Consider the following 62,649-nt stretch of genomic DNA (forward strand, 5'->3'; position numbering starts at 1 on the left):
CCCACAGCCCAGGGCCTCCAAAAAAAAGGGGCCTCAAAAAAAAAATCGAATACTTTTTACAGCGTTTTTCCTTAAAAAAGCGCTGTAATTAGTCCATCTTTTACAGCGCTTCGTACCCCTGTATACTATTTTACAGCGGCTAGAGGTCCAAAGCGCTGTAAAAGGCATTTTTTTGGTTTAGTATACCTATTAAACTTTCTCCAAAAAAAATTTAGGGGTCCATTTTTATTATTAACCCAGGGCCTCCAAAATGTCGGGACCGGCCCTGATTGTATCATCAATCACCCCTATAGAGGTTTAGCTTGTCTGCTAGTAAACCAAAATTTTGTTGGTCAGTGAGAGTTCCCTTAAAACATTTGCCAATGATTAAAGGAAAAAAATATATATTTATAATGAATTATACTATTCTTTACATTTTTTAATATCTTAATAACTGTCCTTAAGCGAGTCATTAATTACTTATTAGTTATCAGTTAAAATGAATACATACTTAAGGACCTTTAAGCAAAGCAGCTAATTCTCAATTTTGTTAAGCATATTTAGTATGGTGTTGAACTTACAATGGCAACAGAGTCACGAGCAGCAATGGCAACAACATCAGCACATGAAACCACACCAGGGCACACTGCCTCCACCTTAGACTTTATGGCATCAATGACATCAAAGCCTCTCAGAGAATTGCTGTTGGGCAGTGCAGTCTTCTCTCCTTTGAAGGAGGAAGTGTCATCAAGTAGTACTGATCCATCACAACCCTGTTTTTCAAAGCAGCACCAAACAATCAATGAGTTTTTTTTTTGCTTCTTCGGAAGATCAAACAATCAATGAGTTACGGAAGTAGAAGTATTTTAGACATCAATATATATGATCATCAACATTAAATTTACCAAAAATCCATAAACTAAGTTTATTTAAGTGCCAATTTTATTCCAACTCATTAACAATCAATTGTTTTCCAATTCACCACCTGAAAGACTTGCCAAATTCATTACTTATGCAAAGTAAACTAATTGAAAATAAAAATAGAAATTACTGTGTTTTTAATTAAAATTGAGAATGTCTCAAATGATAACTCAAGTGGTAAAAGCTGAAGCACATATGGGTTAAGGAGGAGAGGTTCAGGGATCAATCATTGGAGAGTTAAACGCTTTAAATTTGTTATAATATAATATTATAGAGGGACTTAAATTTCAATATAATGTGAAGTTTTAAATATCACTTTTTTTTTGGTGAAGAAGTTTTTAAATATCACTAGATACACATATTGGAGCCTATGGACCGTGGGCTGAAATTCCTACATGTGCCATAAAAGAATGGTGCATAACTGCATATGATAGAGCCATTGGCTCAGGTCATTTTACTTCACTTTCTATTACACATAGAATATGCTATTATTGGCCGTGTCACATCATTCAATAATAAGACTTGGTGAAAGAGACAGGAAAGAAAGGAAAACACATATCTCGTTGAAAATTCTCTCTTGACTTTTCAAAATTTGTACTTTTTTTTCTTTCTAGGTTTTTTTAAGGGAGTTTTATCCTAGTAAGGTTTTAACGATGCCTTTTTTGTAAGGTCTATTTTCTTGGAGGTATTAGGGGGGTAGTTTCGGCTGTTTTAGGGTCTTTGTTGGTTTTCCTTTTTTTTTTTTTGTCTTTCTCTTCATCTATCCTCTTGTATTGGGTTGAAGCACCCCTTGTGCTTCTATTCAATATATTTCTTATTGCCTAAAAAAAACGTATCTAGGGTTGAATTAGTAAAACTTCATTAAAGAACATAATATTACAAATATTTATTTCTAATTTAGAAAGATTGCTTAATTTTTTAAATTAAAGTTCTTCAAATTGCAAATAATACGTGATATTCTCACAATATATAACAGTGACAACCACATCACATTACGATTATATTGTGTTTGAAAATTACAGAAAAAATAACAATTTGTAATTCAATACCACAACCACCACAATACAGCAAAAATTGTAATAGTTGTACTAGAACACGCCACATGATTGTTTGTTTTTTTCCTAATCTATAGAGCAGATTTAGATAAAAAAAATTGTTTTACAAAATTTTAAAATAGTATATAGTGGTCCATTAATAATTTTTTTTTAAAGCAACTGAATCAACATATTAAGAAGAGTGTGGCATAGAAGAAGCCAAAACATTAGCATCCACAAGTGGAACAACATCGAGTGACACCTCTTAAATCCAGACAGACCCACCCAGGATAGAAAATGCATGCCAAGCTAGATAGTCTACAACTGAGTTACCGCAACAACGCACAAAAACAACAGAAACTGAATCAAAATGAGACACTAAATTGCGACAATTATATATATATAATATAAATAAAAGATTATGGATGAGATGTTGAAGGTGAGTTATAATGAGTTACATTCAAACATTCAATGAAAATTTAACACAGTTATATTCACTATAGCAACTGCCATATGTATCACAATATCTGCAATACAAAATTATTGAAGGGATAGAAGTTACTAAATTAGTTTAGGAGTGAGAATTAGCAGGCCAGCAACAATTAGAGCCACCTTTAATTGTCCAAAAATTGAGAATAAACTAGCAACAATTTAAATCGTCTTTAGTCATCTAATAAAGAAAAACTAGATCAGTAGATTAGAGGCCGGCGGTTTTAACTGTCTATACCCGCCGCTAGTGTGACCATGCAACTCGCGGCAATTGGTCAAAACTGATGGTAGGATGCATATATAGCAGCTGTAAATTTCACGGTGCACGTTCAACTGCCGCTAGTGACACTTAGAGGCGGTTGCAACGACTAAATACCATATATAACTGTCGTCGATCCTATGTTTTATTGCAGTGATTGTAATTCTAATTTCTAAACCACATGCAATATGATCATTAAGTGATACAGGTTGCTAATCTTTTCAAAAATTATGCACCAAAGTCAAGTTTTTTACATTAATTATATATATGTAATTAACCCAATGGAAAGCAAAACAATTACTCTTGAGCAAAGATTATATATAGCCTTAGTGTATATATAGTTACTCTTTAAAAAAAGGTATATATATATAGCTTTAGAAAATAAAAAGCTTCAGAACTTAGAGTTAGAGTAAAATTTACATTGACAAAGCAGTCATGGAAGAAGAGGCGCAGGAGAGAGCCTCCCATGCGTGGTTCATTAGCCACAGCAGAATGAACAACAGATTTCACAGCATTGAAAACATTGGGACACTTCTTAACATAGAAGTTCTCAGAAAGTTGAGCAGAATTAGAACTCCCCATAAGCAACAACATGAACAAAGACAACACAAAAATATTGGCTGTAGAAGATGATGAAGAAGAAGAAAGTGCCATTTTGCTAAGGGAATTGAAAATTTAGAAGATGGATGGATAGGCTAGAATTACACTACAATATATAGAGAGAGCTAAGGTGACACAAAGAAGTATAGTGTGCGGCCCTATGGCAACTCACTCTCACCTAATCCTCGATGACTAGACAGATTATTGCATGGCATATGAAACTTCTCTAAGGTGGATTGAATTGACTCGGTTATATGGATATGGAAGATGCTGATAACTTATTTATTTTTTGTAATAATTTGAGAAACAATTATAATGCTTTTTTAATTTGTAATATAGATATAGATATTCTCCACACGAGACAACCATATTCAAATTCAATACATTCATATTTCCGAGTTTTCATATATAATCGATTTTTTTTATTCAAGTTTTAAAATTGGACACTTCATTAAAAAAAATATATAACACTTAAATAATCAAACTATTATTTTGATTAGGTTTTCATGCTTTTGTGTCCTCATTGTCTACTATGTAGTGTTGGTATATAGACATGTTTGGCTGTAGTGAATGAAGAATATATGCCGAGGTTGACTGTTCAAAAAAGTTGCAAAAAGCTCGTGCTGTTCGCTTATTATATTTTAGTACAAGGGGAAATTAAGGCCACTTGTGTTGTGCTTGGCTGTTAATATTATCACCTATCAATTAAATTAAGTTCATGAAATAATATTATATAAAATTTTATGGGTGAATAGTCACTTTCGTCCCTAAAGTTACAAGCGTCGGACATATTAGTCCATATTCTATGGAAATGTTGTCCATAGTCTCTGATGTTGCAAAACGTCAAGCACGTTAGTCCTTGGGTTGACTCCCGTTAACGGTCACAGTGATTTGGCACGTTAAGTGCCCAAGTGGACTTGCCACGTGGATTTGAGCACTTTTATTATCTTTTCCATTTAAATTTTGATATTTCCACATCATTAAAAATAAAATAACTAATTAATTAAAATAAAACTTAAACAAAAACTCTTTTTTGATTTTTCTGCTTTGTTCTTCATCTCATCCTCTCATCTTCATCATCTTTTGTTTTTTTTCCTCTTTGTCTTCTTTTTCTCTTTTCTTCAACTTCATCTCATTTCCATAAACCCATCATCTTCTTCATCTTCATCTATGATTTTCTTCATCAAACCCATCAACCAAAACCCAACAAACATCCAATCCATTCAATCATGTATCAAAACCATAACACACGTCATCTTGATATAAAAAATCAAGAATCCTATTTCCATTTCAATCAATTACAACGATTATTAAGGAAAATGAGAGAATCTGATTTATATTTCTAAGATTGAAAATAAAAGCGTGAAAATGGAATAACATGTTCATCCTAAAACTAAAACACAGTCAAATTCAGATCTGTGTTATGCCAACCATCATTTACCCCCTACTTGACCATATCTCATGAAAAAGCCACCGTCTTGGCCCTTCATACTTTGTTTCCAAACTCTGAGAGGAAGGATCTGGAAATATGGGAAGATCGATGAACCAGAGGTGTAAGGGATGAGAGATCTGGGTTGAATCTAGTTGCACTGAAAGGGGGTTAGGGATTTGGAAGATCGATGAACCAGAGGTGTAAATCGACGAAGCAGATAAGAAGATCAACGAAATAGACAAGAAATTGACAAACCAAAGATGAAGATCGATGAGCCAGATGTGTAAATCGACGAACTAGAGAAGAAGATTAACGAACCAAACGAGAAATCGACGAACCAGAGACGAAAAAGAGGAAGGGTGTGCAGAAGATGGCACTTGCGTTTAATTTGTGTGGAGTACCTTGCAGATCTAGTGTTGCATAGGTGCAGTGGGGCTAGGAGTTGCGGATGATTGGTGAAGAGCAAGGGAGGATGGGGACGGGAGAAGGGAAGAGAAAGGTGAGGATGATTGGTGAAGAGCAAGGTTCTGGACACCAGCGTTTAATTGATGTTGGGGAAGAAGATATGAAGTTGAGGTTGATGATATGATGATGAGGATGATGATTATGAAGATATGAGATGATTGGTGAAGAGCAAAATTCTGTTTCATGCTTAATCCATGTTTGCAGGATGAATTGTATAGAGATTCTGAAGAAGCTGTAAGTGTAGAATGGGCATGAAGATTTGGATTTTTTTAAGTGAGTAGATGAAGATTTTTGTTTAGTCTTAGAAGGTTGAAGATTTTCTGATTTGGGGATTTTGTCCAGGGACTAAATTGAAATTTTAAAGTTTTCCTAAAAATTTCCCCAATATTTAAATCCATGTGAAAATTCCACGGGGGCACATAACGTGCCAAGTCACTCTTCCCGTTAACGTTTACTGACGAAAGTCAAGCCAGGGACTAACGTGCTTGACGTTTTGCAACATTAGGGACTACGAGTGACATTTCCATAGAATAGGGATTAATTTGCCCGACGCTTGTAACTTTAGGGACGAAAGTGACCATTCACCCAAAATTTTATGCATCTAAGTATATATATGGTGGCTTTTAGGGTGCAAGTTGATAAATTAAGTTCATGAAATAATATTAAATAAAATTTTATGCAGCTAAATATATATATATGGTGGCCGTTAGGGTGCAAGTTGATGAAGATTAATTCAATGCAGACAATTATATGGTGGCCAACAACAATTTACTGTGTAACTTAAGGCTTCTTCACTCAACTCTCTTTCAACAGCAATTCTTCTTTTGAAAAATAAATTTTCATCTCTGAGCAAATTCAGCAGAGTGGAAAGACACATTGTCCATGGGGACATCTAGAACATTCAAAGGAATTCTCTTCCCCTTGACTCTCTTCTTGGCGGTGGTAGAGATGTCTGAGACATCTTGCTCGACATCTAGTTCAGAGTCAGTATCAGAAACATGTTTTCTCTTCTTTCCAATGGAGGCAACAACCTTCTCCTCCTTCTTTTCTTTCTTTTTCTTCTGCTCAGGAACGTAACTTGGACCAGAGATACTCTTGGAGTCTTGGGGGTCTTAACATCAGATCTCATTTTCTTCTTCTTCTTCTTCTTCTTCTTCTTCTTCTTCTTCTTCTTCTTCTTCTTCTTCTTCTTCTTCTTCTTCTTCTGCAATCAACACTGGTTCCTTACCCTTTTTGGACGAGGGTCCAAGAGATTTCTAATGGGGGACATCCACATATGTAGTCTTCTCACTTGTAGAGTCAGAATTTTCAGCATCAGAATCATCGCCCTTCTCAGCACCAGATCCTTGAGATCTGTCTTCAAAACCAGAGTCAGAACCACGCTCTTCCTGTGATTCAACATTTGGTGGGACATCCTGTGCGGTTGCAGCGTCAACCAGAGTCTCCAACACATCATGGATGTCGCAACCAGGATTGCGACGGGACAGCGCTACAAACATTAGAATTCAGAAGAGTCGCCACCAATGTTTTTAAAGTGGGAAAACATCAGAAAACCCATAAACTTACGATCTTCACAACCAGAGTTGGATCCGGGAGTCAATTACGCGTAGGGAAGGTACTAGCACCCTAAGCGTCCATTTACAAATGGTTACCCTAATTAATTGTGTGAAAGAACATAGTTTTTTATTTATTCCACCCCAAGAAAATGATTTTGATTAAGGATTCTTTTATATTTTATTAAGAAAAAAAAAGATTATTTACAAATTTGGCTTTACGGTTGTAGATGCCCGCTCCTACGTATCCCCAAAGTGCGATGGAGAATTCAAAGCCACGTAGTTCTTGAAATATTTTTAGATTGATTTGTGTTTTTTATTTTGAAAAGATTTGATATATTAACATGTCTTATTTGTAGAAAAAAAGAGATCATTTTAAGTTGGTAGGTGTATTTTATTATATATAAAAAACAGCCAGCCCTTAATGAATTCAATACGTGATTTCAAAATTATATTTGGGAGATTGTATTTTGATTAATTGCACGGGAGGAAAGAAAAAGAAAATAAGAGTCTGTTTGATAGCAGTTTTAGTTTTCAGTTTTTAAAATAGTTTTCAGAAACAATTCTTAAAAAGAGTTTCAGAAAATGAAAACAATTTGAATGACATGTTTTCGAATATTTAGAAAACTTATATCTGAAAACTAAAAACTGAAACTGAAAACATCTTTTACCTGTTGTTTTGGTTTTTTTAGTTTTAAAAACTGAAAATGAGAACTGTTTTCAAAAACTGTTTTTGAAAACAGGTCTTACCAAACAAGTTTTCAGTTTTTAAAAACTGAAAACTATTTTGGAAACAGTTATCAAACAGGCCCTAAGTCTACGGCAGGCAATTGATATACTTGAAAGAATTTTATTATTTTAAGTAAGAATCAAACCATTCTTTAAAAAAAAATACAATCCTATGTTGGAAAGAAAGACAAACGCGTCCTGTACCAAAGCAAGGAGTCCACGGCAACATGGTGAAAATTGACATTCAGTACCAAATCTTTTTAATCATGCCAATTGCCAAAGGTCTTTTTAACAACTTGTTTTTCAGATTCACATATTCACATAGAAGACAAAGATAAAATAATCACTACGTGATGATTTTGCTACTGCAAACTTACTCTCACACTCACACTCTTGTTTTAGAGTTGCAGTTCAAAAATAGAACTACAACCCGAAAAGTGATCACTCTGTTTTTGCCTCTCTTTGATCTCATCTCACAAAACCCCTCTCTATTTATAGCTGCATGTCTAGGTTTTCTTTCTCACCACTCCTAGAATATTCTTGGGAATCATTCCTCACAATTCTTGGAGAGGAAGAAAAGTCCATCTAGAATAATCTAGTTTATTTTTGTTGTGAATAGATGACCACATGGGCCAATGGGCCAAGCCCATATGTTTTTACTAATTTCATAACACGTTATCAGCACGATTGCTCTTCATCTCCTTAAAATCTAAGCACACTGAATCATGTTTCTTTGCCATCTTCTACTGCAAAAGCATTAAGGATTATTAAGATTACGATTTTTTTTTTCTTCCTTGGTAACTATATGTCTCTGGCTGTATATATATATTTTTTTTTTGGCTTTCTCTTCATCCATTACATAGCTTTTTTTTTTACTCGAGTTCAACCATGAAATTTGTTCTCATACTATACAATTTTTTTTTGTTGTAACACTGATACGCAGGGCCGGTCCCAACATTTTGGAGGTCCTGGGCAAATAATAAAAATGGACCCCCAATAAAGAGAAATATCTCTAAGAGATACAACTGCCAGATACCATTATATATTTAACGTTCGAAATTTCATCAAAATCATTATGTTGGTTCGTTTGGCAACTGACCTCTTGCAATCCACTCATGGGTCGCGTGTTCGAATCCAAGCAACGCGACCTTTTGCTTTAATTTTTGAATTTTTTCAGTACAAAATTAATTAACAAATAACATGTTAAAACCTAAAATGTGGGATTCGAACCCGGTACATAAAAGTAACTTAAACAGTTACTAACCACTAGACCAGCTAAAGTCATTAATAACATCTTGAACATTAATTATTATAACTAAATTGTTTTTTAGGAAAGTTTAATGTGAATTTTTTTTTGGAGGCCCTTTCTTTTTGGAGGCCCTGGGCTGTGGGCCTGCTTGCACAGGCCCAGGGCCGGCACAGGCCCAGGGCCGGCCCTGCTGATACGGTGATACCCAATGATCATGCATATAATATATCTCAGGTACCCTGTATCTCATTTGCAATAAGATTAGATAAGCTATTGGTATATTGATCTTCCTACATTTTTTGAGTATTGATTACTTCTATATACATATTATAAGTTGGAAGAATCGCAGATTCTACGAGTCCAGAAGAACCGTAGTGAATTGTTTTTTATGAATCCGGAAGATTCATTAGAAGATCTAGAAGAAAAATTTCTTATGAGAAGACAAAAATTTGTTTATGAATCCTGAAGATTCATGTATGATGTACTTTAGCCATGGATCTAGATGATCCATAGCATAATATAAACAATGAGTCCAAATATTTTTTTTTTCTTCTTCTTCTTTTATTCGTTAGTTTTGCTCTTTTATGGTTCCAAAAGAATCATTATGTGATGCTTTCTAAGCATGAATCCAGAAGATTCACAAAGAAGATATGGTTTCAAAAAGAAAGAGACTGTGTTTCTCTGCCATTTTTCTTTGATGGCATTGCACCCATGGAAATAGATCATGTGTTTTTTGGGTTTGGATCCTCTCATGTGTAAAAAAACTTGAGAGTGTCAAGTTTCATCATCTCACCATTAATTTTATTTTATTTTATTTTTCATTTATTATCTACACAAAAGTTAATGGTGAGATGGTAAAACTTGACACTCTCAAGTTTTTTTACACTTGAGAGGATCCCGGCACGTGTTTTTTGTTTTATTACCACATATATTATTTGGAATCGATATAATTTTGAATTTAGAAATCCAAAGTAGCACCCGGACAAGTGCAGAAAGGTAAGAAACGATTCTCATTCTTATCTATTTAACTTTGTAGTTATTTGTATTTTAAAAGAAAAGAAAAAAATATTTTGCCCAGATTGTTATTTGAGTTATTGCCGACATCTGAAATTGTTTTTTTTCTTAATGTTTTCCTTTTTAAATCATTATTAATATTAATTTTAAATCCTTTAGATTCTCTATGTTTGACCAATTCTAAATGCATTGTCAAAAACTGTTGTCAATCATTAGTATTAATTAGCCATTATAATATTAATGATATCATTTTTCTTTTGATTTGAATTAGTCTTTATTGTTAGTTAATTCGTTGATTTTTTTAATGACATTCAATGAGATTGTATTCCTTCCGTTCCAGAAAGTTTGTTGTTTTACACCATTTTTCAATATCCCAAAATGTTTGTTGTTTTAGAAAACTGATGCATTTTTTGCTAATTTTTTCCACCTATACCCTCATTTACTACATTTTCTCACCCTTATCACATTTCATATTAACCAACCACAACTCTTCTCTATTAATTATATTCTTCTCTATCTAAGTATAATTTAATAGTTGCACATCATACTAGTAAAATTAAATAAGGGTAATCTAGTCAAATTATACTATCAATAATTGTTTTCTTACTCTTTGAGCCACAACCTTAAACTACAAACTTTCTGGAACGGAGGGAGTATTTTTTTTTTTTTTTTTACTTTTCTTCCCATCTGTTACACATCTTTTAATTTTACTATTTTTTTATTGACTTTAATATTATATATTGTATTTGACTTTCAAAAAGTGATAACTAATGTTGAATACTATATATACGGTTCTTTTTTTTTGAGATAGCGAGTAAGAGTGATAATTAATGTTGAATACTATATATATATATGGTTCTTTTTTTTTGATACATTGGAAAATTGGACAAAGAAAAATTAAAAAGCGGAAAACGAGTCCCTCAGGAGGAGAGGTTCAACTTCCACTGGAGGTCTCTCAAAATAGCTAATACCCAAAATCCCACCATCCAGGCCTAGTTTAGCTAAACAATCTGCAGTTGCGTTGCACTCTCTAGGAATCCATTGAAGGTCCACTCGCCATTGATAACTCAGGAGCTTAACCACCTCGCTTAGTACAGGGCAGAAAGCATGAGAAGCAGCGTCCCTTAGCACGTGAAGAGTCTCTCTACTATCCACCTCTGCTACGATATCTTTGTACCCGCTGTTCCAAGCCATTTGGAGCCCGTCTCTTAGTGCTTCAAGCTCGGCCATGAACGCACTCTGTCCCTGTCCACAAGACCAGAAGCCGTGAAGCCAACCTCCATCCGCTCCTCTCAACAGTCCACCTCCGCCAATGAACGCTCCCGGCTCCCTCCAACTACCATAAGTATTTAATTTGATCTTGCCCGTTGGAGGAGCTTTCCAAACTTCATGAAGTAGGGTGCCACCGTTTCGCACCGTGTAGCACCCGGTTGCACTAGGGGACCAAATCCACTTGTCCGCGCGATTGAGGGTTAGCTGAGGGGCAATCTTCGATAGACTTTCCTGTGCCTCTGCGGGTAGCAGCGTGTAGAGATTGTCCAAGCACCAGGTCTCGTTACGCACCATGTCCTTCAATTTAAGTTGGGTATCCGAGATGTGAACATATGGAAGACGCAGGCATAGAGCTCCATCGCCGGACCAATCCTCATACCAGATTGATGTTTCTCCATCGCCTAACCAGAACTGGAAGCCCTGAAGAAGAACATCCCTTGCTCGAAGCAAACCCCGCCAAACCGGCGAATCTTAGGGCCGCGACTTAACTTGGAGAATCGAAGCTTGCTTAAGATATTTATCGCGCAACACCTGTACCCAAAGCTTCTGGGCATGATGCATAATATGCCAGACCGCTTTACCAAGGAGTGCTGCATTTTCTGATGAGAGATCACGAACCCCTAACCCTCCGTTTTCCTTGCATCTCATCATTGTACGCCAGTTCACAAGGTGCCAACCACGCTTAGTACTGCCCTTCGACCACAAAAAGTTCCTCATCATTGCTTCCAAGCGGGATATAATTGTTCGAGGTAGCCAGAAGACTTGCATGGAGTATGTGGGGATGGCTGCCATGACTGACTTGATAAGGCATGCCCTCCCCGCCACGTTCATCAGATTTGTGCGCCATGAAGCCAATTTCCGCTGAATATTGTCAAGAAGAAAATTAAAGTCTGTTGTTCTCATTCGCCCACCTTTCAATGGAAACCCCAAATAGCGACCAAGGTTTGTTACTAATGGAATCGGTGCAATATTAGAAATCTCTTCCCGGACCTTAGCGCGCACCCCTTTTGAAGTTATAGCTTTGGATTTCTGGATGTTGATTTTGAGGCTGGAGCTATCACAGAAGATCCTTAAGGCCTCCTGAACATGAGTTTTTTTTTGTGTGAATTTCTTTGTGCTTATAAACGAAAAAAAAAGTGTGATGATTATTTGTCATGTTTATATCTATTTAAGTATAATAGGTGAACCTATTACGATTGAGATATTTCCAGAAGTAAATATTTCATCTAACATGATAAAAGTTGTGATCTTTTATATCAAAGTGGTTAATTGTCTCAGAAGGACATGATGACGTATATGATATTGTATGGTGGTTCTCCGGAAGAGACATATGAAATATCAAAGCAATAGTATAGTAATGTGGTGGAAACTCACACTTGAGGGGGAGAATGTTGAGAATTCAAGTGTGATTTAGAGTCTCTTATATTTTGGGCTCTTCCTACCTCACCAGCTAGTGATATCAAAGTATGAAGATAAAAATGTGAAAATCCTTGAAGGATTCAAAATGCGAGAAAATATTCTTTGAAATATTGAAGCATTATTTTGATTAGCGAAGTTCTTCGTATGAAACAAGTGATTGTGATTGGAATATGACCGGTTAGACCATCCCGAGTCTTATGATGCGAAAGTCTATTTTTCTATATGTTGTTCTCAAAGCCAAAAATTAAAATTGTGACAAAGTAAGGGGAATTCCCTGTGATTCTTGAATATATTTGATGTGATACATGTGCACATATACAGTGTTTATCGATGCATCGACCTTGATAGAGTGAAATTTCCAACCTTGATCAAGTTGGTATGCGACATGATTTTGAATGTCGAGTTGCACATGTTCATATTTTAAAATGATCTGGCAAAGATATTTAGCTAAATGCTTCTTATTTATAGCTAGACAATCATTAAGAGAACAAATGTCCTTATTTTGTGGACATGTGATGTTGCTAGTAGCAACATATATATGCATCAAGCCAATGAGTCATTATAATTCTCTCCATTGCAATTGGTTCATTGTTAGGAACCTAATATCTCTCATCTAAGAACTTTTTATGCTATGTGTTCTTCGTTGTCAAGCAGACAACACTTAGATGAGATTAAAAGAAAGCTGAGATTATGCTATGAATTTGAGCTATTGTCAGAAGATATTGCATATCTTACTTATCGTTATTTCTCGGCATTAGGGGGAGAGAAAAACTACGCAGCTCAGAAAATTTGTTTTGAATGCATATATATTCTCACACAACAATATGAAAATGCAGTTCAAAGATGCATTCTTTGACCTAAAGGGAATTTCTAGATTCCTTTATGCTGCAAATGTCCTTCTCTATTAAAATTTTATGAGGCTAAGATATGCCTAAGCTTGGTTCCAAAGATAAATCTTAGAGAAGAAAGATGGTCTTGATATGAGGAAAATTATCATGAAAAGTGTAGAGATTACGAAAACTATTTAAACCTCTTGAAGAGGTTTCAGGTACCTGTGATTATTGATACAAAGAGATCTCAATTGATTATATCTCTACAAGTTGAAATAAGGAACCAAGAACTTGAAAAATTGTCGACAGATAAGTAGCGCTCAATATTATAACTGCGAGAATATTGAACCATATTAAAGGATGTGGTTGGCCAACATATAAAGAAGCAATTCATTTGCAAAAATATAAGATTCTTTGGACTTGAAAGTCTATACACCAAAGATGTAAAAGGATATTACATAGTTGTTTGGTTATGAATTGGTCATTGATTGATAAAATGGAACATGCGTTTAACCAGTTCTTGTTTCATTGTCCAAATACGAATATGAGAAATTCTACATCGGAGATTCATCCATCACCAGACAACACAATGCTAAAGAAAGATACATCAAAGGAGATAGAACAAAGAACATATCACCGAAGCTCTTCTTCACTCATGATCTACAAAAGAATGGTAACATAGACATCCAACAAATTCGTTCAAGTGATAATTTGGCAGACTTATTCACGAAGGCTCTTCCAACAACGACATTTGAAAAGCTTGTGCGAAATATCGGAGTTCGTCGGCTAAATGATCTCAATTAATATGTATTGTACTCTTTTTTCCTTAACCATGTTTTTTCCCACTTTGGGTTTTTCCTGGTAGGATTTTTAATGAGGCAATGTATCAAGACGAACTATAGAATGTTGTACTCTTTTTCCTTCACTAGGTTTTTATCCCACAGGGTTTTTCCTATTAAGATTTTAATGAGGCACATTCTTAAGGGATGGTCATCTAGGGGGAGTGTTGTGAATAGATGACCACATGGGCCAATGGGCCAAGCCCATATGTTTTTGTCTCCCTAATGCTATAAATAAGAGGATGATGCACCAAGCATCAGACACCTCATTCCACACAATTTCACTTGCTCACACTTGCTACTCTCTTCTCCTCTCTCTCTTTCACTAATTTCATAACAATTTTTGGTATTTATTATTTATTTTCGTATTTATTTATTTAATTAATATTATAATTCTGAAATCATTTAATTAATTACTATTAATATAATTTTGAGTGCTATTTTTATATTAAATTAATTTTATTAAAAGTAGGACAAAATTAGGTGTTCAAAGTTGCCCCTCTTTACTTGTTATTTTTCATAGGCAATATGAGTAACAATTGTTATCAAATTGCTATGATAAAATAAAAGTAAAGATATGAACTCTAATTTTGTCCTACAACTCCATGGTCAAAGTGACTAAGCGCACATGAGACCGAGAGACAAAAATTCAAATAAATGGCGGAACCACTACGTGGTCTTCCGAAAAAAGAAGAGCAGGATAGGTGACCACTATGTGGTCTTTCGAAAAAGGAAATGAGCTGCGGAACCACTACGTGGTCTTCCGAAAAAGAATAGATTTGCGGAACCACTACGTGGTCTTCCGAAAAAGAAAAGAAAAGTGAAACCACTACGTGGTCTCTAGGCGGGGTACACTACGTGTACCTTGGATAAATTTTGGCTCACTACGTACGCCATTGAACAGGTGCCCTACGTGTACCCTTGACTTGATGCGGAACCACTACGTGGTCTTCCGAAAGAAAAAGATATGTGAAACCACTACGTGGTTTTTGAGCGGGTGCACTACGTGCTCCCTGACTGGATGGTGGCCCACTATGTGTGCCTTTGAGCGGGTTCACTACGTGTACCCTTGACTTAATGATGGCCCACTACGTGCGCCTTTGAGCGGATGCACTACGTGCATCCTTATTGGATGCAGAACTACTACGTGGTCTTCCGAAAAAGAGAACAAGCTACCAAACCACTACGTGGTCTTCCGAAAACGAAAAAGGGATGTGAAACCACTACGTGGTCTTTGAGTGGGTCCACTACGTGTACCCTGGAGAGATTTTGGCTCACTACGTGCGTCGTTGAGCGAGTTCACTACGTGTACCCTAACTGGAAGATGGCCCACTACGTGTGCCTTTGGTAACCCATTACCATCATCTACCTGACCTTTGGTTTTTGATTTTTTTTTTTGATTTTTTTTTATATATATTTTTGAACTGGCATCAGGCATCCAAGGACCCCATGATGAGCTAGAACGCAGCATTTGCCCCTGTTTTCCACTTGCACAAGTTTACATGTCATCTGTTGCTGTTGGACTCTGAATCAAACAACTTTGGCAGTATGTCATTGCTAAAATTTCATGTGGTCTAACCGTCTGTCTTTTTGACTCAGACTTTGCCAAGCTTACAAGGCTCACAGAATTTGCCCAAAATGTTGCATTTATGTGCCACAACATGCTTCCCTTTAATGCATAGTAATAATGAAATGCAAAATGAATACGAGGGTAATGAAATGAAAAGAGTTTATTAGTATTCAAAAGGTAAATCGTGCTGGAAAAGCCAATTTATTCATCAAATGAGTGAAAGGTAAAAGAGGAAAGATATGTGGGCGATGGTAGAGTACTAAGAAGACACCCCCTTGGATGAGAATTGCTAGCTTTACTTCGTCTCATTCTGCCCGTCCGTCAACCAACCACGTTGATCTTCTTGATTGCCCCAGATGACCTTCTTTACAAGCATCTCTTTTGCTCTAGCCAAGACTTCTACCTTCGCATGAGCTATCCCAAGATCAAAACTATGCCCTTTCTTCTTAGTCTTCCCTTTTTTTTTTTTAACTTTTCCATGGGCTGCCATTTTTAAGTTTTCAGTCCACCGTGTGGCTCTAACTTTTGCATAGACCATCTTATGATCTAGCGAGCTTTTCAAACATAATACTTTTTACTGCGTATCTTCTTGATTGCCCCAGATGACCCTCTCTGCAAGCATCTCCTAGCCAAGGCTTCTACCTTCGCAAGAGCTATCCAAGATCAAAACCCTACCCTTTTTTTTGTTTTTTTTTGTTTTTTGTTTTTGTTTTTTACCCTAACTTTTGCGTGGGCTGCTTGCTTTTAGTTTTCAGTCCACCGGGTAGCTCTAACTTTTGCCTAGACCATCTTTTGATCTAGCGAGCTTTTCAAACATAATACTTTTTTACTACATCAGAATTTATTGGGTGCGGCAGATCTTGGTTATCCATATCCAGATAAGACTCTTTTGACTACGTACGAACCTTCATAATTTGGGGTCCATTTACCTCGGTGATCCTTTTGAATGGGAAAAATCTTCTTAGGGACTAAATCCCTTTCTTGAAACTCCCTAGGACGCACCTTCTTCTCCTTAGGCTCTTTTTATCCTTTTCTGATATAGCTGACCAAGACACAAAGCGGCTAACCTTCTACCATCAATGAGATTTAATTGGTCAATTCGGGTTTGGACTCATTCAGCTTCCTCCAGTTTAGTTTCCATCAACACTCTTAGTGATGGGATCTCAACTTCAATTGGTAAGATTGCCTCCATCCCATACACTAGAGAAAATTGTGTTGCCCCAGTTGAAGTGCGAATGCAAGTCGAAAAGGAGCATGTCGTGCCATTCCCTGTATGTTACTACTATTTTCTGCACAGTCTTTTTGATGTTCTTATTCGCGGCCTCGACTGCTCTCAAAAGTTCAGGGGGAGGTTCATCCTCATCTTTTGTTTCCTCGTCAGCTTGATTGATGGGGCAGTCAAAATAAGGCGATATTACACTAGCACTGTCACCCTCGAGGACATCACTCTTAGCCCTGCATTGCTATTAGTTAAAAATAAAAGGGAGGGGATAAGAAGAAACGTTGGCAACAAAAGGCTTAAGCAAAGACAAAGAAAATGGCAGCAAAGTAAAAGAAGAGGTTATGGTGGAATTGAAGCAGAGGAGCGAGGAACCCTAGACGGTGTGGAGGATGAAGTCTTCAATCCAAGGAACTTGACTCCATGAACATTTTTGACAGGTTTAGGACCGACATCGTTCTTCTTCCCTGATTTGTGAGACATGATTGTGAAGAACTTGAGAGAGATAAAAAAATAACCATTAGAGGTTAGAGAGCACTACGAGAGAGAATAATTGGAATTTGCAAAATCAAGAAAGTGCAGATCTGTGACTTCCTCAAGATGACCAAGGGCGGTTAAATAGAGTGTTAAATAGTAGTTGCCCTTGACATGTGTCAATAACTGCTATAAGTCAGTTATTACACAAACCCCTAATTTCTTTCTTCGTTTTTCAAACTTAGCCACATCCAATGCCTTAGTAAAAATGTCTGCTAACTGCAATTCAGTTACCACATGTTCAATAACAATAACTTTCTCTTCAACTAAGTCTCTGATAAAGTGATGATGAATATCAATATGCTTGGTTCGACTGTGTTGAATTGGATTCTTTGAAATATTTATGGCGCTGAAGTTGTCACAGTACAATGTCATAACATCTTGTAAGACATTGTATTCCTTCGACATCTGTTTCATCCACAACAATTGAGTGCAACCACTTCCAGCAGCTATATACTCAGCCTCTGCAATAGATAAAGATACACGGTTTTGTTTCTTGCTGAACCATGAAATAAGATTATTCCCCAAGAAGAAAAATCCACCTGAAGTGCTCTTCATATCATCTGCATTACCTGCCCAATCGACATCACAATATCCTACAAGACTAGAGTTTGTATGATAAGCATAAAAGATACCATAGTCACTGGTTCCACTAACATACTTGATAATCTTCTTCACTTGAATAAGATGGTTTTCCTTAGGAGCAGCTTGATACCTTGCACACACTCCTACTTGAAAGGCAATGACTGGTCTACTAGCAGTGAGGTATAGAAGACTTCCTATCATACTCCTGTATAGACTTTGACCAACATCAGGTCCATTATCATCTTTGATCATTTTGATGTGAGTGGCTGCTGGAGTTCTCTTGTGAGTTGAACCTTCAAGATCAAACTTCTTAACCAATTATTTGGCATACTTGCTTTGTGAAATGAACATAGAATCTTCCACCTGTTTCACTTGCAATCCCAAGAAGTAGTTTAATTCACCAACCAAACTCATTTCAAACTCTGACTTCATTTGTTGGACAAAATGTTCTACCATGTGGTCTGACATCCCGCCAAAAACAATGTCATCTATATATATCTGAGCTATCATGAGATTTCCACTATTATTCTTCACAAATAGGGTCTTGTGTATCCCTCCTTTGTTGTATCCCTTGTTTGTCAAAAACTCAGTCAACCTTTCATACCAAGCCTTATGTGTTTGCTTTAAGCCATACAATGTCTTTCTCAACTTGTATACATGATCTGGAAATGTTAGATCTACAAAGCCTTTTGGTTGTTCTACATAAACCTCCTCATTCAGATAACCATTCAAGAAGACACTCTTTACATCCATCTGATACAGTTTGAACTTCAACAGACATGCTACCCCTAACAACAATCTGACTTCAATCTGAGTGTATTCTTGAGCAACTAATCTGACCTTGTTTCTTGTCACAGTACCATTCTCATCTTACTTGTTCCTGAAGATCCACTTGGTACCTATCACATTCTCTCCATCTGGCCTTGGGACAAGATCCCACACCTCATTTCTCTTGAATTGACTCAGTTCTTCTTGCATGAGATTGATTCAGTACTCATCTGTTAGAGCTTCCTTGATGTTTCTTGGTTCAATTCTGGAGATAAAACAGGCATTAGCAATGATCTCTCTAGATCTAGTAGTGACTCATTCATTCAACTTCCCTATAATGTTCTCTTTGGGATGGATTTTCTGAATCCTGATTGATGGAACTAATTCCTTTGGCAACATGTGTTCACTCTCATCTTCAGATTCAATGTTGGACCAGATGTTTGAGATATTTGGTCTTTCATCAATTGTCTGAGTTACATTATCATCTTCATCTGCATCATCTTCTTCCAGATTATTTCCTATATCACCAACAACAACATTTATGGACTCCATCATTGTCTCTGTGCGAGAGTTGAAGACCATGTATGCCTTGCTATTCATTGAGTAACCCAAAAATATTCCCTCATCACTCTTGGGATCCTGTTTCCTTCTCTACTCTCTATCAGTCATAATATAACATTTGCTTCCAAAGACATGAAAGTATTTGACAGTAGGTTTCTTTCCTTTCCATAACTCATACGAAGTAGAGTCAGTTTCTGAACGAATAGTTACTCGATTTTGAATGTAGCAAGCAGTGTTCATGGCTTCAGCCCAGAAATGATAAGGAACTTTCTTTGCATGAAGCATCACCCTGACAGATTCTTGCAGTGTTCTATTCTTTCTTTCAACTACTCCATTCTGTTGAGGAGTGATTGGAGCTAAAAACTCATGCTTGATTCCTTCATTGACATAGTATTCTGAGAATTTACTATTCTCAAATTCCTTTCCATTTGATCACTTCGAATTCTCACAATTCCATAGCCCTTCTCTCTTTGAAGTTGTTGACTAAGTTCTCTGAAGACTTCAAAAGTGTCTCATTTTTCTGCAATAAAACTCACCCAAGTGAATCTTGAAAAATCATTGATAACCCGGGAATATAAGGGTATTTTTTTGGGTATTTTATTTTATTTTTATTTTATTTTTAGAGTATTAATTAATTTTTAGGGTATTTTTATATAATTTTCGGATTTTTATTTATTTTAGGATTTTATGAGTTTTTATTTTGATTTGGTAGATTTTAATAGTTTTTATCTACCTTTAATTGCTACATTTTTTATTTATAAATTTGGTTAGGATTTAGTTTGTCTATTTATGGATTTTATCTTATTTTACTTTATTTTTATTTAATATTAATTTCTGGAAAAATCAGGAAATGAGAGCTGATCTGCCGCTGAGAGTCCACGAAGCTTCCATGCACCCGTAGAAGATCGAACTGTTGCTGTCTCTTTCCTACTACGTGGCATAATCTTATCAAGGGTCTACCATAAGACCGTGGCTGCGTAATACTTGATTCCACCCTTATAAAGTCTCCACCAATTGCAAGTCAACACGTGGTAGATTTATAAATAAGTTTTGACTTATTCTAAGCCCTGGATCACGAGATTGGAATAGAGAAAAAGCACGCAGCCAATATAAAGAAAGAGAAAGAATTTATATAGGGATAGGGTATCATTACTCTATAGGGATATATTGGAACGTGACTAGGGATTAGAAAGCAGAACGGTGAAATTGATATTGGAGAGCAACTTTTCTTGAGCCGTTTTTTCCCTGGAGTTAATCCTAGCACCATTTTAAGCTTTTTGAAGAACTCTTTTTATTTCAATAATTTATTTGATTATGGAAGCCACGCTTAGCTAAACCCCCGTAGGTACTTAGGGTTTTTGGTTTGATTCTCTTAACCTTATGTTTTGACTCATGAATCCTAGTTTTATTTATGAATTTATCATCTTTTATCTATGAATCTTTATGCATAAAGATTAACTTAGCTATTTTGTATGCGATTGAGAAATCGGTAGAAAATAGGGATCCGGTGAGGAATTGATTAGGAACGCCTACGCCTTAGAGATAAAGGTAACTTCTAATTGTGTTGGCTAGTAACTAAGTGTTTTAATTCTCCAATTAAATTCTTCTAGAAACTAAGAGATTAGTGTTAGCAGTTTAATTGGAAGTTCTACGTAGTTAAGAGATTATCACGTAGAAACTTAGGAAAACACCATAAATAAGTTAGAAAATTCATGAGTTAATTAGTCTATTAAGAACATAAGTGAAATTGATGAAATCCTACCCCAGGTACTTCCTTTTTTGATTGCTTTCAATACTACGTACTTGCTTTTCACTAAATTTTACAACTTTGAATTAAGTTCTTTTTCAACAATTATTCACTCCAAACCTTTTTTCCTTAGTCTTTTTAGTTATTTAATAGGCTAAATTGATTTGGATAACTGCAATTCTTGAGTTCGATATTTTATTACTACATAACAAATATGTACACTTTCCTAGGAGTTATCAATCATCAACACAAACGAAGGCATACCTTTTTTTTCCTCCAAAGCTTTCTTTCTGCATTGGTCACATTAAATCCATGTTTTTTTTTGGTAAGCCAAATGAATATATTGAAATGAAGTACAAGGGGTACTTCAACCCAACACAGAAAGGTACAGATAAAGAAGGAGAAAATAAAAGACAACATGAAAGAGCAGTAGAAACAAAAACCAGCTCCTCAAGCACCCAAATAAATCCCCCTTCCTCCTTGAGGAAAGACATTAGATAACAAGCCTCATTAAAACCTTGCCAGGGAAAACCCCCTTGGGAAAACCTGGCGAAGGAAAAAGAGTACTTCTAACATAATATCAAAATGAAACCCCAAGGAGGAAATTACAATTAACCCAAACCCCAATTCCACAGCTTGAACAAATATTGAAGTCCACCCTCTGTTGTTTGTCAGTAGCTGATTTTGTCCAAAACCAATTGATCACACAGTGCACCTTCAAATTGAAACAAGAGCTAAAATCATATTCTGCCATTCCATAGGAAAATACCATAATTTATATCCCCCACCATTAATCCCAATCTCGAATCCTTAGCAAACTAAACCTACCAAGCCATTTCACATACAAATTAACCCCATGACAACCCATCCATTATATAGATAGCAGACAGCTACGTGGATTGGATTTTCACTCATACCATGAGTATGAAAAACCATCTAGCCGTGTCCTCAACCACTGCCAAACTGAGACCTGAATATGTTCTACAGCTTGATTTTTATCCACTACTCCACCATTAAAAATAACCTTGTTGCGCAACCGCCAAATTATCCATATCAATGTCATCCAAATTGCAATTTCACCTAGCTTTTGGGCTTTGCTCCTCCCAATTAAGGAGAATTGCAGCAAGTGAATCCTTGGGTCCGGGACTTGAGAGCTGTATAAACTCCCAACCAGTTGAGGCATTCATACCATATCACCATTGATACAGAGCACGAAAAGAGCAGATGTGAACCGGACTCCTCCTCCAAACCGCACAGAGGACACGTTGCTTCTGCAGCAGTAACTAAGACATGTCTCTTGAGCAAATTATCACGGGTCTGAATTCTCCCCAGCAACATTCTCCATGTAAAAGCTTTTATGTTGGAAGGAGCTGGAGCTGTCCAAATCCAACTAAACACAGGATCTGGAGCATCTAAATGTTGTTCCTGTAAGAAAACATAAGAAGAATTAACAGAATAAATTCCTTCCCCATCTAATTTTCATGTCCATTTATCCTGCTTGTTTTCAACCAACCGAACTCCTTGCAAGACTCCCTTTAACTCCTCCAACCAAGACAATTCACGACCCAATAAACTCCTCCTCCACCGGAATTCCCACTGCCACTCCCCATTAACCCAATGGCCCATATTCTTCACCGACTCTTTTTTGACAAGACAAATTATACAGGCGCCGACACCGGAGATCCAAACAACATGTTCCCATCCAATTTTCACCCCAAAACTGTGTTGCATTCCCTTCAAGAACAATTTTATGCATACTGTCCCTGAACCACGGCCAGCCATTGTCTACACTAATCGATTGAACCTCCTTCCACCAAGATGACTCACCACAAGAACTACAGTTTGCTTTTACCACCCTACACCACAGACTATCGGGCTCGGTTAAGAACCTCCAATTCCATTTCCCCAAAAGCGCCATATTAAATAATCTCCAGTCCTTAACTCCAAGACCACCATTCGCCTTAGGTTTGCACACCTCCGACCATTTAACCCAATTAATTTTGTTACCAGCATCAACTCCTCCCCATAAAAATCTCCTCATGATTCCAGTACATATTGACAGCACCCCCACTGGAATTTTATAGAAAGACGGGAAAAATAATGGAAGAGCAGATAAGACACTCTGAATAAGACATACTCGTCCTCCAAAAGAGATATGTTTATGTTTCCACGCAGAAAGCCTTCATCTCATCTTTGTGATGATCGGGTCCCATAACGCCAAACTTTTCAGTCTACCTCCCACTGGAATGCCTAGATACACAAAGAGAATGGTCATTAATTTGCAATGTAAAATAGCTGCAAATCTCCCCAAGCAATCTCGGTCTACTGCCACCCCTGCTAGCTTGCTTTTATGAAAATTTACTTTCAGACCAGATATAAGCTCAAAACATCTAAGTACACATTTGAGTGTTTGCATATTCTGAATTGTTGCATTACCCACAAACACCGTGTCGTCTGCGAACTACAGCATAGAGATATCAATGTCTGAGCTCCCTCCAAATGAAAAGCCCTTGAATCTCCCCATCCTTACAGCCTGTGAGAACAAACCGCTAAGACCCTCCATGTGTAGTAGTTCTAACGATCTTGTTGTAGCAACATGACTTAATTTTTTGTGAGAACTCTGAGTCTGCTTTCCAACCTGACATTCTCCACACACTTTGTCCTCTTCAATCTCCAGTTTAGGAAGATCTCTGATAGCTTCCTTAGAGATGACTTTCTTCATGCTTTTAGGATTGAGATGCCCCAGTTTTTGGTGCCATAGCTTTGCCTCATCTTCCTTTGACACAAGACACATTGAAGACATGGTCTTGTTCTGTGGAGACCACATGTAGAAATTGTCTTCGGACCTTACTCCAGTCATGATTACTTCCTCATTTTCATCAGTTACTTTGCATCCAGTTTTGTTGAATGAAACTAAATCCAGGTCACATAGTTGGCGTATACTGATTAGTTTTGCAGTTAGGCCTTCCACCAGTAGTACATTATTCAAATTTGGAGAACCACCACTGACAATCTTCCCAGATCCTTTGATCTTTCCTTTTGCACCATCACCAAAAGTAACATATAGTATGGCTTGATGTTGTCAAGATACACCTTCACATCGGTCATGTGCCTGGAGCAGCCACTGTCAAAATATCAATCCTCCTTAGAAGAAACTATTATAGAGGCGTAGGCAACAAGTGTTGTAACATTGTTCTTAGGTTTCCACTCTCTCCTTTTTGGATTAGCATAAGTATTCTTCTGAGTGTGTTTCCAATTCTGAGGAGTCTCATATAGCCTGTAACAATAAGGTCTTATATGTACATGTTTACCACAGTGATGATATCTCCAGCTTGAGCTTCTCACTTTCTGAACTTGAGGATAAGAATATGGAATCTGGCGATACACATGTTTGACACCATGTTGTGACATCCGGTTTGACATCTAGAACTCAGTTTTATTTTCTGCAGGAATGAACTTGTGAATGACCTTTTTGGTTTCTTCTGATGTAGTGTCATCAGCATAGCCTAATCCTTTAATATCCTTTGCCACCTTTCCTGTTTCCAAGATCAGATCAAACACATCGGTTCCTTTATTCAACATACGAACAAATTTTATCATACCTTCAATTTTTGATTTCAAAACAATGACTTTTTCTTGAAGGTTGCCATTTATAACCATCAATTTCTGTTTCTCATTCTCCAAATCCTTGGCAGTCCCTTCCAACTTCTTTCCCTTTTCACAAGCATGCTTCCAGTTATTGAATAAGGGTTTATAGGTTTCAGCAAGTTCCTCGTCAGATATTTCAACTTGACTCAGTTTCAGAGTCACATTTTACAGTAAGACCCATGACTTGAGGTTCATCTTCCTCTTCTGAATTATCATCTGACCAAGTTGCCATCATTCCTTTTCCTAGCTTCTCCAGATATGTTGCACATTCTGCCTTGATATAACCATATCCCTCACATTCATTACATTGAACTCCCTTTGCTTTTGTTGGGTTTGTCTTCTTCATTGGTTCTACGAGCATAACCAGAGTTCTTCCTTATGTTAGACCGCTTGTCTGGCACATTTGGTCTAGGCCTTCTTTCAAATCATTTCATAACTTTGTTGAATTTTCTTCCAAGCAATGCTATTGCCTCAGACAGATTTTCATCAGAATCCTTCTCACTTAGATCATCATCTTCACTATTTGACACAAATGCTATGCTTTTATTTTTCTTATCTGATCTTTTATTGAGAGACATCTCAAAAGTTTGCAAGGAGCCAATGAGTTCATCATCAACCTTGATATTGCCAATATCCTGAGCTTCCTCAATAGCTGTAACCTTCATATCAAATCTCTTAGGTAAAGACCTGAGAATCTTCCTGACAAGCTCTTCTTCAGACATTTGTTCTCCCAGAGCAAAAGATGCATTTTCCATGTCTCGTACCCTCATATGAAATTCAGATACAGTTTCATCCTCCTTCATCTTCAGGTTCTCAAATTGAGTAGTGAGAAGTTGAAGTCTGGACAATCTCACTCTTGTAGTTCCTTTGTGAGCCACCCTGAGAATTTCTCAGCTTCCTTTGCAACAGTGCAAGTGTTGATCAACCTGAACATGTTCTTATTGTAAGATCAAGTTTTGAACTAGTAGTACAACTCTATGTTTTGATGATTACAAGTTAACTATTAAGTATGAACAATTATGGTACTCTAACGTTTTTTTCTGAGTGTTCAAATGACATGCCAAGACTCTGGTCCTATTTCACATGATTCAGAAGCACAATGCTCAAAGAGTAACCTCTGCAATGCTTTCGCACGTACTATGTTCAATCTGAACAGTAGATCAAGCTTCAGAAGATCTGAAGATTATAAAGCTCTGATATGGATTCAGCTCACTAGAAGCTCTGAAGGATCAGAAGCTCTGAAGGATCAGACGCTCTGAATGATCAGAAGCTCTGAAGGATCATAAGCTCTGAAAGTCCAAAAGCTGAGTAGTGAAGACTCTGAAGTCCAAGAGTAAGCTAGCTCTGAAGACCAAGTACTTCTCCTCTGCGTCCAGAAGCAGAAGGTACAAAGGTCAGAGGATCCAAGCTTCCCTCTGACTCTGATCACCAAGCTTCACAAGTTCCAAGATGAAACATCACTCTGATCAGAAGTCAACAAGGATAAAGGTCATGTCGCTATCCAAAGTACAAAAGCAATTGTATCATTCCTGACAACCTTACCTAACTGATTCAGCCACAGCAGAACCTGGAAATTCCAGATCTGCCCTCCAACGGTAGCATCTCCATGCAACGTTCCAACCCTAATCCTTGGAGTATATAAAGAGGCTGAAGATTGAAAGATGTCGCCTAAGAAACTTGTTCACGCGAAGCAATATTCAAATATATTCTTAGCAATCTTTCTTCAAATAGAACTAAGTGTGCTAATAGAACTAAGTGTGCTAATAGATTTAGGATCTTTCTTCATCATCTTCTTCCTTGGTCCATTCTTCCTCAGGCTTCGGTTCAGTAGTTGAGGTTCCTTCTTTGTCACTTTTCATAGGATGCTTCCAGCCTTTGACAATAGATTTTCAGGTCTTGCTATCAATCGATCTAAAAATGCAATCATGCGTGCTTTTCAGTAGTCATAGTTGGTACCATCCAAGATTTGTGGCCTATGAACAGATCTTCATTCCTTGCTGTTGTTCATAATACCAGAAGTAGTTTCCTAGATCTCACCCAAACAGAACATGGTGCCTGCTCTGATGCCAATTGAAATTCTGGCAACCGTACGACAGATGTTCTACCAGATGTCTAAGACATCTTGTATAACATTACACAATTCACAACAAACAATTAAACAAGTTTAAAGGACAGAAATACTAAAATCACACAAGAGATTGTTAACTCATTTCGGTGCAATATCACCTACGTCTTGAGGGTTTTCACCCGAGAAAGATAATCCACTATTATAGAGAAATTGTATACAAAGGTCTCAACAGAACTGCCCCAGTTCAACTACATTTTCTACCTATCTCAACCCGTGGCTTATTACTTAATCCTCCCTAGCCCCTCTCACTTTCTCACTCTCAATCACTGCCACAGTGATTGAACTCTAACAAGAGCACAAAGGCAGATCTCAAGATCACACAACTAACACAACTCTTAGCTTACAACAATGCCATAAAGCTGCTAAAAGAACACTCAGTATGAACTCAATAAAACCCTAATAAAAAACACACGAAGCACACCTAACAACTAGGTCTTGGGTCTTCATAAGTAATTGTCTTTCAGGCCTTGTCTTCGATGGGCTTGAAAGCACACAGAGTCCATACACAATTACAGGAAGTTGTTTCAGTAACAAACCAGTAACAAATCTGCAGAGAATCTTCAAGTCGTGTTTTAAGGTGCAGACAAAAAATTCCACAATTAACTCCAAATCAAACCCCTTTGAACCGGGTTTGACAACACATGATATCTCCCTTGACGGTGCACAAAAGCTTCCACAATAACCCTAACTTGATCACTACGTAATCAATACAAAGCTTCACAAAATCTTCCAAGTAACAGAACGATTCACAGGGACAAATGTCATAGCACGATATTACAACATCTTGTCCAACATCTTGGCACACACGATACATCAGCTAAAATGCAGTCAACTATAACAAAGGAACAACACTTCCTATTTTACCTTTTTCCTCATGATGATGCCAAGACTTACCTCTCTTAGAGTTGCTAGGAATTGGTTAACATCGGTTAGAGAGCTTGATGGATAGCTTTGTGATCATGTATAATGTATTTAAGCATTGATGTAGTCTATTGTATTCACTCCTTCAATGAATAAATTTCAGTTTTCTCTTCTCTGAATTCTTTCTTTAAACATTAGTTTCTTTGGTATGATATCAGAAGTTTTAATGCTTTCTCTGTAATCTCTGATCTGAAGCATTTCTTTCTTGCATTCATCTGTGCCTCTTCAATGGCAGATCCAACATATATACTTCAAAACTCAACTTATTTTAATCTCCTTTGCTCTTCATGCCTCAAAACTCAAGGTTTTTGTTCTTCATTGATTGAGTAATCAGTTAGACGTTCCAAACTCTGTTGATTTTCAAAATTTGGGATTATATACTCTACACATCTGAGTTTGACATTTCAAACCCCAACCTCTGGGAACTACTAGATGACATGGCCAAATTTATTTAATGAAGAGTTTGATTTGCTAAAAAAGATAGGGATAAAAAATGCACAAATGCAATATTCAAGAGAACAAAATGAAATTAAGCCTCCAAGTATCAGACCTAGGCTTAATTTGGTTTGGTTAGAGATGACCAAGGAAGAGTTATTAAAGGTTTCTATTGTAATATGGGTTTATGTAGCATTTTAAGAGCCGAATTGTGGGGGCCTTTAAAAGGAGGGTGAGTATTCCCTCAAACCTGCTCGGGATCTCGGATCCTTGTTGAGATGGACTCCAAGATATCTCCCAACCTTATCACAGTTAGATGCTCATATGTTCATCCTTGTGCTGATCTTATCAAGCATATTGTTGAGCTAGCCTGTGTTGCTAATGTGATCAGTTTTCAGCATGTCTACCATGAGGCAAATGGTTGTGGTGGAGATCATCTTGCTAGCTTGAGTCAAAACACGAGAAGTTGTTTTTATTGTAGTAGTGTCCCTCCTTCCCTGATACGATATCTTTTCTTATGAATGATGTAGTTGGGGTTCACCTGCCCAGAATATGGTGTGATTTGTTTTTTCTTTTTCTTTGCGCTTTTGCCCTCCCAGTTATTAAAAAAAATGAAATTAAGCCAACTTGGCTTTAGGCGCATCCAATTCGAAGTGGACTCCTTGCAACTTCACCAAGCATGGCGCCGACGTGAGGGTGACTCTTATTTGGCTATGATTGTTCAGGATTGTTTTAAACTTTGTGGTTACTTTGATCATGTTGATCTTTCTTTTACTTGTAGAGAGGGGAATGCTTGTGCTCATTATATGGCCCAGCATGCCTCCTCACTTAACGATGTTGTTTGGGTAGAGGACGGGCCTTCGGGTCTTCTTCCTTTACTGCATGATGACGTTTTGGCTTCTATGCCCATTTCTTAATATTATTTCAATTCATGTTCAAAAAAAAATATAGCATTGTGGTCTGTTAATGAATTCAATGCCAAAAGCTATTTAAAAAGGCTTAATTGCAAATTTAATCCCTGACATTGGCATAAACCACGATTTTAGTCTCTCACCTAATTTAATTACAAGACTAGTCCCTAACGTTCTCTCCTGTTTACAACGTTAGTCCTTCTGTCTAATTATTAACGGAGAAGGCTTATGTGACAACGCACATGCCTCTCATGTGACCAAGAAAAATGGTTTAACTGCACTTTTGATCACCTACTTTTTACACACTAGGATTGAGACCCGTGCGATGCACAGAGCCTTCATACGTAATTTTATATGGTTTTATGACTCATTAAATTTTATATAAGCTATACCAAATCATAATTTAATCGCTTGATTTTATGTGACATAATGTGATTGTATATCAGGGTAAAAACTCTTTACTGTAACAGTTCATTTCCATTAATCTCATAATCAAATGCTAAATGTCCATTCTCGTGCACTGTATTTTAATTTTTAAATCTTTTAGAATATATGTAGTTACTTTTGTTTTAATGAAAGAATACTCTACAACTCAATTTGAAAATTCCTATGTCGAATATCATTATCATCTCATTTGATTAGGGAATATCATACCCAAGGTGATGGTTTTATTCAACTCTTACAATTTATAGAATTAAAACTAAATGTCAAATGGTAACGGAAGGCATAAAGCCCTTGATTGGCTTGAAGTTTCAAGTTGTGTACATTTATTGAAACCAATATCAGTTAATTAAAATATATGGCAGCCCTACACCATTATTTGTGCAGAGAAACACATCCGATCCAGTGCAAAAAACTCCATCTATGCCTATAGACAAATTCATATAAGTCTACCACTGCCCTGTGATACAAAATGTATTGAAGATTACATAATCACCCCCAAAAACATCATGCAACACCCATAATAAAAAAATGATGTAAACTTTTTTACCACTTTCTTGGGTTTTTCAGGTGCAAGTATCTGAAACTGTCTTTTTTCCAGATGGACCAATTAAGATCCATGTAGCTTTCCCATTCTTACAAACAAATGATGCAACCTCAGCTGGAATCCCCTATTGAAAAATAAAAAAAGAAAGTACAAATCAATGATATATAAAAAAGAATTGTGAGTAATTTCAGTTCGGACATTACAAATGATTGGCATTAGTTTCTCAAGTGATACATATTCATCATGGAAGCATTTGAGACCGATAATATACTCTGAACAAAAATTAAAATCATAAGTCGATTTTCTCCGTACAAACCATATGATATGCTATGTCAAGTGTCAACCAACACACAAGGAAAAATAGACTGAAAGTGGAGATATTAAGGTGTAGCTTTATTCATATCCAGCAGCTCATGGAAGCAGAAACTATATTGAGTATATTCACATCAGACGAACATAACTTTGACCATACACATGACTGAGTTTAAGCAGTTTGACACCGAAAAAGCCACAAGTATCTATAGGCAGATGAGGGCAACAATTTAATTACAAAACAATGCAAAGACCAATATCATGAGCAGATAATGAAAAACCAGAATAAAAGAAAATGTAAGCATCATGCTCCACTAATAAACTACTTTAACAATAGTCAGCACCATGGAAAAGGTGGATTAGCCGTCAAGTTCTAATTTATTCAGCAGGGCCCCATGAGTAAGTGTCACAATATGAATGAAAAGAGTACATACCAATCAGTACTACATGAAGGCTAATGTTTTTATCCAACTGCACATATATCCTATCCTTTGGAAAAGAAAGATAGTTCAAAAAACACACCTATTCAATTGCCTCATATCCATTTCTAGAAAACTTTTTGCTCAACACTTTGCCAATATTTCTCCTTTTTGGTGCATGTCAGCACCCAATTTTGTCCTACTTTTAATAAAATTAATTTAATTAGCCTTCAAAATTATATTTATAATAGTTAATTAAAATTTTCAGAATTGTAATATTAATTAATTAATTAAAAACGAAAATAAGTAATAAATACCAAAAATTAATTAGATTATTCTAGATGGGCTTTTCTTCCTCTCCAAGAATGGTGAGGAATGATTCCCAAGAATATTCTAAAAGTGGTGAACAAGAAACCCTAGACATGCAGCTATAAATAGAGGGGAAGGTTTGGTGGTGAGATCAGGTTGAGAGAGAGGCAGAAACAAAGTGATCATTTTTGGGGTTGTATTTTCATCTTTGAACTACAACTCTAAAACACAAGAGTGTGAGAGTGGGTTTAAGTTTGACTCCTCTTTGTTAGATAACATGTTATTACTAATACCCGTTATTTACAAAGCTGTCTCTTTTATATGCACTATGCTTTCCCTTTTGCAAATCGATAAAGATATCTGTTTGTCTTAATCTGATCTGTTTGTGATTAAAAGGAAAATTATTTTTTCTTCTTCCCTATCGTGAATCGTTTGGGTGCTGGAAGGTAAATATCGCAAACTATATGGTCTCCCTTTATTTTATCTTTGCCTTCTATGTGAACCTACAAATGTTTTTTTCTTTAATTATTAAAAAGGACATTGAGATGATTAAAAATTTGGTACTGTGAATGCCAATTTCCACCGTGTTGCCGTCGACTTCCATTTTCGATCCTCGTTGTCATGTTTTTCTGTCCCTTTGCTTCTTACCGTTTTCCTGTATGCGTTTTTCCTTATTTTCTTTTCAACAGGATTACTTTTTTTTTAGAAAGGATAATCTATACTTAAAATAATATATTCCTTGCAAATTTATATATGCCGTGGACCTGTTTCTTTTTATTTCTGCACTTGTAATTTATCAAAACACTATCTCACAAAAAATAATTTTGAAACCATTTTCTAATGGTTTGGTTGTTTTTACATATAATAATATACACTTACCGATTTAAATTATTTATTTTCGACAAAAATTAAGATATCAGAAAATATATATCAAACCTTTTTAAAATTAAAAAACACAAACCAACCAAAAAAACTTCAAGAACTACGTTGCCTTGAAGACCTCATTGCAGTGGCGGAGCCACAGGGGGTGCTTACTGTGGCTTAGCACCCCCAAGCTCCCAAGTTTTTCTTTTTTCTATACTATGTCATACCCATTTTTCTATACTATGTCTCCAGGATACATTAATTACTTTGGCTCTGTTCTGGCCTGTGCGTTGCTCTCTGTTTGCAGCTTTTTTTTTCTTTTCTTTTAATTTGGCTTTTCATATGTTGTTTTTTATTGCTTCTTCCCATCCCTTTTCTTTTCTTGTAAACTATGGGTGGGCACCCTTTATGCCTAATTGTAATGTATCATTGGCTTACCCAAAACAAACTATGTCATACCCATTTTATTAAAATAAGAGAAAGTTTCAACTATTTTTTTACATACTCATTTCATTTGTGTAGTGGAAATAAAATTAATGTTTTGTGTTATTTCTGAGAAATTTATGTACCTATCTTATATTACTATATTTTTAACTATTTTTTAAAACAGTGCCCTATATCCCTACAATGCCTAATCACCATTAAAGTGTTACTCTACTTTAAATTTTAAAGTTAGTATTTTAATCTAATAAAAAGTAGAAGTAGTTTATAAATAAACTGTGAAATACTTTAAACTAATAAATTGTAACGTTTTTCAAATATGAAAAGATTTAAATAAAGAGTAATAATCTGCATTTATTTCAACTTTTAAAATAAGAACAATACGCAAATAAAAAAAGTAATAATTCATTTACAAATTTCTTTCCTTGATCGCATTTTTACACATTTTTTTATTTTTATATCTTTTTGAATTTTCTGTCACATATTATATAGTATATCTCTCATTTTTTCACTCTTCTCATCTCGATGATTCTCTCTCAATACTATCATAAAAATGTGAATGTCTATCATCTCCTTCCTCCACACACACACATCTGTATTATTGGTGATGTTTAGCTTTTTTTATGATATTCAATCTTAGCCCCCCTAGAAATGAATTCCTGCCTCCGCCCCTGCCTCATTGCACATTGGGGGATACGTAGGCGCAAACTTCAAAGTTTGTCAGGCCAAATTTCTACATAGCCTTTTTTCCCTTTTATTAATAAAATTAAATAAGATTGAAGTTCTCTTCTTGGGGTAAATTAAATAATTTTAGATTTTGCACAATTAATTAGAGGTACCGTTTTTCTAAACGGACATCGTGGGGTGCTAAAACCTTCCCCACATGTAAGTGACTCCCGAATTTAGAACTCTAATCGCAGACCAGTTTATATTTATTCTTTAGGGTTCCAATTTCCCTTAATAAATTGGTGGTGGCTCTACATATCATTTTATATTATTTTTCGCCGCGACCCCGACAGTGCAGCTCAACACCGTTTTAATATTTTTCTGTTCTTGTGCTAGACAGAGATATCTCTCAACAAAAAATATTGTTATTATACTTAGTGTATTAACCTTACATGATTCTTATAATATAAAGGATGAGAATAATGACATAGACAATTGATAGATGCCACATAAAACATGAATAAAAACCATACCACCTAATGCCATCAAGATTGGGTGATGGGTATCACTAAAAATTCTCTTTGAAAAATCATTCTATCAAAATCTGTCAGGGAGAGATAACATACATGTTTGCATTGTTTAGACACCATGCTTTCCCTCTTGGGCTTTTACCACCGGGCATTGCACTTCCAACCAAGTTGGTGACAAATTCTCTCCCACTATCATGAGCAACAATGCACCTTTCGGCTATCAAGTCTATTTCTTCTGTTATAATCTGGAAAAAAAACAATTCAAATAAAACAGTCTCAAAGGAAATTTTTGGGATGAAATTCATCTTGACCAGCTATGGCTCTATATAAATTCATTAACTAAAATGGAAACCCAAACATAAAATCCAAAAAGAACAAAATATATACCTGGACATCAAGTCTAAACATGCTCTCTTAGACAATCAATAGATCTTTTCCTCATTGGAGCACCATCAAGTTTTGTTCCTATATGAAAAAAAAAAAAATGCATTCACATACTTACTCCACCAAACAGAGATATAAACAATAGAAGATGTTTCTGAATAACATGCTATCTTTTTTTCCCCAGCTTTTCAACACAAGCTTTTGGTATGATTTTTGGCTTAATGGGAATGGGAATGGGAATGACCAACACCATTTGGCCAGTATTTATAGAAAATCCAAACTTAAAAAATACATTGAAACCCATACCTTCAGTTGAGACTGCCCTTTACAATTTGAATTTCAGCTCCAAACTTCACAAGCACCCTCCATGCTTTTATTGAACCAAACATCATGGAATCATAGAAAAATCAAAGAAAAAATATGGAAAAATTGAAATCAGTAAAAAATCGGAAGAAAGGGAGATAATATTAGTAAAAATAGAAGAACTTCTTTTCAGTTTGCACCAACTCTAAAGAAAAACTGAATCTTGGGTTCTCACCAATTTGGAATAACAGGTTTCTAAATTAAAGAAAAGTTCAGATCATATGAAATCTGAAATCTGAAATCTGAAAGTGCACAACAACAGGCATACCAAGGTGAGTGAATTTATAGGAGAAATTTGTTGCTTACGGGCAACAATCTATAAAGAAAATTTAACAATTGGTTTTGGCAGCATGAGGTAAGATGATAACAACCAGGTAGAGTTGTAGTTCTGGCCGGTGATTTCGTCATATCTGGCACCATGAGGTCAGATGATGACCATCGAGCATCCACAAAATTGAAGAATGGAGGTTGTATATATGATGCCCTTTCTTTGAGACTCCTGCAGAAGAAGTCAAGCAAAAAACGTCACTCTGCACCACTGACGCAAACTTTAGGACTGCCATGGCCACTGAACACATCTGTGAGGGTAGGAGGACGAAGGTGATGACGAAGAGGAAGAAGCAGCAGCAAAAGACGTCAATCGGTTAGGGTGATGATGTATTTTAATTGGGGCCAAAACTTGAATTTTGCATAAGATAAGGCCCACCATCTTTGAAATGAAAATAGCAGTTACCCAAAAAAAAAAATTTCCCCGGTGAACAGTAACCGGGATTTAGAAATAAAGGATGGAAGATTATGCAGTTTTGGTCCTTAAAGTTCAAAAATTGCATTCAAATTAATTAAAAAAAATATAGAAAATGATGAGTATTTATTTTCTTAAAATTTAATTACATATTTATAAATAATTTGGCATAGTAAAATAAATTTTAATTTTAAATAATTAAAAATATATGTGCTTATTTGTTTATATTTTATAGAATAATAAAAATATCTTTAATTAGTGCATTCAACCTAATACAAAAAATATCGAGAAAAAAATGGAGGATTATAAATAAATAATTTAAATTTAAATTAAATAGGATGGAAAGCGAAATAATTATGATTGTTATCAAAACATTACTAAATAAGAATTTAAATAAATAATTTATAAAATCATAATCAGGAATAATGAAATAAATTTTAATTTGAATGCAATTTTTAAAGAAGATGAAAAGTCATTAATTTCTATTTTTTTTGTTTTTTATTAATGTTAATGTGACTTTTGAACTTTAAGGACCAAAACAACACAATGTGTATAAGTAGGGGACCAAAAGTGCAGTGAAACCATTTTTCTCGGTCACGTGAGAGGCATGTGCGTTACCACATAAGCCTTCTTCGTTAAAAATTAGATGAAAGGATAACACTGCAAACGGGAGGGAACGTGAGGGACTATTCTTATAATTAAATTAGGTGAGGGACTAAAATCGTGATTTTTGTAAATGTGAGACTAAAGTTGCAATTTAACCTTTAAAGAAATATCTATTCAATTCAACTTGTGGGTACAACAGTAAACACATCCATAATGACAGTTTCTGTCAAGGCATTACTTTGCAATTTATTCCTTACAAATAACCTGACTAAAAATCAAATTGAACTAAACACCAAAACATTTTATACACCAAGAGGAAAACACCATTTTTTTCCCAAGGCGTGAGAAAACACATAAACACATCAACTAACCAAAGAACACCACCACTTTTGGGGCATATATATACCAAGAAACACACACAATTGACTTGATTTTCCTCCTCTAATTTGCTCTTCTGCAATGCTTCCTAATCTGCCCATTTGACCCAGTTAAAGGCTTGTTGTTCCCCATCTTAATCATTGCATTAACAAAGTCATTTTCAAAGGCCTTTTGATTGTTGCTGTAAGTTCTAACAAGTGAATCTGTGGATCCTCCACTGAATAGAACCTGGTCAGAATGAAGGAGCCCCTTTTTGTTGATGAGGTTCTTGTAGTACAAGTTGTCAAATTGGTTTGGGGTTTTGAAGTCTAGCACAGCTACATTGTTGTCTCTTATAGTGCCACTAGTCCTTGGACAATTCCTCTGCCTTGCCTTGGCAAATAAACTGTTGATGTTGTTGGTCTCATTGTATACGTGTTGTCTGAAGGTAGAGCACTTGGCCTTGCCAATTGTGTGGGCTCCTGAAATCAAAAAGTAAACATTTGAATTAATCTACATGACTATGACCTCCCATCCCAGTAATTCTAAATTCACATATTCAAGTAATTCGAGTTCTTCAATTAAGATTGGACGGCTCATATGTTTCACTAACAACATATGGCTTAACTAAGGTAGTTTCAGTTTGTCCATTGTTGATCAAACCGTTAAAATTTGTTACATTAAAAGGAGTGAAAAAAAGAAAAAATATAACAGAAAGTTAGAAAAGTGAGAAAAGTGGTGTATATATAATATAATAATATATGATATGATGTTATATGAATTTACTGTCAATAACAAATCACTCTTGAGACAAAGTAGTGACTGAAAGTGAGAATTAAATGGTATTCCTGTTTTTTAACCGTAGAAAAGTATTAAGAGAAAACTAAAAGTCAACAATGTCATCTATAATATCGGTTGGGTAAACATGATTTCCCTTTCACTTTACATTTTTTTGTTTTCTCTGTAAAAGTTAGGCTTTTAGCTTAGAATAAGAGCATGGCATGCAGTGTACGTGGTTGTTTAAATGTCACATCCAATTCCACCACATTATTAATTAAACCATTGACAAAAAGACACATTATTAATTAAACATATACAGATCTGTGATGTTCAAGAATGTGTCATCTCAATAACAGGAAAATGTAGCATAATTATAAATTCATAATGTTCCGGAGGGTTAGCTCAAGTGGTAAGAGCTAGAGACATAAAGGTTGGGGAGGGGAAGATCCAGGATTCGAATCCTGAAAGGGAAATTTAAAGGGATTTTCTAACTTACTAAAAGCATCTTCAATGCAAGGTTCTTAGTTCTTATTTAATGTGATTAGTGAGACCAAATGAATAGTGATAAGAACTAATGACTCATGGTTAGCAAAATCGCTTCAGAGTTGCTTAAGCACATGTAGCATTATGGGCCCACATGAATAGTGTTAAAAAATAAGAACTAGCATTAGAGATGCTCTAACAACAAACCACTACCATTTGCCTATAAAAAAAAATTTTACAAATCCATAATGGACCAGAGAATAAGAGAGAACGAGTAAAATTTATGATTAAGAGAGAAAATGACACATACCAGATAAAGCAACCATGTCTTTGGTAGAGAGGCCTTGAGCTTGAAACTTTGAGATGAGATCGCTGAGGGAAGAAAAGGGAGATGGGATCACACCACTGTTTGCAGCGTTGAAGCTGGCTGTCTTGGAATCCCTTCTTCCAAGTTTAACCTTCCAATATGGCCCTCCAAGCTGCAACATACAATGATGACATTAAAAAAGAGTTAAAATTGATTATAAAGACAAGTTTTTGTGAGTAATATATGTGTGCCATAATTGATTCTGATAGAAAAACAGAGTCAAGCATGTTAAAAATGTATTTTTGAGAACTCTGTGTACCAAATTTAAATAAAAAATCCTAAAGAGAGCCCATCTTTTTGTCTTGGACAGGTATATCATATCACCCTCTTCAAAGAAAAGACTAATTCGGTTTGAAAAACTGTTAAAAATTCTTTCAATAAATGACTTTTTCAAATTCAAACTTGTATCATCAATCACCTTTATAGGGGTTTAGCTCGTCTACCAGTAGGCCAAAATTTTGTTGGTTAATGAGAGTTCCTTTAAAACATTTGCCAAAGATTTAAGAATGAAAAAAAATTAATTTTATAATGAATATATTATACTATTCTTTACATTTTTTAATATCTTAATAACTGTCTTTAAGCGAGTTATTAGTTATCCATTAAAATGAATACATACTTAAGGACCTTTAAGCAAAGCAGCTAGTTCTCAATTTTGTTAAGCATATTTAGTATGGTGTTGAACTTACAATGGCAACAGAGTCACGAGCAGCAATGGCAACAACATCAGCACATGAAACCACACCAGGGCACACTGCCTCCACCTTAGACTTTATGGCATCAATGACATCAAAGCCTCTCAGAGAATTGCTGTTGGGAGGTGCAGTCTTCTCTCCTTTGAAGGAGGAAGTGTCATCAAGTAGTACTGATCCATCACAACCCTGTTTTCCAAGCAGCACCAAACCTTTAATGAGTTATGGAACTAGAAGTATTTTAGACATCAAAATATATATATATCAACATTAAATTTACGAAAACCCATAAACCAAGTTTATTTAACTGAGTGCAAATTGTACTCCAACTCATAAACAATCAATTATTTTCCAATTTTACTTTGTTTTTAATTAAATTGAAAATGTTTCAAATGATGGTTCAAGTGTTAGAAGTTAAGGAACATATGAGTTGAGGATGAGAGGTTTAGGAATCTGTCCTTTGAGGGTTAAACACTTTGAATTTATTGTAATATATAATATAATATAATATATGGTTATATAGTGACTTAAATTCCAATATGAAGTTTTAAATATCACCAGATACACGGATTCGAGCCTATGGACTGTGGGCTGAAATTCCAATATGTGCCATAAAAGAAGGGTTCATAACTGCATATGATAGAGCCATTGGCTAAGGTCATTTTACTTCACTTTCTATTACACATAGAATATGCTATTATTGGCAGTGTCACATCATTCAATAATAAGACTTGTGAAAGAGATAGGAAAGAAAGGAAAACACGTATATAGGGTTGAATAGTATAACTTCATTAAAGAACATAAGATAACAAATATGTATTTTTAATTTAGAAAGATTGCTTAATTAATTAAAGTTCTTAAAGGAAAAAATATGTGAAGGACACATTTTTCAAATTGCAAGGATACGTTCAAATTGCAAATAATGCGTGATATTCTCACAATATTACGGTGACAATCACATCACATTACGATTATATTGTGTTTGAAAATTACAGAAAAAATAAAAATTTGTAATGCAATACCATTATACCAACCACCACGATACAACAAAAATTGTAATAGTTGCACTAGAACACGCCACATGATTGGTCTTTAAGTCCTCACATCAATTATATATTCTTTGTTCTTTTTCCTTATCTATAGAGCACATTTAGATAAAAAAAAATTATGTTACAAAATTTTAAAATAGTATATAGTGATCCAATAATAAAAGTTATAGACCAACAACAATTAATAGAATCACCTTTAATCATCCAAAAATTGAGATAATTTATAGACCAACAACAATTAGAATCACCGTTAATCATCCAAAAATTGAGATTAAACTAGCAGTAATTTAAATCGCCTTTAGTCATCTTACAAAGAAAAACTAGGTCATGCAGTAGATTAGAGGCGGTTATAACTGCCTGCCCGTCGCTAGTGTGACCATGCAACTCGCGGCGATTGTTCAAAACTGATGGTAGTAGGATGCATAGCAACTGTAAATTTCACGGTGCATGTTCAACCGCCGCTAGTTGCACTTAGAGGCGGTTGCAACGACTAAATACCATAACCGTCGATCCTATGTTTTGTTGCAGTGATTGTAATTCAAAACCACATGCCATATGATCATTAAGGGATAAATGTTCCTAATTTTTTAAAAAAATATGCACAAAAATGAAGTTTTGTTTCAATTATATTATATGTAATTAACCCAATGGAGCTAAACAATTACTCTTGAGCAAAGATTATATATAGCCTTAGTATATATATATATATATATATATATATATATAACTTCAGAAAAATAAAAAAGCTTCAGAACTTAGAGTTACAGCAAAATTTACATTGACAAAGCAGTCATGGAAGAAGAGGCGAAGGAGAGAGCCTCCCATGCGTGCTTCTTTAGCCACAGCAGAATGAACAACAGATTTCACAGCATTGAAAACACTGGGACACTTCTTAACATAGAAGTTCTCAGAAAGTTGAGCAGAATTAGAACTCCCTATAAGAAACAACATGAACAAAGACAACACAAAGATATTGGCTGCAGAAGATGATGAAGAAGAAGAAAGTGCCATTTTGCTAATTGAATTGAAAGTTTAGAAGATGGATGGATAGGCTTAGAATTACACTACAATATATAGAGAGAGCTAAGGTGACACAAAGAAGTAGTGTGCGGCCCTATGGCAACTCACTCTCACCTAATCCTCAATGACTAGAATTATTGCATGGCATATGAAACTTTTCTAAGGTGGATTGAATTGACTCAATTATATATATGGATATGGAAGATGCTGATAACTTTTTTTTTTTTATAATCTGAGAAACAATTATAATGTTTTTTTTCATTTGTAATATAGATATTCTCCGCACGAGACAGCCATATTCGAATTCAGAACATTCATATTCCAGAGTTCTTATATATAACTGATTTTTTTTATTGAAGTTTTGAAATTGAACACTTCATTAAAAGAATGAAACATATAACACTTAAATAATCAAACTAATACTGTTTTGATGGTGTAGTGAATTGTCTTAAGATTAGGTGCTTTTGTCCTCATTGTCTACTATGTAGTGTTGGTATATAGGCTTGTTTGGCTGTAGTGAATGAAGAATATATGCCGAGGTTTACTGTTCAAAAAAGTTGCAAAAAGCTTGTGCTGTTTGTTTATTATATTTTATTACAAAGGGAAAGGCCACTTGTATTGGGCTTGGCTGTTTATTTTTTTTATAAGTCATATAAATATATTGAAATGGAGTACAAGGGTTACTTCAACCTTATACAAATAGAAGAAATATGAAAAGGAAGCTAAAAAGTAAAATACATAGAATCAACAATGTATTGCTACTAGCAACGAGCCCACACCCACCACCACCTCCATGAAGACGGATTAAAGAAACCATGTCTCGTTAAAATCTTACCAGAAAAAACCCTCTCTTTAAGTTCATGAAATAATATTAAATAAAATTTTATGCAGCTAAATATATGGTGGCTTCTAGGTGCAAGTTGATGAAGATTCAATGCATGCAGACAATTATATGCCACAAAGAGCTCAACAATTCATGAAAAGTTACCCAACCAAATTGCCAGCAATTATGTTGTTTCAATTTATTTATCTTCATGCCTTTGAGTTTATTGTAATTTTATTTCTTTCCATTCTACTACTTTTGATATATATATATATATATATATATATATATATATTCTATCATACTAATCATGTTGATCTCTTGCTTTTTTAGTCAATGTTAATGTTATGACGTTTCTAATCACTTTTGCTTTTGTTAAGAATCCAATCCTACTAAGCTTTTTTGATTCAAGGAAGCAGCTAAGAAAAGAGGAAAAGCCAATCCTACCAAGCTAGTAAAGAAAGAGCCATCATTCATGAATAAAAATTACTTTAGCTAAACGGAAAAAGTAACTCACATGGGTTTGGTTTGTTATTTGCGTCAAACCAAAAGGACACAATCAATTAATCATCACTATCTCTTCTCGTTCCTTTCCCCCTCTTCTTTTCCAACATCAAGAATACAAAATCAAGAGCAAAACTGGTTCTTTAGGTTCCCAGGATTCAAAGTTTCCATAGCCACCTTCTGCTGTTGTAAAATCCCCACCCAATTTTATGATTGTCGGCTACCATCCCTCCATTTTTGCTATGTTTGGTTGAAAAGAAAAATGAGGGAAACAATTATTCGAAATTGAACTCTGATGCAATTTCTTTAGTTAGGGTGAGAAAGAGAATAATGGAAAAGAGCAATTATATATGGCGATCGAAAGATTGAACTCACGAGTCACGAATTCAACGAATATAATAGGTATTAATGAGATAAGATTTGAAATCAATAGTCAATAAAAAGAGAAAAAAAACTTAGCAATAAACTTCGTATTGTGCCATCAAACACTTTCGTAAACGGTTTTCGTTGGAACTCAATATATGAGGTACAAACTTCAAATCCTGCTGATAACCAAATACCAAAATTTTAGGTAGTACAAAGTTAAATGAGAAAATAGACGAAGATTTAAATGAGATATATTACAATAAGCTTCATTTCTTTGTGTAGCTTATGAATTATGTGGAATATTTTCTCATTTAATTTATTCTTTCATTGCTCAGAGATATCTGAGCTTTGAGATTATGTTTTGCATTCGAGAAGTTATTGATTTGCATTGTTTCACACACCAAAGAAGCACATTCTACAATTTAAAATCCTCAATGTTTTGCATTCACAATGTTCTCCACTACAAGAAAATGCATCTCTACCTATGACTTATTGTCAGTAAAGGCAAAAAATCATCGACAACTATATACTTTTTCGACGGAATGTGACGACCGTCATATCTTCAGTATTGGTCTAGTTGGTAATTATTCTATATGGTTTTTTTAGAACATCATCGATACATTAGGGATGACATTTCCTGTCTATAATCTAGCAATGATTAACTTCGTCGGCAGTTACTAGCAAACCAACTGTGAATCCACAATGGGGGATGAGTTTCTGTGGTTCAAGTTTGGTGGTGCACAGTGGAGACCCAGACAGAGATGTGGCAGAGAAGTGTGAATCCACCATGCATGGGGATATATCTGTAAAAGACACTCCGACATTCACATCAGCTCAAGATTAGAGAGAATATCTCAAAGTCTTATAAGAACAATATGTAAAAAAATGAGCAATGCTTAAGTTTAGGAATAATCAACCCTATATTTATCATAGTCATAAAATCATACCAGTCCGACTAGGAATAATGACCAATTCAGTAGGTGATAACTGGAGGAAATCCGATCAAAGAATCGACTGTCAACCGGGGGAAATCCGATCAAAAAATCGATGTTATTGTACCGGCTAGGACCATTTTGAACCAGTCTAAATTAAAAAAAATTCTTATAAAATTAGAAAAAATATTTTTTTAATGAAATTTAATAAAAATAGATTTTATTCAATAAGGATACTCATACATGTATAATTAATTTTGTATTCAATATTATTACCTTATAAATTATAGGTGCACACTAGGGTGGTCAAGTTTCTTTTTGGTCCACCGGTGGACCAGGGGTGTATTTGACTTTTTATCAAGGGTACTTCATACTTTACCCTCTTCTTCTCCATCTTCCTCCTACTTTCCTCACCCTCCTGCACATGGCCTTTTTCATCTCACTTGAGTTGAAAGTTGAAGATGTTCAAGTCAACTAAAAAACCAACAGATGATGGCGGTAGTGATATTTTCCATGTTCGCTCGCAGATTCCAGATTATATTGTTGCAGATTCCATGTTAAAGTCATGACACCAATACACCATGTTCGCTTGCATACTCGCACTCGCCTGGGCAGAAAGAACATGTCTCCTTCAATTTCATCAAGGCGCAATTTTTATGTCGGTCAAGGCATCAATATTTGGGGTTTAACTAGCAGATTTTAAAAAATGTAAAGTGTTTAACAGATCTGTCTTTTGGGTTCCATGGAGAAGACATGCATCCTCCTCCGCTGCTCCGCCATCCTTTCCTCCTCTTCCCACTTGGATTGTCGCACTCAGAAAATGAGACCCAGAAAAAGCTAAAGCAAGCACATATGACAGATCTATCACCTTCTTCTCTTCACAAATCAAAAATTAAAAGCAGTTGATCCCCCTCTCCCATGGCTTCTCCAAGTTCGACCCGATTCGGCCCACCACCAGCGACATGAGCAGCACCGTCGAGTCCTACAGTGGCCTGATTTCATGGGGGTTTTGGTTGGTTGGTTCTTGGGTTATGGGTATTTTCTGTGTATTTGGAATGAAGAGGAATATAATTTTACATTTTTACCCTTTTTATCATCATTCAATCCTAACCATCCAATAAAAGAATATTCCAAAATTCTCAGATCTAACAGTATATGAATATGGTGCACCGGTGGACAAAAAAAAAACTTGACCACCTTAGTGGGCACCTAAATTATATACTTATTTTAAAATAATTTTATTTAATTTAAATCAGTAATACTTGTCAAACCGCAGTTCAACTACGGTTGAACAAGTGAACCGTGAAGCAGTGCCTCACCGGGTTGATCACATGTCCAGTTTTAATAACCTTGGTATTTATAGAATTTAATATTAACAATAGTGAATGTGTTTAACCTTTGTTTAGCTATTTTTCAATAGTGTCCAATATAGTGACTTTGCTTGAGCAATCCATAGATTATTAAGTAATTTGTCATGAACTTCGCCTTTGTCCGGCTAGTTGTTAGACAAGTTAAGTCTCCATCAACACGAAGTTCACTTAACTATAAATTCTATGAGCTGACGAAAACGATGGTCATTTGGGTCAGCTTAAAGAATGGCTACCAAACAATGGCTATTCAATTAAGCCTACAAAACATGCAAAATCTTTGTAAAAATGTAGAATCTCTCAAATTGAAAATAGTAGATCGAGTTAAAGCTATCAATATATGACCCAATGATAAAATTTAGGTTAAATAACTCATCGTCCAATCACATTTGAGATAAATGAGTTTGAAATAAATTAATAAATAAAATATAGAAATTTCAACTCACTTATCTCCATTGGATTAAATGATGGGTTATTTAATCCAAACTTTATCATGGGTCATTTAGACGACCCCTCAATATATATATATATACACACACTAGCTCTTTTGTATCCGTTGTGTATTTTTTTGAATAATATCGAAGTACTATATTTTATATATATACAAGGAGATACAGGGATTAGCCAAATCGATGAGCAGGGAAGTGATTCGAAGGGAGAGTTTCTTGGGGCTGCTAGTTACAGCTGTCTCAGCTTAATAGGGGGGAGCGAAGTGGACTCAACGATGAGCAAATGAGCTGGTGTTGTATGGCTCTGTTACAGATTGATGCTGCCGCCGTGTGGCTACTTTTGCTGCTCTTTCCTTGCTCTCTCTTCTGTTTTTGATGTGTTGTTGTTGCCGCTCCATTTCGGGATTTGGGTTTGGCACCCCACCCTTTAGGCTACGCGCCCCAGCATTTTTTTTTATTCCAAAATTACCCATCGGTAAATGATTTGCCGATGTAAAAATATCAATCGGTAAATCATTTACCGTTATTGTTCCTCAGTATGAACACCTTTATCTCATTACCCAGAACACGAAGAACAATATCGGTTAATCATTAACCGATTCTTATATTGATATCGGTATATCATTTACCGATTGGTAATCTGGCAGTTTGATCACCTTTTCACCATTACTCCTCCCTCCACCAACCCCTCCACCATTACTCCTCCCTCAAACAACCCCCCACCAGCCCCCCATAACTCGCCCAAACTACCTTATTCTACCATTACTTCACTCCTCCCTCACATTTCACCTTCCCACCACCACCACCATCTCCACATTTCCACCACCACCACCACCAACACCACCACCACCAAGGGAAAGCTTTTAACTTCTGGTAAGTGTTGTTAGCTTTGGTACTTTATTTATAGTTAGTTTAAGTAGTTAGTTGTTAGTTTAAGTAGTTAGTTTAGTTAGTTAAGTTGGTAATTTAGGCTGCTGAATCGTGAACTGAATCGGTAAATGAATTGTCGTTAATGTATCGGATTATGATCTTCCGTTATAGTACCGGAACTTTATTTACCGTTATAGGGTCGGTTATTGATTTACCGTTTTTGTTCCAGGGATGACAGAGTCCTTTTTCTTTGGTGAATCACAATTGATACATGCTGCTGGATTGGAAAATGATAATCCAGAGGAGCAACCATCACTAGCTGAACCTCCGATTATATCTATAGATGTCTCTCATTTGTATCATACTGATCAGGTACTCATTGCACAAATTTTTGCATGCTTTGTTTGCTTTGTTTATGCCTTGTTTTATGCATTATGCCTTGTTTATCCTGAAACAGCGTTTCCCTTTGAAAGATGATCTTATGAAATGGGTTCGCGACATTTCTATGGCAAATAATTTTGTTTTGGTGACAACAAAGTCTGATAGTGGTGCGAAGGGAAGAAAAGAATATGTCATTCTGGGGTGTGAGAAGCATGGTGCGTATATTCCCAACAGAGAACCGGATCTTGTTGAAGGAACGTCAACACAAAAGACAGGTTGTCCTTTTAGGCTAAAAGGACGACGTACGAAAGATGATAAAGGTTGGTGGTTGAAGGTGATGGACGGTAGACACATCCATCTCGCAGCTGAGTCACTAGTTGGCCACAATTACGCTGGTCGACTGAATAGTGAGGCGAAGGAAGACGTGATAAATCAGGCTAAGACTTGGGTTCCACCTAGAAAGATGTTGGCGTCCTTGAAGGAAAAAAATCCTTCAAACTTGACTACCATCCAACAAATTTATGGTGTTTGCAAGCGGTTCAGACAATCCGTTCGTGGGTCACTGACAGAGATACAATACTTGCTGAAGAAGTTGGACGGTGAGAAGTATGTTCACTTCGAACGAAATGAACCCGGATCGGAAGTGATTAGAGATATATTTTGGGCTCATCCGAATGCCGTCAAACTTTTCAACACATTCCCATATGTAGTGATCATGGATTGCACATACAAGACCAGCAAATACAAACTACCCTTGCTCGAGATTGTTGGCCTGACCTCCACGGATAAAACATACTCCATAGCATTCTGTTACATTGGCAGTGAGACCACAGAGGACTACATTTGGGCATTGGAGTGTATGAAGTCTCTGATTTTCGACCAATCCAGGTTGCCTAGAGTGATTGTGACGGACAGAGATCTTGCCTTATTGAGTGCTGCTTCACAAAGCCTTCCCACCACCACCCATTTACTATGCTTGTGGCACATCAACAAGTGTGTTTTGGCAAAGTGCAAAGAGTATGTTGGCACGGATGATTTTGCTCAAGAGGTTATGGACAAGTGGGCCGAATTGGTAGATGCTCCAACAGTTCCAGAATTTGAAGCTCATTGGATTGAATTGTTTAACATGTGCAAGCATAAACACAAGTTGAAATTTGCCACTTATTGTTCTACTACATGGTTGGTCCACAAGCAGAAATTTTCCAAGGCATGGACAAATCATGTGATGCATTTTGGAACAACAACAAGTAATAGGTACAAAAATTATGTTATGACTTGTTATATGTATTTCATTTCATAGATTATTACAGTATTAATTCTTACATGTGCGTTGTTGGTTTGCAGGGCTGAAGGTGCACATGCCAGCTTGAAGTTGATGTTGCGGAACAGTAAGGGTGACCTGGCCACATCATGGGATGCGTCGCATAGTTTGACCACCAATCGTCACACTGAGATAGTAGCATCGTTTGAGCGCAGTATGAATAAAATTGATCACCTTTTCAAGACCCCGTTCTACACAAATATTAGGGGATTTGTGTCAATCAAATGCCTGAAACTCATTGATGCTGAACTGACAAGAATGCGAGCCTGCGGCGGCAGATGCGATTGCTTATTGAGAGAGACTCATGGACTACCTTGCGGTTGTCAACTTGCAGGTTACCGGTCAACCACTCTCCTGTCAACTACTTCCAATTATTTATATTTGGGATTCAATGTAACATGTCTGTGAACTTGCAGATTATGAGAGGATTCCGTACGAGGTCATTCATCCATTCTGGAAGAGCCTAAGTTGGGAGCATGTACCTGTTGCAGATACTGGCAGCTCAGATATTTGCGGACTAAACCATGGAGAGATGCACCTAGAAGTTGAGGCACTGACACGTTATTTCCATTCTTTGGATACTGGACGGCAGAGTATGGTAAGGAGGAAGCTTCAGGCGATATATTGTCCTGAAAGGAGTACATTATGTACTCCTGAGCTTCGGATAAAGTCCAACCACACTGCTAAGTTGAAGGAGAGCAAACAACCCAAGGGTCGAGCAATAGGATCCTTGACTCGTGATCCTTCAGCGTTTGAACTTACTGACAAGAAGATTAAAGAGGAAAAGAAGTCTTCACAACCATCAAAGAGGAAGAAGCGTGTGAAGAAGTCTGATACAAGCCATTTCATGTGTAACTTTCCAGCCTTTCTCCATCCATATATTGGCACAATTACAGATGTTGAGGATGATGGTAACTGTGGCTATAGATCCATTGCTGCATTAATGGGGCATTCCGCCGGTCAGGACGGTTGGCCTTGGGTTAGGGCTACATTGATACAAGAACTTGAGACCAATGTGTTAATGTATAATAGGATGTGGGGCACAGATGTTGTTTATGGCTTACATGATCGTCTCACTCTTCCTATTGGTGACCCGGCCACCCCTGACAAATGGTTTCAACTGCCAGAGATGGGATACCTTGTTGCCACAAAGTACCAATTGGTTCTCGTATCCTTATCCTCTATGGGTTGTAACACATACTTTCCACTGATAGGAGCCGGCCCACGAGATGAGCATAACACATACTTTCCACTGATAAATCACTAGGTACAGGTATATTTTGACCAAATACACTAATATTTTAGTTGCCTAGCTTGTCGATTAATTTTTGTATGTGGAAGTTATCTAATACTAGCTTGTCGATTAATTTTTGTATGTGGAAGTTATCTAATTTTATGGTTATTCTCTAAAATGCAGCTCCAATTAACTCCTGGACATCCTATGCCGACTATTGCTCCCCAGTGGGATTGGCACGCTGATCTTGCCTCCAAATACTGGCGCAATTTATATGGTCCACGTTTAGGCATGTATGATGCACAATTCCAAGCTTGGCTTGGTGCTTTTAGTGGTCATGCGAACTATGTGAACATCACCACAGATTGAATGTTCTTGTATTGTGTAATATTAATTTGTAAACTCTTTGTAATTTGGTAGAATGTGACCCTTATCACAGGTTGTTGTTAATGATGAAAACCTAGACATCATCGTAGATTGACAGGTTCATGCGTGTACTTTTGGTAATGTTAATTTGATGTACTCTTGTCATTTTCATTTTCATTACCCTCCACCACCAACCCTGACATTACTCTCAACCACCAGCCCCAACCACTCTTCTACCATCCACCAGTACACCTTAAATGTTTTGACCGCACTCCTGAGCTATAAATCTATGTTGTGTCTTGCCTCTTCTTCTCACTCTTCATTCCTCATCTTCCTGTCTATTGTGTCTTGACTCTTCTTCTTACTCCTCATTCTACACAATGGAACAAGACCCAAATCCATTCCTCCGCCATTGCAAAGGTCAAAGCAACAACTCTGGCAGCTCTCGTCCTCTCATTCCTGGCCCGGCTGGCGCCATCCAGGCTGCCATGTATGCCCGTAGATCCACCCCTAACACACCACTCATTCCGACCCAGAAATCGTGAGGCGTGTGCTAGATCATGGATCAACCGAAACCGATCCTGATTTCAACTCACATGCTTGGCTATCAGCCCTGCAAGAGTGGGGAATAGCCACTCCGTTGGGCTCTCTGACAGCGAACGTTGAGAGGGTGGAAAATGTTGTTGCTGTTATCAAATCTTGCACTCCCAATGAGTTTGGAGATGCGAAAGTTACCCTCAAGGTATGTCTTGTCCTTGCTTTTGTAAGGCCTTGTTTTTGGTCCCCCTTGACTAACCGTTCTTATTTACTTGTCAAACGATATCAAACATTTAGGACCCCACGGGTGCTGTTGATGCTAGCATCCATCGCAAGGCCTTTACTCACAGTGAATTTGCGAATGACATAACTGTTGGATCTGTTCTCGTTCTCCAAAAGGTCTGAAACCTAAACATGAAACTTGCTTCATTTTTTGGACAGATAAGCATGGTTTAATTAAAGTATATATTTCACTTGCAGGTTGCTGTGTTTGCACCTAGAGGAACTGTTTGTTATCTTAATATAACATTGCCCAACCTAGTGAAGGTATTCCCAAAAGATTGCGGACCCCATGACTTCATCGATATCACAGAGGAATAATTTTGTTTTCGGTGTTGCTTATGTATGTTTAATTTGGTTTTGTAACCGTTTAACTTATTGTCATGGATTACTACATGCTTTGAATTATTTATGTTGTCGTTGTTTCTGTTTTTTTCATTATAAGAGTCATAATATTAAGATTAAAAATATAACACATGTAAATAAAACGAGGTAAGAGTCATAACATAACATAAAAAGTCCTAACATATACATAACAAGTGTAATAAAATCACTCTCCCCAACCCGCCCCCTGCGACCTCTGGGTCCACGCGCTCGACCTCCACGAACACCCTCTCCAGGATCACCCTCTCCACGAGCTCTGCCTCCACGAGCTCCGCCTCCACGGGGTCTGCCTCCACGAGCTCTGCCTCCCGCAGCTGCGGCTCCTCGAATAGCAGAAAAGGCAACTCCTTGGGTACCAACGAAGGAACTCCGTCGAAAGAGATCGAGCGCCCTCTCCGTGAGGATTCGGGGCTGTGTCCCTGGAGCAAGAGCACCTGGCACCTCCAGGGACTGCTCCAACAACTCCACACCCCTACGTATGGCAGACTGCATAAAAATAATATACAAAAATAATTTAATTAACAAAAATCACAATTGAATGAATAAAAAAAAAATAATATACAAGTTTAGAATCCAAACTTACCACGACACTAAGCTCCTCCCTCCTATCCTCAGGGATGATGAACACATGGGACACTCTGCTATACCACCTCATGTAACCCTCCATCGCCTCTCCCGGATATGTAGCAGGTATCCCCTGAGGGCGGAGGTGCGGCTCAAACTCAGCATAGGCAGCATCTGTGGTCTCAGCAAGGGACCCCGTCGTCTGGATCTCAGAGGGGTGTCGAGGGATGTCCTGTATGAAGCCAAACTGGCGCATAACCCGCTCTGGTAGATGTCGGCTCACAGACCGGCCGTAAGGTGTCCTGATGTAGCCGGAATAGAGGGCCCTGGGATCCCGCGGTCGAACATCTCGATGGTCCTCAAAAGGGGTCCATGTGATATCATCCACTGTAAGCTCATCGAGCATGACTCGTCTCTCATCGAGTCCGGAATGCGCGATCCGAGACGTGGACCACCGCTGCGCCCTAGGCTGGTTCTGTGTGTAGCCGGGGACCTCCGTCCTGATAATGACGCTGCTGGATATGTACTCATACGCCCATGACAGCACGAGGGAGGTGAACCCACCGATCTGCGCTGTCTTCCTGCGGGAAGCACGACTCAGCTGTTCGTACAACGAAGCCAGCGCAATCGCACCCCACGCGTACTCCGACACGCGACCGAGGTCCTCAAGCATCCCGATCCAGTAGACAGTAGTGTGGTAACCACCACTCTTGCTGGCAAAGAGGGTGGCACCAAGCTGGTTCACCAGCCAGATCCTAGCAGCATCCTCATAGCGTCCCTCTACAATGAAATGAATTAAGTTAACAGTTATTAATAATACGCTAAAAATAAATACAACTTAATAAAGTAATTATTAAGACATACCATCCATAGCAGACGTGTACATGGTCTTCAGAGTAATGAACCGAATGTTCTGGCCACCCGCCGCCTCAAACTCAGCCAGATAATCAGCAACAGATCCTCCTAGGAGCTGGGCCCAGAGCGCTGCAACCTCATCTCGCTCCCCTCTGCCCGGAGTGTAGAACCTCGACCCTGTGGGAAGATGGAGAATAGCCGACACATCGTCCAGGGTGATAGTCATCTCCCCGAACGGCATGTGGAAGCTACTCGTCTCCTCATGCCATCTCTCAACAAGGGCCAGTATGACAGCTGGGTCTGTCTCCGGTAACCCGCACCAAGGCAGGTGATACAAACCCGTCTGCTGCAGCAGCTGTCGCACATGTGTGTGGGCCTCTGAATCGCCATCACAGGGGAGGTTCCATACCTTCCCCCCAACAGTGGCCACCCTCAATGTCCGACGGTCCACGTACCGCGGGTCTGTGCGAAGAAGTTCCTGCCACGTCCAAGGAGCCTTGTGGTCAGGATAATGCGCAAGAAGCGAAAGATCCTCAGGCCCCCGGGAAACGGTGCCACCCTCTGGATGAGGTCGTCATCCGCGCCGCCCTCTGGCACAACATCAGCAGCATCAATCTCCTCCTGGAGAATAAGAGGCTCCTCCTCCTCACCACTGGCCTCAGAAGCAGACTCCTCACCACTAGGCTCCGAAGAAGACTGCTCGCCAGATGTCTCCTCAAGAGGTAACTCAACCATCGGAGAGACCGGAGTAGGATGAGGCTGAGGCTCAGCCGGAGTACCTGACGGAGTTGTAGCAGATGGACCACCTGACGGAGCTGTAGCAGACGGACACGGAGACGGAGCCCCGGCCGGAGTAGCAGACGGAGACGGGGCCGAAGCCTCAACCGCCTGACTAGCTGCTCGATGGTCGCCGCGCCGCGTAGAAGCATGCAAGCGCTCGTGGCGATCCTCTGCATCATCGACTGTAGAAGATCGAGACCTCTTCCTCCCGCCCTTCATTCTCCTATGAAAAGCAAACAAATTTAACATCAAATTACAACTTGAACAACTTTAACAGTTACAACTTGTACAAACATCTCTCATATAGCAACAAACATCTCTCATATAGAAACAAACATCTCTCATATAGCATCAACACCCTTTCTAATTTGTCAATCTAGATAACTCAAATGCAACATTAAGGAAGTTCCCTAGTTCTAATAAGCCGATACCATCAACACCCTTTCCCAGTGTCATGACACTAAAATATTTGAAAATTTGTACAAAATATTCAACCCAATAGATGGAGGAAAACTAAAAAAAACTGGCTTAAAAAAACTGGCTTAAACTGCCTTAAACTGGTTTACAATCGGGAAATGTTTTCCCATTACAGAATCGGAAAAACATTTTCCATTACAGAATCGGAAAATGTTTTTCCGATTTTACAGTAACCCAGAAACCAGAACTGGAAACGACCCACTCGTGCCCATGACCGTTTCATGCCATTTCAGTCAATAAAACCTACCTCTAATCAATAATCAACTACCCTAGTGTTCAACATTCACCTAATAATCTATCAACTACCTCTAATCATCAATCAATGTGAGAGAATCAATAAAAATCAAACTTACCTTTTGAATGTAATGGAATGGGAGTTCCGGTACTTTGAGGAAGCTTTGATGATGATGGGACCGAAGCTTGGAGTGGTGGAACGCAAGTTTGGGAGAGATTTGAAGAGGGAGTGATTTGGGGAGGGAAATGGGTTTTGAAAATTATGTTTCAAAACCTATCTGATGTTGTTATATCAATACGAATCGGTAAATGATAAACCGATACGTATCGGAAAATCATTTACCGATATTAATCCTGAGGGTTTCCGGTAATTTCCCCACTTTAAGTGGGGCGGGAAGCCTAAGGGCTGGGGTGTTAAACCCAATTCCCCTCCATTTCTTGCTTTCGTTTTTTATTTGCTGTACGTTATGGTATCTTTCTGTTTTGTAGTTTCCTTTTCATGTTTTCTTTTCCAAACAATGATATACACACCTTATTTTTTATACCCGTACTTTATTTCCACCTCATTTATCTCATCTTATATTTTCTCTCTCTTATTTTTTCTTTTCTTCTTATCTTTCTCTTCCTCCACCTCTTTCCACCTCATCTTTGAGGATAAGGTGTGAAGGAACAATTATTCTCTCTTTTCCCTTTAATTTATTAGTCTCTAAGCTTACTTGGGAGAGCTTTGTTCCCAAGATATTTCCTTATCAATTAATGATCTTTGTTTCTAGAAATATATATATATGTGTGTGTGTGTGTGTGTGTGTGTGTGTGTGTGTGTGTGTGTGTGTGTGTGTGTGTGTGTGTGTGTGTGTGTGTGTGTGTGTGTGTGTGTGTGTGTGTGTGTGTGTGTGTGTGTGTGTGTGTGTGTGTGTGTGTGTGTGTGTGTGTGTGTGTGAAGTTGTTGTTATGACTAATCCTACATGCATGGTGCTCTCCCCACAAAGGTGTTCGAAACACACGAGGGGTCTCTCGCTTGTCTGTATTGCTCTACTTGTTCTTTCCATACATCTAGACCAAGATTTAGTTTTGTGTACATCTTTAGGTTTTGATGATAACAAGTATATATTGTGTGTATGAATAACTTTGGTACTCTAACGTTTGTCTTTTGTGTGTTTGACAAACAGGTTCTGATTCTGATTATAAGTGGAATTCATTAGAAGTCAAAGACCAAAGTGTTGACCAACAAACCGCTTCTGCACTCACTACGTTCTGATGAACGGTAGTTTATTGCTTCAGATGTTCTGAAGATAAAAGCTCTAATGAGGGTTCTGAAGAATTAAGTGTTGAAGACTCTGAAGACCAGAAGTTATGAGTGAACAGTCAAAGACTCTGAAGACTTGAAGATTCTGAAGACACAAAAAAAGCTGACTCTGAAGAACAAGTGCTTCTATTCTGAAGACCAGAAGTTTTGAAGTGAACGGTCCAGAAGCTGAAGACTTGAAGTTCTGAAGATCCAAGCATCCTCGTGACTCTGATTAGAAGTTTCACAAGTTCAAATTTGAAGCGCCTCTGAAGATCAGAAGTCAAATGCAAAAGGCAAGGGTCACTATCAAATAGTACAATCGCAGTGTACTATCCTGAAATTCCAGATGTACCCTCCAACGGATAGAATTTCACAACGGAAAAATCACTCAAGACTTGGAGTATATAAAAGCTGAAGAAAGGAAGAAAATGCTAAGAAACTTATTGCAATCAACCTACACTCAAGCGAATACCTTAGCAATCATTTTCTTCATTGTTCTAAATTTGTTTACACCTTGCTTGTTTTAGAAGCACTCTTTGTAAACCCAAACTTTGATCATATTGTTTGTATTCCTTAAGGGACCGGTTAGGTCAAGATCCTTAAGAAGACTAAGATTTGTGTGTCTTAGTGGTTGCTAGTTCTTATGTGTGTTAGTCACTTAGCAAGTTGTGCGAGTACAGTTGTAACAACCTTTGATTAATGGATTACCTTCATTCAACGAAGGAAGAAATCACCTTAATGGGTGGACTAGACGTAGCTTGATGATTTGTTCAAGTGAACCAGGATAAAATCAATGTGTGCTTTTTTCTTTATCCTTTGCACCCTTCATTCTTTGCTACCAAATGTTTTACGTGAAACTCAAAAAGGAAACGTTTTTATTACAAAACCATATTCAAACCCCCCTTTCTAGTGTTTTTCATACCTTCAACATCTTTAGACAATAGTTCATTGCCTTAGAAGGGTGAAGGGTGCAAAGGATAAAGAATGAAGGGTGCAAAGGATAAAGAAAAAAGCAAAATTTTCATACCCTTCATTCTTTGCTATCAAATTATATCTATGGTCAACAATGTTACAAGATAGATTCCTTAGTCACCAGGATGATTGTAGGAAGTTTGAGATTATTTTGGGGTGGTTTTGGTGTAGAGCCGTGTACAGACTTTTGGGAGGTTAAGGCGCAAATTATTTGGGGGCTTAAATGCACTTAATATATCATATAAAATCTCATTTTTTATATTAATCTTCTAGCTTTTTTGAGCTGCAAAATTATTTATCAGAGTTTATAATCAAGCAATTCTAACATTTCGCTTTCAATAAATAAAATAGGTAACCCATTCAATCTATCTTCTAACATTGTTGACTATAGATATAATTTAAGCAAAATTTAATTTATTTTGTGATAAATAAAAATATATTAAATAATATCAATGATAATATTGTTGTAACTTTCCTTTTTGGTTGGCTAATTTTTAGGAGTGAAAGAGGATTCTAATTTTTTAAGCTATAGCTGAAACATAATAATTTATTGTTTAATTTTTTTAATAATAGTTGACTATGTAAAAATTTCCACATTTACTTTGTTTTTTATTTTAGGTGAAATCTCATACATTAAATGGTCGAAATCTATAGATTATGACTTTTCCACTTTATTTTTGTTTTGGTGTTTCCCGTAAACAACTGAAGTATATGTTGGGGTTTATTTTTGTTAGAATAGGACTTGGAGCTGGGGAAGTGGGTATACTACAACTACTTGGGGCCTTTTTTATGGGGGCCTTAGGCATGGGCCTGAATGGCCTTATGCTATCTACGACCCTGCTTTGGTGTTAATGTAATTGTATGGTTCTTGACGAGGTTCCTTGGACCATCGACTACATTGTTTTATATATCATTTTTTTAAGTAGTGCAACAATTGTTCATTCCTATTGAAGTTGAGCAAATTTTGAGAATTCTAATTATAAGCTTAACGGAGAATGATCATGTGGTTTGGGTTGTAGCGACGCAGGGAGGTTATACGGTTAAGTCTGTATTCGGAAATGGGGAAGTGCAGATGTGGTGGGAGGGTAAACAAGAATAGATAGCCGGGTTAGGAGAAAGTTATGGAAGCTGATGATCTTACCAAGGGAGGCCCATTTTATATGGTGAGTTCTAAAAGAGATTGTTCCCATGCAAGGTAGACTCTATGCGAAAGGTGTTCATGGGTGGTTGATCTGATCCTAAACACCCTGTCAGAGGTTGTGGAGATGGTGTGCGTCACTCTTTACCAGATATGGAGGGCTTGGACCTTGTGTTTTGAGGGTAAGGTGATAGACATCCAATAGGTGGCGCGGACACCAGATACAGGTGTCCAATAATTTCATGAGATCATGGCTCTGGTGCCCTCGAGCGTGGTGCATAATCCCTCCCCATCGACATGTAAGTGGTATCTACCGGAGCCAAGGGTTTTCAAATTGAACATGTAGAGAAGACGATTGGGGTTTTGGCTGTGTGATCTATGATGCATATGGGAATGTGGCGGCGGCAAAGACTGCCAAGAGCACAATTCAACAAGGAGTTGTCGTGGCTGTGGTCTAGGGAGTCATGGAGGCCTGCGTCTAGCTGCTCAACGTGGATTGAACAAGTTAGTAGTGAAATCGGACTGTGAAATGGTTATTAAGGAAGTGAAAAGTACTCTGGGCAGTAATACTTATTTAGGACTTGTGGCTGCCGTTTATCTCATAATCTAATCCATCTAATTTTTTTTTTTAATAGGCCAATGTTAGTTGTTAATTGTTAGTAAATTAGTTCCTTCATGAGGATTCGAACCCCAGCCCTTCACCCTGCAAATCTCTTCATTCCTTTAGCTCACACCCCCCTAATTCATCTAATCTAATTCTAAAACAAAAACAACCTCAATCTCCTGAAAACTCTGATGACTTTTTGCTTTTCACAGAACTTGGAAGCAGAGAGTTCCTAATCTTGAGGGGCTTCACAGCTTCCAATCCAATGGAAAAAAACGATGTTGGAATCACCACAGAGCCAAAGGGGTTAGAAGCTTCTCTGCACAATTTGCTTCAAATTCACCACCACAAATCTCTCATACTCGCTCACCACACTGGTCTCTCCCCTCATTCTCCTTCTTTTCCTCTTTCAATATTTGATTTTGCTCCGTTTCCCATTACTGATTCAAAGTGTTTTCAATTGGGCATGCGTTGGATGCAGAGAAAGCCAAGAAGGACGCAATGAGAAAAGCAGAGCGTGTTTCGGATCTGTTGGTGGAAGCTGTGAATGGTGGGGTGCAAGATTCCTTCGTCAATCAGAAGCGGATTGAGCATGAAATTCGAGCTCTTGCTGTTACTATCACCAGGTTCATGAAGCAAACGGATCAGTGGCTTGCTGCTACTCATTCTCTCAATACAGCTCTCAAGGTACTTGCTTGTTGTCATTCATGTATGTGTTATACCCATCATTTTTTATATCGATGAATGTATTGCATTTACTCAAATTTGAGATGGGTATTTTGTAATTTTGTTGTTTTCTTTGTATATTGGAAAAAGTTGGAATTTTTTGCTCTTGATTGTTGGTGTTGGATTAAAAGGAAAAAGTAACAAAATGCAATCCTTGGTTAGGATTATTGTGTGCCACTTTTGTGTTAATTTTGGAGAATTCTATTTGTATATGATTGTTGTTGTTGTTGTTGTTATTTGGTTGCAAAATAGTTAGGCATTAAGGGTTGTGACTGACATGCCTGCTTTCTTGAATTCATGGGTTTATAATTGGGCTGATAAATAAGACTTTGGCAAAGATGTTTCTTCTTCTCAGATATCATTGTGCTTTAGATTGATGACACAAATGTGAGTGTCTCTCTAGTCTCTAGCGCTATCTGACATAAGAAAATTTGTTTTCGTTCTGTAGTTAGTATATGTCCGTGATTGAGTTGTAGTTTTAAGTTTGTTGCTGAGGTTTGATTCTGGAAATGGGGTTTGTTGCATCAATCATGTGGTACAGTTATATGGAAAATCAGTTGACTACATAGAAATTAGAATCCTTTATTTTGAGGGATTCCTTGTACGCAATCATATGATCTAATATAAAGATGGAGATAGGAGGAGAGGATTGAGGTCTAGTCTCTTCATGTTAAATCTATATGCTGTGTATTTTCTTTCAAGGGCAGTGTTAATGGTCGAATTTAAGTTATTTAAAGGATGCTTTGTGTGTAGCTTATAATTTAATTATTTATTTTGATAAAATGTTCTAAACTTGTCATAAACTTTCGCCTGATCTCAGGAAATTGGAGACTTTGAGAACTGGATGAAGATCATGGAATATGATTGTAAAAGTATCACTACAGCTATACAGAACATTCACCAAGAATGACATTGAAGCTAGTTTATATGTAAATCACCATGTAATTCTAATCCCTTTTCATTTTTTTTTGTTCTAGCCTCTCAGCATAGGATCCAATATTATGCAATAGTTTATTAGATGGCCAGTTGACTCTATTTTTCAACAAAGTAATAGGCTTAAAGAAGCCACAATTGATTATTACCCTTAATTTTAAATGATAAGTTATGTATTGTTATTATCAAGCTTCATGAATATTTAGTTTGAAAGCTTTTCTTCTACTCAGTGTGAAGGTTTTGAGAGTAGAAAGGATTATGAAAAAGAATATTTTTCATTATTCCCTGAGGTGAAGTTGTATGGATGGAGCATAATTCCAGATTTTTTTAGTTGTCTCCCTTTAAATATTTATTAAATGGGTTTCCTTTTCATTATGTTTATTTTTTCTGTTCATTTTGGATTTTTGAGTAGATTTTGCCACTAAGTTTTCTAAGGGTCTTTGGGTCGGACCCCAGGTTTCTGTTTCCTTTTTAGTATTTGGACACTTCCTGATCTTCCTTTGAGCTCTTTCATAGAAATCCAACAACATTTGCGGTTGATGATTCTTGGTGTTAACATTTACAACATGATAAGAAGTTGACCCAAATTTCTTGTCCATAATTTTGGAGTTTTCTTATCAAACATGATAAGGCAAACAAAATTATTACAAACTAAGAACCGGATAGTGTATCAACTTTATTTGTCAAGGTGACCATGTATCGGGACATAGGCAAAGTACTATCCCTGTTATTGTGCCCTGGAGTTTGGTTTGTGCAGTTTTTGATATTTTACTCATTGTTTTGAGTCTTGAAAGGTGAAATGGTGTGGAACCCTATTTAGGTTTGAAAACATATGGCTTCTTAGTCATTATACCTTATTCATTATTTAAGGAAGTCTGAATACAATTTCCCTTGAGGGTTGAGGATCTTAGTGTTAGGGGGAAGAATCTGAGACTTAATTTAGAAGTTCAGCTCAGGGAAGAAACAATTTGAACAAAAGAAGGCTTTAATTGGATCGAGATGCAGATGCTTGCGAAGTTATTTTATAGTTATTTCAGAGATGGAGGAAAAGCCTAGGTTTTGTTTGGTTTCTATGTTCATTTTATGTTTTCAGTTTTAATTACAAAATGCCTCACTTTTGTTTTTTACATTATTTTTTGTTTTCAAAGTTTTGTACAAAAAACAATGAATAAGTTAAAGAGTGTTTTTCACTTATTCCTATATAAAACTGTAGAAACAAGAAACAAGGTGAAATAAAGTGATTTTTGTAATAAAACTGAAAATTGAAAATGGAAATAGGAAGCAAAGAGGCTCTTGGTGAAAGAGTCTTGAGGATGATGGTATCTTTAGGAATACTGAGATCATTGCTTTTGAAATTTTGAGGTTTTTCTCTGACTTGTTTGCCTAACATATTCTGATTAATTTTTTTACTAAGCATTTAGGTTGGTCTCCCATTACTCCCGATAAGGACAGTAAGTTGGGGGCCTTTTCCAGGATGAAGAAATTCATAAGGTGGTTTAGCTACGAATTACTAAGCTTCTGGTTCTTATTGTTTACTTTTACTTTTTTATCTTTTAAAATTTTAGCCCTCATGTCTTGGTAACCATTGGTTTGTAAAATTTGTAAGTGTTTGGACTTGTGGAACTTGGAAGGGTGCCTTTATGTGGTTGGGTTAAACTCGTTTAGTCGTCTGTCCTCCGTCTGTAATCTCTCTCTCTCTCTCTTGCTGTGGCTTAGAAAGTTGGGAGTTAAACAAGAATTTGGACTCTTGACTCCTGTCTTCTCTTGTAAATCTTGTTTTCAGTTCCTCATCCATTCTCCTCAATCCTAATTTAGATATCTTCGTTCTGGACAAACCCATACCATATGAGGATATCAAATTTTTTGTTTGGTCTGCTATTCTTAACAGGATTAACACTAATCACATGTTACTGAAGTGCAGACCTGTCACTGCTTTGTTTCTAGCTACTTTGGAACAAGCTGTTTGGGATTTATGGTTATGGAGAACATTGTATGTCCCATTGATTTATATCAGTTTCTCTTAATTAATTTATTGGCTTGCATAAAGAGCTAAATATTTTGTGGGAATTTTCTGTATTTGCTGTTTTTTTTTTTGTTCATGGTTAGAGAGAAATGCCAGATTTTTCAAGGGAACTTTTAAAGCTTATACTTCAGATGGTATAGGTTTATTTCATTATCCAACTTTGTGGTATTATTCTCATGGTGTTTCTTTTGTCAGACATGCAGAAAGAATGGCATGGTTTGTTGCATGATTCAATCTCTTGGTCTTTTGTGCCTTTTCTGTTGTTTTCTTTGCAGGATGTCTTATCCTCTTGCTTTGTACTATTCTCTTCTTCCTTAACAAATTTATTTTCATATGAAAAGAAGACATCTACCACAATAGCTGATGAAAGTAGTTTAGACTTCCCCCTTTGATTTCTGGTCTTCTTTTTCATCTTTAGTCATTCAGCACAAGCATTTGATTCATTGGGCTTGTGGTTTTGTTAGAATAAAATTTGTTCAGTTTAGTAAGATAATGCTGTTCCGGCTCTTGTTTCGGTAACGAAAATTCTACTATTGGACCTTCATCAATCAGCTGATGAAGTCAAGTGAGGTTCAACTTGGAAACATTCAGTCCAGTTAGATTTCTCTAGTGAACTTATTAAGCATGGTATATCCTGTATTAGGAGCAAACCGCTTGTTTCATATTGTTTTTCTCAAATTTATTTTATAGCCTTTTACTGTTTGTTTCATTGATGATGACAATTGCACTCTTTCAACAATTGTTTGGGTGCAGTAAGCTGAAGAAATATGCTAGATATTGGCAGCTGTAAGAGTTGTCTCTCTTCAGGGACAACCTTGGGATTTGTGTAAATGCTCTCTGTCATCATTTACTGTTTTCAATATGACATTGTTTTGACTTTATTTCCTATTTTTAAAGATTTGTATAGGAATTAGTAAAATAATAAAATAACTATTATTAATTTTCTTACCATTTCTTTTTTTTTATAGGCAATGAAATATATATATTAAGTGAAGTAAAAGGATACTTCAATCCAATACAAAAGAGGTAGAAAAAAAAAGAGTACAAGCAATAGATGAGGAACTAATGGTGAAAAAAACCCACCCCCACCCCCACCCCCACCTTGGAAGAAAGATCAAAGAAATGGGCCTCATTAAAACCATACTAGGATAAAACCCCCTTGGGAAAATCTAGTGAAGGAAAAAGAGTACCCCTTGCTAAGATCAAGCGAAAAATCTTACTCTATGGGGATGCATAAAAGGGCGTGCAGCCTCAAAATAAGTGCTTTAGTCTACGAGTCTTAGGTGCTGGTATCCTACCGAATTCTGCCGATGGAAAATCCTCTAGCGGATCGACCCTCCTATGAGGACTCTCTTAGTACACTTTATGAGGAATAAGAGAATGAGGTATTCTTTAAGAATATACTTCGTTGAAAATCAATTGGAAGACCCGGGGCTGCCACGGATTGCATCAATATGGATCAAATAATCCATTGGGTGTACATTCAGAGATGCAGGAGAAGAACTGACTAGAATAGAGTAGGGCTCCTTCTCTAGTTTCACTTGAAAGTCAAGAAGATTTAAGGTGGCATTGTCCACGGAGAAACCACCCCAAAGCCGCCATCTTAGTTTAGTGGGACTAGTCTAATAAACTTTCACTTCAACTGCCTTACTCTAAACCCGAAGACAAAAGCCATTGGCTGAACACCAGCCAGACAAATCCTTAATTCGAAAGTGAGACTTCCAAGAAGGACTAAGAAAAACATGACAAATTACACAAA

At 36.9% G+C, this 62,649-nt stretch overlaps 4 protein-coding genes and 1 long non-coding RNA gene across 7 annotated transcripts in view; 1 reads left to right on the top strand and 4 right to left on the bottom strand.

Annotated features, from left to right (window-relative positions):
• LOC130733890 (peroxidase 4-like) overlaps nt 1-3,478 on the bottom strand; it is a 5,390-nt gene extending 1,912 nt beyond the window's left edge. The window contains exons 1-2 of the mRNA XM_057586175.1: nt 3,103-3,478; nt 561-752 (exon numbers count right to left, since the gene is read on the bottom strand). Coding sequence (XP_057442158.1) covers nt 561-752; nt 3,103-3,336 — 426 coding nt within the window. The 5' untranslated portion in view covers nt 3,337-3,478. The remainder of the gene's footprint in view (nt 1-560; nt 753-3,102) is intronic.
• Nucleotides 3,479-10,621: 7,143 nt separating this feature from the next.
• LOC130728390 (uncharacterized) lies at nt 10,622-11,290 on the bottom strand. The gene has a single exon (XM_057579853.1). It carries the CDS (start codon nt 11,288-11,290, stop codon nt 10,622-10,624), a length of 669 nt encoding a protein of 222 aa, XP_057435836.1.
• An 18,458-nt stretch (nt 11,291-29,748) lies between these two features.
• LOC130733891 (uncharacterized) lies at nt 29,749-35,144 on the bottom strand. 3 transcript variants are annotated; one of them, XR_009017682.1, is made up of 5 exons: nt 34,759-35,144; nt 34,331-34,629; nt 34,028-34,105; nt 33,737-33,885; nt 29,749-30,223 (listed from the first exon to the last, which is right to left on the bottom strand). It is a non-coding gene; the product is annotated as an uncharacterized LOC130733891 (long non-coding RNA). The 3 variants fall into 3 exon arrangements; XR_009017681.1 differs by having other exon boundaries at nt 29,751-30,012; nt 30,103-30,223; nt 34,331-35,133; XR_009017680.1 differs by having other exon boundaries at nt 29,752-30,223; nt 34,331-35,130.
• Nucleotides 35,145-35,879: 735 nt separating this feature from the next.
• Nucleotides 35,880-40,607, bottom strand: LOC130733892 (peroxidase 4-like). Its single transcript, XM_057586176.1, has 4 exons — nt 40,241-40,607; nt 38,412-38,603; nt 37,666-37,834; nt 35,880-36,574 (listed from the first exon to the last, which is right to left on the bottom strand). Exons 1-4 carry the CDS (start codon nt 40,472-40,474, stop codon nt 36,177-36,179), a joined length of 993 nt encoding a protein of 330 aa, XP_057442159.1. The 5' UTR covers nt 40,475-40,607; the 3' UTR covers nt 35,880-36,176.
• Nucleotides 40,608-57,264: 16,657 nt separating this feature from the next.
• On the top strand, nt 57,265-59,090 carry LOC130733893 (biogenesis of lysosome-related organelles complex 1 subunit 1). Its single transcript, XM_057586177.1, is given in 4 exon segments — nt 57,265-57,334; nt 57,337-57,585; nt 57,690-57,895; nt 58,755-59,090. Coding segments are annotated over 4 exon segments (600 nt in total). The 5' UTR covers nt 57,265-57,279; the 3' UTR covers nt 58,845-59,090.
• Nucleotides 59,091-62,649: the final 3,559 nt, after the last annotated feature.

Source organism: Lotus japonicus, chromosome 1 (genome assembly GCF_012489685.1).
Source record: "Lotus japonicus ecotype B-129 chromosome 1, LjGifu_v1.2".
Lineage (NCBI taxonomy): Eukaryota > Viridiplantae > Streptophyta > Magnoliopsida > Fabales > Fabaceae > Lotus > Lotus japonicus.

Coding starts and splice junctions, on each gene's coding strand:
- LOC130728390 (XM_057579853.1), bottom strand. CDS start 11,290: ATGGTGCGTAACGAGACCTGGTGCTTGGACAATCTCTACACGCTGCTA.
- LOC130733892 (XM_057586176.1), bottom strand. CDS start 40,474: ATGGCACTTTCTTCTTCTTCATCATCTTCTGCAGCCAATATCTTTGTG. Junction 38,604..40,240: donor TCCATGACTGCTTTGTCAAT/GTAAATTTTGCT, acceptor CTTGGAAAACAG/GGTTGTGATGGATCAGTACT. Junction 37,835..38,411: donor CTCGTGACTCTGTTGCCATT/GTAAGTTCAACA, acceptor TGTATGTTGCAG/CTTGGAGGGCCATATTGGAA.